Below are 70378 nucleotides of genomic sequence, written 5' to 3'. Positions count from 1 at the left end.
CACACACACACACACACACACACACACACACACACACATACACACACACACACACACACACACACACCTTACTCACCTTCAAACAACCCTCTGCATTCTCTGACACTCAGGTATTCCTTAAGTTTCTTTGAACACCTTTTCACACAAAATTAACCATGAAATAACATAATCATGTCATGTAGCATCTTTCTTTGCTGAATTTCCTTATTTTCATTTTGGCCTTTTTCTGAAATGTAATATTTCATACCGTTATTGCATTCAACAAATTAGTTGCAATTAGTAATGAATCCTGAGAAATGATCTGCTTACAGATAAAACAGAGAAATTAAAACGTGGTTTTCGTGTACACCTCTGGCGCCATCCTGTGGATGTGGATACGATATCCTCCTAAAATACATCTGACTTTTAGTGTTATTTTTTTTTTTACTCCAGATCTTTGTTCATTCAGTGATTATAACAGTTAATGCAATCAAATGAATTGATGGTGGTATCAAGGATCAAGATCATTTGGACTATTATGCGCTTAAGAAGACACACACATATGCAATATAAAGCAGGCTTTCAGAGCAAACCCAGCAATTGTCTGTAAAGTAATATATTTATTGAGATGAATGAAGCCAAAAATGAAATGAATAATGTATTATCTGACTATCTCATTGTACATATGAAAAGGCCGTGTACAGTATTTAGAGCTCTGCTGGTAACTAACCAGGTTTCCCTTTTTGTCTGTGGCAGTACAGTAATAAAGGACCAATCGGATATGCAATTACACGCATGCGCGCAGAACCTACTTTCACTGTATTTTGATCCTTCTAACATTAGACTGGAGAGGCTTGGGAATTCCCCAGGACAACTATTTCAGCAAGACGCCTTGACTTGAAAACAACTTAAGACGGTAACATTTATTTTACTCCTTAAATAATCTTTTAAAAGATTAACTTTATCAGTTAGAGCTTAGGTGCAGCGCTGCGCTGTTTTCTTAGCCTGGTCCTAGCACTTTTGCTTGCAAGCTAGCCAACTGCTACTGCAGACAGTTGCCAGCTTGACAGCACAGCTAACGTTAGCTTGTTACTTTTCTTTAGACAGTTTGCTATCAGGCTAGCTACTAAAAGTAAATATACACTAATTTTAACCAGCTGTTATTGCCATTATTGCAGAGGAATCTATAAAAAAAAAAGTGCATAGCTAGCTAGCAACGGTATTCGTAATGGCTGGTATTCAGCCCAGGTGCGATTCTGGAAAGCCGCCTACACGGCCTGAACTTCACTTCGGGCTTGAAAAACACGACGCTCTGGGTACTTCTAGACCGGAGGATTGGTGCGACAGTGGGCTAGATTGTCTGAGTGGAGCAGCGCTGAGTCTGGATGACACCTTCAGCAACGAGACATCCCAAACATGGGGGCCCGGTTCCCCTCCGTACACGACCTCCTACCCATCACTGGATGACACTGACAAGCGCCCCATGGACTGTAGTTCACCGGGGGGTGAAGAGAGGTTGGACTCGGCTATAGGGGACTCAATTACAGATGAGACTATGGGGAGTATATCACAGGGGCTGGGGACCATGCACCTGAATGAACCAGTTATCAGTGACACAGTGGATGACAGTGGGAGGCAAGCAGCACTGATCCCAGAGGAGGAAAGACGGAGAAGAGAGATGTTCAACACACTGAACTTTGTGTCTGAGGATGGAGACACGTGAGAAGCCTCTCCTTACTATTCACATGGTGAACAGCAGTTTGTTGGCTGTTTGTACTTATCTCAAACACCTCCTTTGCTCATAGGGCTCTTCACTTGGCTCTTATCCACGAGCACTGGGCCTTCGTACAGTACCTTCTGGGGGTGATAGCGCTGGACAGGAGCTGGGTGCCTTACCTGGACATTCAGAACCACTTGGGACAGGTAAGCACAAGGACACATAGCTGCATTAGCAACACTGGAGTATTTACAGTGAAATTTGAGACAAAATATCTAAAGAAACGTATTATTAAAGACTTTCCAAATGTAGGTCTGTTGTAGACCCACTTCTTCTCTGCTAACCTCATGTCAAAATAAAAGTCCTGCAAGTGTGCCATATGTGGACAAAAAATCGAATCAAATTTTATTGGTCACATACACATGGTAAGCGGGTGTTATTGTGAGTGTTGCGAAATGCTTGTGTGCTTCTAGTTCTGACAGTGCAGCAATATCAACAAGTAATCAAACAATTCCACAACATCTACCTAATACACACATCTAAGTAAAGTGATGGATTAAGAATATATAAATATATGGATGAGCAATGACTTAGCAGGCATAGGCAAGATGGTATAAAATACAGTATATACATATGGGATGAGTAATGCAAGATATGTAAACATCATTATTAAAGTGGCATTATTAAAGTGACTAGTTATCCATTTATTAAAGTGGCCAATGATTTCAAGTCTGCATGTAGGCAGCAGCCTATGTTAGTGATGGCTGTTTAATTCTGATGGCCTTGAGAGAGAAGCTATTTTTCAGTCTCTCGGTCCCAGCTTTGATGCACCTATACTGACCTCGTCTTCTAGATGGTAGCGGGGTGAACAGGCAGAGGCTCGGGTGGTTGTTGTCCTTGATTACCTTTTTTGTTGTTGTTGCCTTCCTGTGAAATCGGGTGCTGTGTGTGTCCTGGAGGGCAGGTAGTTTGCCCGTGGTGATGCGTTGTGCAGACCGCACCACCCTCTGGAGAGCCCTACGGTTGTAGGCAGTGCAGTTGCCGTACCAGGCGGTGATGCAGCCGACAGGATGCTCTCAATTGTGCATGTTTGAAAGGGTCTTGGGTGACAAGCCAAATTTCTTCAGCCTCCTGAGGTTGAAGAGGCCTTCTTCACCACACTGTCTGTGTGCGTGGACCATTTCCCGTTTGTCTGTGACGTGTACCCCGAGGAACTTAACTTTCCACCTTCTCCACTGCTGTCCCGTCGACGTGGATAGGGGGGGTGCTCCCTCTGCTGTTTCCTGAAGTCCACGATCAATGAATACCTTGTGGGGGACTTATTTTGACATGATGTAAGCAGAGAGGAAGTGGGTCTACCACAGACCCACATTTGGAAAGTCTGTTAAGTAATATGTTCCTTTAAGATATTTTAACAGATTTTCCCCCCCTTTTTAATGACCAACCATCCTGCCCACTGGCACAGTAAGTTGAAATGGAATTTTATTTAACTTCTGGCTTCCCAAAGACTGTTATTGTGCAACTCAATACAATAGGGAGCAACGCTGTAGGTTAAATCTATTTGAATTCAATCACTTGACAGCACCCCTTTTGATTTGAACAAAACCTTCTATACATATTTGCCCATTGTAGAAGTGCTCAGAACAGTGACTTTTTGGACCTGAATGTCAACATTCAAGAGACAAAGGTGGTTGAAGTTGACCCATTTTGCATACCCCACCATACCATGAAACATCCATGTCTTCACCACTGTAATGGATAAACGGTTGAGATTCATATTATTTAAAAGCTTTTTTCTTACAAAAAAAATTTATACGCACTACCGGTCAAAAGTTTTAGAACACCTAATTAAGGGTTTTTATTTTTACTGTTTAATACATTGTAGAACAATAGTGAAGACATCAAAATGATGAAATAACACACATTGAGTCATGTAGCAACCATACAGGTCTTAAACAAATCAAAATATATTTGAGGTTCTTCAAATAGCCACCATTTGCCTTGATGATAGCTTTGCACACTGTTGGCATTCTCTCAACCAGCTTCATGAGGTAGTCACCTGGAATGCATTTCAATTAACAGGTGTGCCTTGATAATTTGTGGAATATCTTTGCTTAATGTGTTTGATCCAATCAGTTGTTGTGACAAGGTGGTGGGGTGGGGGGGTGTAATACAGAAGATAGCCCTATTTGGGGGAAAAAACAAGTCCGTATTCTAGCAAGAACAACTCAAATAAGCAAAGGGGAATGACAGTCGATTACTTTAAGACATGAAGGTCAGTCAATAGGAAACATTTCAAGAACTTTGAAAGTTTCTTAAAGTGCAGTCGCAAAAACCATCAAGAAACTGGATCTCATGAGGACCGCCACAGGAATGGAAGACCCGGAGTTATCTCTGCTACAGAGGATGTTCATTAGAGTTACCAGCCTCAGAAATTGCAGCCCAAATAAATGCTTCATAGAATTCAAGTAACAGACACGTCTCAACATCAACTGTTCAGAGGAGGCTGTGTGAATCAGGCCTTCATGGTCGAATAGCTGTGAAGAAACCACAACTAAAAGGACACCAATGAGAAGAAGAGACTTGCTTGGGCCAAGAAACACAAGCAATGGACATTAGACTGGTGGAAATTTTTTGTTCCAACAGCTGTGTCTTTGTGAGACACTGTGTGGGTGAACAGATGATCTCTGCATGTGTACTTCCCACCGTGAAGCATGGAGGTGGTGTTGGGGTGCTTTGCTGGTGACACTGTCAGTGATTTATTTAGAATTCAAGGCACACTTAACCAGCATGGCTACCACAGCATTCTGCAGCGATACGCCATCCCATCTGGTTTGCGCTTAGTCCCACTATCATTTGTTTTTCAACAGGACAGTGACTCAACACATCTCCAGGCTGTGCAAGGGCTATTTTACCGAGAGGGATGGAGTGCTGCATCAGATGACTTGGCCTCCACAATCCCCCAACCTCAACCAAATTGAGATGATTTGGGATGAGTCGGACCGCAGAGTGAAGGAAATGCATCCAACAAGTGCTCAGCATATGTGGGAACTCCTTCAAGACTGTTGGAAATGCTTTCCAGGTGAAGCTGGTTGAGAGAATGCCAAGAGTGTGCAAAGCTGCCATCAAGGCAAAAGGTGGCTACTTTGAAGAATCTCCAATATATATTTTGATTTGTTTAACACTTTGTTACTTCATGATTCCATGTGTTATTTTATAATTTTGTCTTCACTATTATTCTAAAATGTAAAAATAAAGAAAAACCCTTGAATGTGTAGGTGTTCTAAAACTTTTGACCGGTAGTGTGTGTGTATACACACACACAGTGCATTCAGAATGGATTCAGACCTCGGTTGTAAAACTCACTACCGTGTTCCAAACTGCCTCTGGAAGCAACGTCGGCACAATAATTGTTTGTTGGGATTTTCATGAAATGGTTTTCCATGGCCGAGCAGCTGCACACAAGCCTAAGATCACCATGCGCAATGCCAAGCGTCGGCTGGAGTGGTGTAAAGCTCGTCACTATTGGACTCTGGAGCAGTGGAAACGCGTTCTCTGCACTGATGAATCACACTTCACCATCTGGCAGTCTGACGGATGAATCTGGGTTTGGCGGATGCCAGGAGAACGCTACATGCCCCAATACATAGTGCCAACTGTTAAGTTTGGAGGAGGAATAATGGTCTGGGGCTGTTTTTTCATGGTTCGGGCTAGGCCACTTTGTTCCGGTGAAGGGAAATCTTAACGCAACAGCATACATTGACATTCTAAATGATTCTGTGCTTCCATCTTTGGCAACAGTTTGGGGAAGGCCCTTTCCTCTTTCAGCATGACAATGTTGCTCTGTGCAGAAAGCGAGGTCCATACAGAAATGGTTTGTTGAGATTGGTGTGGAAGAACTTTGACTGGCCTGCACAGAGCCCTGACCTCAACCCCATCGAATACCTTTGGGATGAATTGGAACGCTGACTGCGAGTCAGGCCTAATTGCCCAATATCAGTGCCCACAGCAATGTTCCAACATCTAGTGGAAAGCCTTCCCAGAAGAGTGGAGGTTGTTTTTTGCAGAAAAGGGGTGACCAACTCTATATTAATGTTCTTATTTCTCATGTTCTTATTTATGTTTCTCGTGTGTTCTTGTTCTACTTTATTTTATAGTATTTTTATTATTTTTACTACTGATATTGATTACTGCATTGTTGGGAAAGAGCGTGCACACGAGACAATAAAACTTGAAACTAACATGTAATTAACACGTCACCTTCCATTTTCCTGTCCCTCTTAAATCTCCTCTTTTGGTTACTATTTGTCCACTTTTCTTCCTCTGTCAGACTGCCCTTCACCTGGCTGTCATAGTGGACCAGTCCCAGTTTGTGCGAGGGCTGCTGTGGGGTGCTGCGAGCGCTGAGCTCCAGGAGAGGGGAGGGAACACACCGCTGCACCTGGCTGTCAGGGAGCTGAGGCAGGACTGTGTACGAGAGATCACCTCCAACTGCCAGAGCACTGACTACCTGCATGTCACCAACTACTCGGGTACACGGATCACCCCGAGGACATGGAGCCAGTTATTTTACCGTTAGAAACTCTGCATCCCTGCTTACCTTTGTTTCTCTATTTGTAATGTCACCCTCCCTTCTGCTCTCTCTCTCTTCTCTTTCAGGGGTGAGTGCACTGCATTTGGCAGTACAGCGGGGCAAAGAGGACATAATCAGCATGCTGATTGATGCAGGAGCCAATGTTAACCAGAGGGTGAGTAGCCCACATTAGTTACTGTATCAGACTGATGAAGACAGGGTGGGTCCTCTATGCCCGCTGGGTTCTAACATGCCTCAGTACTTCATCCATCAAACTCATTATTAAAGGTCCCCTTACCTAATGAGCAAGATAATTACACTTAAAGGTTATGATGATGCCTCTCTCCCCTCCTGCTCCTCCAGGACCTGGGCTCAGGCCGCTCCCCTCTACACTGGGCCGTGGAGTCCCAAAGCCCCAGGCTGGTGCAGCTACTGCTGCAGGGGGGGGCCAATGTAGACCAGCCCTCCTATGCAGGCCACACGGCCCTCTACTGCGCTCTGCACAGGCCCAACAAGGAGGTACAGGCCCTGCTCAAGGCTAGAGGGGCCTCTGACACACAGGTCCGGGATGAAGAGGACGAGGAAGCAGAGGAGAGGGAGAGCGAAGATGTGAGGGTGGTCTGGGGCAGTTACAGTTAGCATTGTACATGTTTGAGCACACATTGTCTATCATGGTTGTAAGTGTTATTATTGGGTTTTATGACGATTAACTCTGCTGTTCTGTTTTCCTCCTGTAGGAAGAGTTTGATGACGTTGTTATCAATGGACAACGAGTGCACTAACCATGAACATGGACACTAAGCCACATGGAGTCATGGCACTGCTGTTGGGCTAAGCTATAGATGTAGATTGTGTGTGTGGTTCGTGTATGTATGTATGTATGTATGTATGTATGTATGTATGTATGTATGTATGTATGTGTGCCTGTAAATTGTATATATCAAGGCTGCTGGGGAACTCCAGTTCTCAACCCAGTCAGGAACTAAGTTGTTTGAATTAGCTGATCACAGTTGTTCCTGCTTCAAATTAGTTCCCTTAAATTGTGCAGAGGGCAAGCTAATATTAGTTGGATCACATGGGTTTTAGTGTCTGTCTGGAGCTAAGCTTGCCAAGACTAGTGTTGCCTACTCTAAGCATGGGAGAATGATCCAACCATGGACTCAGCTGTGTGCTGTCAAACTCAAATCATGGCCCCGCCCACTAGTGGCCACATCTCTTGTACATGTCCCACCCCACCGTTCGCTCACATTCAACTCCACTGCTCAGATGGGCTGCTGATACCCCTCTTCAGAAAAGGTTTTGATGTCTAAATACCCAGTAACACATTTATACTGCAGTGTGCTGTAAAACAGACCAGTTGGATTGGATTTGTTTATTTTTTTTTTAAATATGTCTCTATAAGCTAAAGAATTGCAGCTCGATTAAGTTCTCAAATGACCCATACTGTATGTTTTAAGTTCAAGCTATTGCTAAGGGGCAGATATAGCTGGCATTTGGGTACTTGTTTTGAATTATTTTTATTTATTTTTAGCTTTTCCCTCTGTTTAAATAACCACTTGATTATGATTTTCTTGCCTCTGATGGGGATCTTTAGCTGCATGGATTTATTACATTTTTTTCTCAATGCTAATCGTGAAATTAGGCTATAGATAAGAGATGTGGGTTTTGGATTATCTGAGATGTTTGCATTATTAACAGTTCAGGGTTAGGGGAAGATGTGAATGTACATCAGGTAGAGGTTAATGCATGCCAAGGTAAGTAGTTCATTTGGGATGGAAAGAGAAAGGAGGGGCAAACTCAACACATTGGTACTAAATCATCTTTGCTTCCAGTCGGAAAAATAAATGATAATTTCACGTATTCGAGAACCCCTGCAAATTTACATGAATTGATATTTGACCTACCGCATGGGTGACGTGATCCAACTATTTCAGTAATGAATCAATCTCTGAATAGGAGTGCTCTAACCAGGGCCTGATTGTCTCTGGAGTGATGTCGTCATTCAGTCCATTTTATGTACAGTTCACCAATTAAAGACGGAACTACAAGAAGCAAACACAGGGACCCACCCAGAACAAGGGTTGGAGATCCCTGGTCTAAAAGAATCTGGTGTATATTCGCTTTGTGATTTGACAGGCTAGGACGCCTCTGTGTTTGCTCGTCAGCAGGAGCATGGTGTCTACATGATTATTGTAATTAAAACTAAAATAAATACAGTATTAAGAGGCTATGCAGTGTCTGCTGTTTATTCTCACTGAACATGCAAAAGTATAGATTCTGAATCTGTTGTAGTTTAACTTTACTTCCATGCACTAATTTGATACAGTTACAGCATCCGGAAGCCGAGGCTACGTTATGCATACTTTCATGGTTTAACTTGCAAAGTGTTTGACACAGTTTCGCAGGCTATTGTACAATCCATTCGGCTGCTTCTGATCATCAATCATCTTTACAATCTCATATGGTACCTGCACTCACATTTGTCACACTCGTCAGGGACCCTTTTGTCCTTGGATCAAAAATGGAGTCTGTGCTTATTAACATTTTAATTATGGGGAAGCTGGTGTGGTAACCTGGCTCAAAATGTTGCTAGATTCATTTGGAGAATAAATCATGTCCACTCAAGCAGGCCTGTTTTTAAATGTTTATTGTTGAAATGTATTGTCATTTAGTTAGCTGAAAACGGCAGCATTCAAAGTAAGCCAGGCAAACACCCTATAATTTAAATTAAGAATTTCATTATTTTTCATCATCCCAACATCCATTTTTGTGAAAACGGCGTGTTTCGATGTTTTATAGTAAAACAGATGCACGCCAGATGATATCAGAAATACTTTTGAAATAATCTGGTGTGCATTGCGATTTTAACCAACTATTTTCTTAATTTTACCTTTATTTAACTAGGCAAGTCAGTTAAGAACAAATTCTTATTTTCAATGACAGGCTAGGAACAGTGGGTTAACTGCCTTGTCCAGGGGCAGAATGACAGATTTGTACCTTGTTTGCTCGGGGTTCGATCTTGCAACCTTTCACTCTAACCACTAGGCTACGCTGCCGCCCCACTATGAGCAGGCAAAAGTTCGTAAAGTAAAAATTTGTGTTTTAGCCTGAATTTTTTACACTGGCCCTACACACAATACCCCATAATATCAGAGGAATTATGTTTAAAAAAAAAAATATCGAATTAATTTAAAATGAAAAGCTGAAATGTCTTGAGTCAATAAGTATTCATCCCCTTTGTTATGGCAAGCCTAAATACATTCAGGTTAAGCAAATGTTTACTTAAGTCATATAAGTTCCATGCACTCTGTGTGAAATATTAGTTTCACATTATTTTTGAATGACTACCTCATCTCTGTAACCCACACACACAATTATCTGTAAGGTCCCTCAATCGAGCAGTGCATTTCAGTCACATATTTAACCACAAAGACAAGGGAGGTTTTCCAATGCCTCGTAAAGAAGGTCACCTATTGGTAGATGGGTTAAATAAAATATATTTTTTTTAAAAGCAGACACTGAATACAACTTTGAGCATGGTTAAATTAAAAATTACACTTCGGATGATCAATACACCCAATCGCTACAGGCCTCATTGCTAACTCAATTGCCGGAGAGGAAGCAAACCGTTTAGGGATTTCACCATTAGCGACTTAAAAACAGTTAGAGTTTGACAGAGCTTGAAGAATTTTTTAAAGAATAATGGGCAAATGTTGCACAATCCAGGTGTGGAAAGCTCTTAGAGACTTAACCAGAAAAACTGCTTCTACGAAGCTTTGACTCAGATGTGTGAATACATATGTAAATTTGATATTTCTGCATTTATTTGCAAACATTTCTAAAAACATGTTTTCACTTTGTCATTATGGGGTATTGTGTGTAGATGGGTGAAAATATATATACATTTTTGGATGTTGGGGTGGTACTGGAGATTAATATGAAGGTCAACAATTTCGAAAAGTCCCTTTTAAACAGTTTTTTTTTACATTTGGGAACAGATGAAAACGTTTAATATAGTTACAAAATATGGAATGCTTTGAGTAGGCAGGGCAAACCCAATTTGTTTATTTCTGGCATATCCTCAAAATGAATCAATTGCAGCACGTTTTTTGACTCATTCAGTAGTTTTTACCTGCTTAAGTACAATACATGGGAAATTAATGTTGAAAGTTCTATTAATATTCCTAAACATAAATAGAAAATTATGCTTAAGCTGCTTCCCGTTGACAAGACATTTTGATAAATAGACCAATGTCAAAACACAGCTTTAAAAACCTCTTAGATGTAAAGTCCCCTATTTAGGGGACCTGCGTAGTTCTGGTACCAGTTCCGTTCAACATTTTCACTTATAAATCGATCTGTGAACACCATTGAGCAATTGCCCTGGTTCCCACGGACACAGTAATATTGTATATTTTTTGTGCCTGTGTGAAATCTGAAACAACTTGACGCTGGGATGTCCTTCCGACCGTTTCATTCGCTCTTCAGACTCTCCTTCAACTCCTGGCTGAACCCTATGTCACAGCCACTGACAAAGCACATGCCTGCAATCCTTTATTGCATTAATAAAAAATTATTCAAATCAAATTTATTTATATAGCCCTTCGTACATCAGCTGATATCTCAAAGTGCTGTACAGAAACCCAGCCTAAAACCCCAAACAGCAAGCAATGCATGTGAAAGAAGCACGGTGGCTAGGAAAAACTCCTAGGAAAAACTCCCTAGAAAGGCCAAAAACCTAGGAAGAAACCTAGAGAGGAACCAGGCTATGAGGGGTGGCCAGTCCTCTTCTGGCTGTGCCGGGTGGATATTATAACAGAACATGGTCAAGATGTTAAAATGTTCATAAATGACCAGCATGGTCAAATAATAAAAATCATAGTAGTTGTCGAGGGTGCAACAAGCACGTCCGGTGAACAGGTCAGGGTTCCATAGCCGCAGGCAGAACAGTTGAAACTGGAGCAGCAGCACGGCCAATTCATAGATTTTAAGACCCCCAAAAGACGTTCTGTTTGTCCTAGATGGACAAGAATAATATGATATGAAAGGAAAGTTCCTAAAGAATTCAGAGCTCTGTGTGACATTCACAGCGGTGGGGGCAGGTGTTTTGATCAAGAGAGACCTTTAGAAAAAATGTACATTTTCTCTAACACTAAACATATATGCATTTTACAGTTATAAGGATGGTGAAATCTTATAGTTAGGAGTTTATAATTTGATTATACTATATTTAGAAAGAATATAAGTCATTTTAAGCCTTATTCATACAGTTGTTGAAAAGGAAACACGTCATAAAATATTTCACATTTTCCTATTTTTATCATATTTGTACTGTGTACTTGAGCTTGTGTCCTCAAAAGTCACTACACCGCAGCAATTTATAACTATTTTTACCAGAAAGGTGAGATTTGAACCTTTCTTGGAGTATGCAGCATTACTAGTTATTGTTCATAGTCCTCTCATTATAAGTAATTACTTTCGGGGTAACGTAGATTACATTTTAAATTGCATATAGTTACAATTAAAAGGTTTTAACGTGTCCAAATCAATAACCAATATGCAGTGATGGTTTGTCATATATTGAAAACCTAAACATAAAATGTACTATCTACACATACTGTACATGTGCAAAAGTAGTACTGTTGATAAATCACCGATGAAGGGGCATAGACTTTGGCTACCGAACTTCGACTTGCCTCGAGAAAAACGGTTGTGTGCTCAAACAGCCAGAAAAAAACCCTGCCGAAGACCAAAACGAAACAAAAATAAATAAATGCTCAAACTGTTTAGAGTAGGATGCACACGGTAAAGCTTACTGTATGTCTACCGTGCTCAAACTGTTTTGACTGGGAAGCATACGGTATGCTTCCCAGTCAAAATAGTTTGCGCAGATATTATGACAACATTTTGTGATGTTTTTGTTTGTTATGGTCTTCGGCAGTTTTTTTTTTACAACTGTTCATGATTTATTTTTGAGGCAAGTCGAAGTTCGGTAGCCGAAGTCTAGGTCCCTTCGTCGTTATTGGTCAACAGTACTACTCATAGCAGGAGTGGAAACATAATGAAGTGTTTGTTGCCATTCAACGAGAGACAACTTATTTTCATGCATTTTTTCATGCTAGTAGATACCATAGACTTCCAGCCATTGCGCTAACTCTAGTAGATAAAGTGCTTCATTGACAAAATCCCCTAGTGTCCCTTTAATTAAAGGATGATAGTAAATGAAGCAAACACAGACTTTTTTCAATAATCACATATTTCTTAGTTTAACCATTTTTGAGATTTAAAAAATAATATTTTGCACAATCTAACCGGGCGCTCTAGAAAGAGCCTTTCCTACTCTGAGCGTGGTACTGACTTTCTTTGCAACCAATTATTTTAACTAGATGGTAACTTTAGATGAAGTAAAGTTGTGGGACTTGTTTTACCGCTTTAAAAGTATTTTTGTGGAATTGGAAGAAGTTTAAAAAAAGTTTACTTTACTATTTAAAGCAAAGCAGTTACATATAGTCAAAGTTAAATTGAGTAAAATAATTGGTCTGAATACTTCGATAGACTACTACAGTATATCAACCTTATAACTTTGGGTTGTGGGACAGTTAAATCACCAAAATGTCTGAGCTACAGTTGTTGCGTGTGAAAATGGAAAGAAGAAAGACATACAGTTGGACAAAGCAAGCTTCTGTCAGAAGATGGGCAGCAATAAAAGGCAGGATCATGTGGACCACAGAAATATAATGAATTCCATTTCTATAACACTTAGGAAAGCAAAGCAACTCTGAATCATTCATCCCGTGGGTCTCATCTAAATAGATGCATGTTTCACTTTTTTAAAACGTACTAGGTAAATGAAGTTTGATTTTAGTTGAATGATGATGTAATGATCAAACAGTTTTGTTGGAAATTCATAGGTCTGCTGTTCAAGGTCAGATAGAAACTAACATTTTATTATAGTTTTTCAAGTTAAGTTTTTAATGTCACATGCACAAGTACAGTGAAATGCATTTATTGCAAGCTCTAAACCCAACAATGCAGTAATCAATATCAATGTAGCACTAAAAATAACATAAGGTAGAACAAAAAGACACAAATAAAAATAAGAACATGCGAAAGTAAGAAGCTAGATACAGGGTCAGTTCCAATACCATATGTACAATGTGCAGGAATACTGGAGTGATAGAGGTAGATACACTATATATACAAAAGTATGTGGACACCCCTTCAAATTAGTGGATTCGGCTATTTCAGCCACACCTGTTGCTGACAGGAGGTTTAAAATCGAGCACACGCCATGTAATCTCCATAGAAAAACATTGGCAGTAGAATGGCCTTACTGAAGAGCTCAGTGGCATTCAACGTGGCACCGTCATAGGATGCCACCTTTCCAACAAGTCAGTTTGTAAAATTTCTGCCCTTCTAGAGCTGCCCCGGTCAACTGTAAGTGCTGTAATTATGAAGTGGAAACGTCTAGGAGCAACAACGGCTCAGCCGCAAAGTGGTAGGCCACACAAGCTTACAGAACGGGATCGCCGAGTGCTGAAGCGCGTAAAAATGGTCTGTCCTCGGTTGCAACACTCACAACCGTGTTCCAAACTGCCTCTGGAAGCAACATCAGCACAAGAACTGTTCGTCTGGAGCTTCATGAAATGGGTTCCCATGGCCGAGCAGCCGCACACAAGCCTAAGTTCACCATGCGCAATGCCAAGCGTCGGCTGGAGTGGTGTAAAGCTCACCGCCATTGGACTATGGAGCAGTGGAAACACATTCTGTGGAGTGATGAATCACGGTTCACCATCTGGCACGCCAACGGACAAATCTAGGTTTGTCGGATGCCAGGAGAATGCTACCTGCCTGAATGCGTAGTACCAACTGTAAAGTTTGAATAATGGTCTAGGGCTGTTTTTCATGGTTCGGGCCCCTTAGTTCCAGTAAAGGGAAATCTTAACGCTCAGTAAAGGGAAATCTTAATGCCACAGCATACAATAACATTCTAGACGATTCTGTGCTTCCAACTTGGGGAAGGCCCTTTCCTGTTTCAGCATGACAATGCCCCTGTGCACAAAGCGAGGTCTATCCAGAAAGGATTTGTTGAGATCGGTGTGGAAGAACTTGACTAGCCTGCACAGAGCCCTAACCTCAACTCCATTGAACACCTTTGGGATAAATTGGAACGCCGACTGCGAGCCAGGCCTAATCGCCCAACATCAGTGCTCGACCTCACTAATGCTCGTGGCTGAATGGAAGCAAGTCCCCGCAGCAATGTTCCAGCATCTAGTGGAAAGCCTTTCCAGAAGAGTGTAGGCTGTTATAGAAGCAAAGGGGGGACCAACTCCATATTAATGCCTATGATTTTAGAATGAGATGTTCGCTGGTGTCCACCAGTGGTGTAAAGTATTTAAGTAAAAAATACTTTTGAGTACTACTTAAGTCGTTTTTGGGGGTATCTGTACTTCACTACATTACTAAACAAAACAATGTACTTTTTACTCCATACATTTTCCCTGACACCCAAAAGTATTCGTTACATTTCGAATGCTTGACAGGAAAGGAAAATGGTACAATTCACACATTTCTCAAGGGCACACCTCTGGTCATCGCTACTGCCTCTGATCTGGCAGACTTACTAAACACATGCTTGGTTTGTAAGTTATGTCTGAGTGTTGGAGTGTGCCCTTGGCTATCCGTAAATAAAAAAACAAGAAAAATGTGGCGTCTGGTTTGCTTAATTTAAGGAATGTGAAATGATTTATACTTGTACGTTTGATACTTAAGTATATTTTTGCAATTACATTTACTTTTGATACTTAAGTATATTTAAAACCAAATACTTTTAGACTTTTACTCAAGTAGTATTTTACTGGGTGACTTTCACTTTTACTTGAGTCATTTTCGATTAAGGTATCTTTACTTTTATTCAAGTATGACAAATGTGTACTTTTTCCACCACAAAAGTGTCCACATACTTTTGGTCCTATATAGAGTAGGTATCGGGTAAGGTGACTAGGCATCAGGATATATGATAAACAGAGTAGTATCAGCATAAATGATGATTGTATGGGAGTGCGTGTGTGTGTGGCATCAGTATAAATGTGTGTGCATGTTATGTTTGTATTGGACTGTCAGTGTGAATGACTGTGTAGAATCCTGTGAGTGTGCATAGACTACAAAAATAACATACCAGGGTCAACTCAGATAGTCCGTGTAACCATTCTGTAAGGTATTTAGCAGTCTTATGGTTTCGGGATAGAAGCTGTTCAGGACCCTGTTGGTGTCGGACTTAATTAACCGGTACCACTTGCCGTGCAGAAGCAGAGAGAACAGTCTATGGCTTGGGTGGCTGGAGTCTTTAACGATTTTCCGGGCCTTCCTTTCACACCACCTGATATAAAGGTCCTGGATGGCAGGGGGCTCGGCCCCAGTGAAGTACTGGGCTGTCCACACCACTCTCTGTAGCACCATTCGATCAAGGGTGGTGTTGTTGCCATTGTCATCTCAGACAAAACATTTTGCTAATTAAAATTCCGAGAATGTCTCTTTGTAATAATATGTAAACTACCTAAATATCGCTCACATTATTATAAAGATACATTTTAGGAATTTTAATGAGCAATTTTTTTGCCTGAGCTGGGGTTGAGTGACTGGGGAAATGTGTCAAATATCACTGATGTGGATCAGGCCCTTAACCCTTCATTTTTTTTATTTCCCTGTTTAAGGGTAAAAGACATGTAATCCTTGGTTTACACATGAATTGTCAGAGAAATTACAGGAAAGAAATGTAACTTGGGCTAAGGTTAGATGACTGATTCTACATCTGATTGGCAGTCCTTCAGACATTTGAGAAACAGATGTCTATCCCTGGTTAAAAAAGCTAAATCATTATATTTCTTGAATTGTTTTTCAGAGTGGTGGTAATCCAGAACTTCTGGAAAGTGGTCAAATCCTTTAAACAAAACTCCACACCCTCGTTGCCCCAGCAGGTTGACAGCCTCTGGTCCCATTCTAGACTAAATGGAAATTTATGATGCTTTTAATAACCATTTTGCTTCAACTGGCCACCTGTTTGAAAGGATCATTTCTGAAAATTCATCTCATCCCACTAGAGGGAGTTCTTTAGTCACCTCAGAACCGATTGTAGAGATGATGCACGAATAGACTCATACTTAATTTTCATTTCAATCCTTTGATGTCTATGATGTACTTCGCTAAAAAAAAAACATAGGGGCTGATTCACTTGAGCCCTTCTTATTGCAGCTCTCTGCCACACTTATTGCAGAACCACTGACCTATATGTTTTACTTGACAATTGTTTCTGGTGTTATCTCTAAGATCTGGCAAGCGGCAAATGTCCTCCCACTACATAAAGGAGGAGATCCTTTAGACTTAGTTAACCCCCGTCCAATTTCCAAATTATGTTGCCTTTCCAAAGTTTTAGAATCCCAGACTAACTTTCAGCAAAAACTTGAACTTCTCACTATTTTTAATGTGCACCAATCCTGTTTTAGACCTGGACATAGCACAGTTTCAGCTTCTACACTTGTTTATGATGTGTTAAATTGTGCTGCCTTATTTATAGACCTTTCCAAGTGCTTCAATACTGTTGACAATCACATTCTTATTCAAAAGTTGACTGAAATAGGCCTGGATCAAGCTTCTTGCAAGTGGTTTGAAAACTATCTCTGAGACAGGACTCAATGTGTGATCTCTGGTGGTGTTATGTCTAGTTTTCTGGATATTACACAAGGTGTACCGCAGGGGTCGGTACTAAGACCTGTTCTCTTTAGTATTTATTTAAATAATAGTCTATCTGTTAAAACATGTAATATTCATCTGTATGCAGATGACACTTATGTATACCAATGCCCATACCGTTGAACAGGCTATATTAGAGCTGCAATCTGACCTTGTTACCATTCAGAAAGCCCTGGTTGGTTTAAAACTTGTACTTAATGCGAACAAGACGAAATACATGTTGTTCTCTAGTTCTCGCAAGAATGTTTCAGATGGACTACATATTTATTAATTGGATGTTTCTCCCATTGATCGGGTTCCCGTCTACAAATATCTGGACATCTGGATTGACAGAGACTTAATGTTTAAAACGCATACGGATGACCTAGTTAAAAAGCTAAGATTTAATGTGGGCTACTTTTTTATAAATAGATTGTCTGGTCCTCATTAAAGTCACGTAGATCAATGTATTACTCCCTTTTTGTTCACAAAGCCCTACCACACAAGCTTCCAATTTACCTAACTTCGTTGCTAACGTATAAAAGAATGAGACAGCAAACCCATTTACAGGGTTGGTTAACTCTTCAGAATCCTTAGATCTCCACAGAATTAGGTGAATCTGCTTTTAGTTTTCACGCTCCACATTTTTGGAAGCATTTAGAAAATTCATTACATTTGGATTCCCTGGTGCCACTAGGGTATTTTAAAACCCTGATGATAAATGAGTTCACAGAGGTGTGCAATTGTTTTGATTGATTGATTTAGTAACCTGCTTATGATGCCTGTGATGTCAGTGATGTTCTGGTGTAGTGTACTTGTAATTTGCAATATCTTTTTGCTTTGTGGTCTCAGGGCACCATTAAAAATGAAACCCTGGTCTCAATTGGGCTCCACTGATTAAATAAAAGTTTACAGTAAAATAACAAGCAGTGATACAGCCTGTCAAGATGCTCTCAATGGTGCAGCTGTAGAACTTTTTGATGATTTGATGCCAAACCTTTTCAACTTCCTGAGGGGAAAGAGGCGCAGGCGTGCTTCCTTCACAACTGTGCGTGTGAGTGGACCATTTTAAGTCTTTAGTGATTTGGACACAGAAGAACTTGAAGCTCTTGACCAGCTCCACTGCAGCCCTGTTTCCTGTAGTCCACGATCAGCTCATTGGTCTTACTGACGTTGAGGGAGAGGTTGTTGTCCCGGCACCACACTGCCAGGTCACAGACCTCCACCCTGTAGGCTGTGTCATTGTCGCCGGTGATCAGGCCTACCGCAGTCGTGTTGTCAGCAAACTTAATGATGGTGTTGTAGTCGTACGTGAACAGAGAGTACAGGAGGGGACTAACATACACCCCTTTGGGACCCCCGTGTTGAGGGTCAGCGTGGAGGAGGCGATGTTGCCTACCCTCACCACCTGGGGCTGGCCGATCAGGAAGTCCAGGATCCAGTTGCAGAGGGAGGTGTTCAGTCCCAGGGTCCTAAGCTTGGTGATGAGCTTGGAGGGGACAATAGTGTTGAACACTGAGCTGTAGTCAATGATCAGCATTCTCACATAGGCATTCCTCTTATCTAGGTGGGTGAGGGTAGTGTGGAGCGCAAATGAGATTGCATCGTCTATGGATCTGTTGGGGCAGTATGTCTGGTGTCTGGGATGAATAACCTTTCAAAGCACTTCATGATTGCAGATGTGAGTGCTACAGGACGGTAGTCATTGCGGCATAAAGCTTTAAGAGTTCTTGGAAACAGGAATAATGGTAGTTATCTTAAGACGTGGGGATTACAGACTGGGACAAGGAGAGGTTGAAAATTACTGCGAATATGCCTGCAAGCTGATCTGTGCATGCTCTGCGAACAGGCCCGTAGCCCTGCGAGTGTTGACCTGAATAAAGACCGTCCTCACGTAAGCCTCGGAGAGCGAGATCACCCAGTCCTCTGGGTTGGTGGGGGCCCTCAGGCACAGTGTTGTTATTGTCAAAGCATGCATAAAATCCATGGCGTTTGTCTGCAAGAGAGGCATCGTTGGGCAGATCACGGCTGGGTTTTCCTTTGTAATCTGTAATGGACTGTAGCCCCTGCCACATGTTGTGGGCGTCGGAGCCTGTGTAGTATGATTCCACCTTATTACTATATCATTGCGGGACTTGAACTTGTTCCTGTCCTTAGCCGTAGCCCCAGGGTTGTCTGCGATAGCCCTGTGTGTGGTAGCCCTGTCCTTTAGTTTAGCTTCAACCTCAGTGTTAATCCAGGGCTTTTGATTGGGGAAGAATATTCACTGTGGAGACAACGTCACCGATGCTTTTCCTTATGAAGCTAGTGACGGTGGTACTTAGCTCGTCGATGTTATTTGCAGAGTCTGGGAACATATTAGAATAGCAGTGAAGTAGAGGAAGATGTTATACACTAAGTTCCTGTCTAGCCTGATGGGAAAGTGGTTAGAAGTTTGAAAGAAAGAAAAAAAGCAGAAACCTACCCATGGCGTAGACGTTCAGGCCCTACCCTACCCTGGCCTGATTGCTCAACCCGAAATTAGAAATACAATAACTTTCTCCGCTAGTATCCATAGCAGAATTGTCTCTGTCTGTCCTTTGCTCCCTGCGCTGCCCCATGTGCTCCTCTGTGTGTGAGTATCCATAGCAACAGATGTCTCTAGCTTGAACGGTTCAATAATTACTGTTGGTGGGTTATTTTATGCAAATGTATATAGTTACAAAGATTTAAAATGTAGGATAGCCTGAACATGTGAAAGTTGGTTTGTTCTCTCTAGCTTGAATGGTTCAATAGTTATTTTATGCAAATTAATAAAAAAATGTATGTAGTTAGACATTTCAAAGAATTTGAAGTTAGGATAGCCTGACTGTTTTAAAGTTGGTCTTGTAGCTAAATTGGCCAAAAGCAAAACCATTCTGTATTCCTATGGTTCTCATTAAAACCAATGTAATTTATGCACATTTAATGGTTATAGTAAAAAAAAATGTATGTATATAGTATACAAAATCTTTTGACAAGCAATCTAAGTATGGTCAGTCTGAACATCTCAACGTTGATTTGGAGTCGATAGCTTAAACAGTGAAAGAGGAGATAATACATTCTAGGTCTTTTTTCATTGTAGTCTATGGCCCTTTTTCGGCCATTGAAATGCATTGGTTTCCATAGCAACGGCTCTGTTTGGGCTGCTCAATGATGAGACATGAGAGAGCTTTTAGCTGATGTTAGCTAGCTACTTTGCCACTCTAAACTCTGACAAACTGCAGTAACTCTGTAACTTTTGATTGGTAGAAGATCGTTCTGTTCTGATTCCAGATTTAAATAGCTGAGTCCAAGATGTTAAACTCTGTACGTTTTTGCGAGTAGAAGATAATTCTGTTCTGATTCCAAATGTGAATAGCAGAGATGTAGACCAAGATATCAAAACCTTTAAGTTTTTGCAAGTATCCATAGCAATGGCTGTTTGGGCTGCTCAATGACGAAACAGAGAGCTGTTAGCTGGCGTTAGCTTGCTGCTTTTCATCACTCTAAACTCAGACAGCTGTAACTTTTGATTAGTAGTAAATAACTTTGTTCTGATTCCAGATTTGAAAACAAAAGAAGTAGACAAAGATGTCATACCCTCTAAGATTTTGTCTAAAGTTCTGGGAAAGTGGTCAAAATGTCAGTTGTTTATAAAAAATGTCAATGTGGTTACTAAAACAGCTGTATCGTTAGACTGGTATCAGATATTTTAGTTTTTCCGATTTGAATAGCAGAGAAGTAGAGGAAGATTTCATACAATAACTTTTTGTCTAACTGGTTGGGAAAGTGGTCCAAATTTAAGTTGTTTATAAAAAGTTCATAGAAATGTCATTGATGCAGTTAGTAAAACAGCTGTATGGTTTGACCGGTATGAGATTGTTGTTCGAATTTCAGATTTGAATTGCAAAGAAGTAGAGGAAGATTTCATATGCTCTAACTTTTTGTCAAAATGGTTGGGAAAGTGGTATCAGGTTTGTGTCAAAAGTTGCATTGTTCACAGTAAATGGAATGCTGGAAGTCTGGGAGTTGATGTCACAATGGGACACTTAGAATGTTGAAGAAATCCCATGAAAGTAAAAAAGGACAAAAAGCTTAGTTTAAAAATAATAAAATATATCAAAAACTTGAATGCAAGCACACTGGTCCTGACTGTTCTGCACATTTTAAAGTTTGAATGATGTTTCTAGCTTAAACAATGTAGAAGAATGCTTCGCAAGCCCCACTAATGAGACTTATTATGACAAAGATTTAAACTGGGACGTTTGCGTCGCAAGTCTCACCAATAATAAGAAGTATGTTGAAGATTTTGAGTGGGGACTCTTTTAAATAGAGTCAATTCCAATAGGGCCTTGGTGAAATATCTCCATTCTTATGAAAACTCTGATCTCCATTGAGGTACATGCTTTCATCATGCACCGTCCTCAGATGCCTTAGCAAGTCGTCATTTAGTTTAAAGCTCTTTCCACAGCGAGTACAGAGGAAAGACTCCTGGGAATGAAGAAGCTTATGTTTTGTTAGGGTGTGGCTGTGGTGGAAGCCCTCCCCACACACACTGCAGCGGAATGGCCTTTCTTCTGTGTGGATGTTCCTGTGCTCCTGCAGCCCTTTCAGCTGAGCAAAGACATCCCCACAGTCTGTACAGGTATAAGGGGACTCACCTGTGTGGGTCCTCATGTGACATTTCAGATTATACTTGTCCCTAAACTGCTTTCCACACTCAGAGCAGCCTAGAGCCTTATTATGGCTCCTGCGGTGGTGGGTCAGGCATTTCTGAGAGGCAAAGATTTGGGCACAGTCAGGACAGATGAACTTAGGGAAGGCACTGCAACTGTGTTTGCTGAGAAAAGCAGCCCGTTTGTAGCTCTTACCACAGTCATGGCAGCAGTGGCTTGGTCTATGGAAGGGATCTTCTTTGTTTTTCCGCTTCAGGCAGCAGGGTGTTTCTCCCTCTGTCTCGGCGGTGTTAGGGCTGGACGAGGAGATGACAGGGGAAGATACACCTCTCTTGGCCCTTCCAAAGACGGGCATCTGATTTGCTATGTTTCTAAGCTGACTTCTCTCAACATTCTCAGTATTTCTAGCCACAGCAGACTGTCCCATCTCAGAGGCTGACCTGATCTCACCCTCTACCTCAGCCTGGTTATTGTATTTTATCTCCTCCTTAATCCAGTCCTCATGTTCAGCAAAATTGTCTTCCTCAACCAAATCATCTTCCCCATCAAGTCTCCTCTCCTCACTGTAAATGTCCTCCAGATGTCTGGCATCTATATTGAAAGTACTGGACTGACAGACTTTAGAAAATTCTATCCTCTTCAGAAACAACCCTGGTCCTGTGACTTTCATCTTCTCACTGTCAACTTGATGTTCTGCAGGTCTGAAAATAAACAGAAATAGACAGCATATCAACAAATGCATTCCAATAAACACACACTATTTGTAGTCAACATATTTAGCACTTCCTTAATCTCTTTGGATGTGCAAGAAAGAAACACTCAAAACATGATCTGGCCCTACCCTGCTTCTTCCTCTCTCAGTTGGTCTGCAGGGTATCCCTCACCATCTGTGTGGTTTTCCATCTCACTGCACTTATCCCCAGGTGTGTTGTTCAGGTACTCCTCAGCCATGTAGATAGCCTCCTCCATGTCCTGGGGGCACTGTTTCAGCACACAGTCTCCAACGTGTGTGGGCAGGAGTGACACAAACCTCTGCAGGGCCACACACCTCACCACCTCCGCAGCCGTTCTCCTCTCAGGCCGAAGCCAGTGCTGTGCAGCACTTTCCAGTCCCTGCCCCAACTCCCTGGGCCCTCTCTCAGGGTCATACCTCAGATAGCTGAAGTCCTCCTGCCGTCGGCTCTCTTCTGCCCTGACTTGGCTCTGCAGGCTGGCCCTCAGTGTCTCGTAGTTTGGCTCGCCTGACCTGAGGCACTCCCCACCAAGGAGCCCCCACTTCACATTAGAAAGCCTGGAGTTGGAGTCTGCCTCCTCCAAAAACAGCAGGTAGGCCTCAGGATCCTTCACCTCCTCCAGCTTCACATCTGGCTCCATTCTCCTGAGCTCCTCCTTCTCCAGTAACTGTGCTAGAGCCTCAGTCTGGATCTCCCCCTGTACAGCCAGGGCCTGTAGCTGCTGTCTGTGCACTGCTAGTAGGTTTGTAAATAACCGCACCACATCCATGGTTCCACTCTTGGAGTCTCTAGCAACGGCCTGTAAAATATGAAATGATTATAAAAGTATGGTAATGACAGTACCACTTGGCAATGAAGATAGCTATTTGGGTGTATAATAAATCCTGTGAAAATAAAATATGTTGTTAGCCAACTCTCAATGACGTTTCTAACACGTGATCCACGAGGTTGTGTTTATAAGGCTGTACATGTAGCTATGATCTAAATTATAGCGTCTAGCTAGTTTGTTAATCTGTCTGGCACCACGTTCAGATGTGTGCCTCATTTTCTCTCTGGATGAGGGCTAGCTGGCTAGCTAACGTTAGGTCACTTGGCTAGCTAGCCACGTTAGCTGACAATCTAGGCAAAATAGACAAATTCCACCATAAAATGTGATTATCAAGCTGACCAAAACCACAGGTAGAAAAATAACGTTACTTACCGAGAGACTGGGCGTCTTTTTGTCTTTTACTCGTATTGTATTTCTTGCAAGCTAGCTACGTACACAGTTTCTTTATTGTTGTTTCCAGGGGTACCATTTGATTGTGACAACGTCTGAGTTTGCTGTGCGTAACATGATAAGCATTCCCGTCGTCTATTGTCCAAACATTATATGTAGCTAGCTAACGTTAGCTATTGAAACGTCCACGGCGAGTAATTAACCATAACAGGTAACTAGTCATTTATTAGTTATTTTCCATTCTTTGATAATCAATTTTGAGATTTGTTCATTTTGATAGCGTTTTTTATTTTAAATCACCCACCCAGCTAACTCCCGAGTCCTGGAACGTTTGTCCACCTTGCTAACGTTAGCTAGCTACTAGCTAAGTTTCAGTGATGGTACTGGAAATTTGACTAGTCTCAAATAATTACCTAACAATTATTTTCCAGTGATATTAGATGCCTTTGTGATCGAGCTGGCCATTCTGACCCTGCCAGCTAGTGAAAAGTATTTTTTACTGCCCTCACCATAGGCACCTGCAATCAATATGGATGTGGTTGAGTTTCTGGTGTCCCTGCTGGATGTGCATAAACAACAGCTGAAAGCGCTGACCAGACAGGGGGAGATCCAGGCCAAGGTCCTCAGCCAGCTTGTCAAGGATGGTTTGACCAGAACCCTTGACCGGCCTTCGCCCCAGGATGTAGAGGAACAGAGAAGGCATAGGATGACACCAGGGAGAGATAAAGACCCGGAGGAATGGGGTGCTAGGCTTGATGGTCTGCTGCAAGAGGAGACACAGAAGAAGAATCAATTGATCAGACCCCAGGGGTTGTCTAATGCATTCCAGACCAGGGTACTGGGACAGATGTGGACTGTGGAGGACCAGAGCAGGCAGGACTTCTTGTCTCTGCGGTACGAACCCCAGAAGGGAGCCAGAGAGCTGGGGCAGAGGCTTGACTCAGCTGCTAAGCACTGGCTTAGGCCTGACCTAAGGACTGCTGCACAGGTAGAGCAGTGTGTTGCCATGGAGCAGTTTCTGTCCCTCTTGCCAAAGGAGGCTGGTGCCTGGGTGCAGAAGCAGCAGCCCAGGGATATGGAGGAAGCGATCAGCATGGCTGAGCAGCGGCTTGGGTCTGGGGTCTTCACCGTCTCCTCGCCTTCCCCTGACCGTACACATACAAACACAGCACAGGGCTCAACAGAGACACAAGGGTAGGTTAATGTGTGGCAGCTATTGAACTAATCATATCTGCAGTTATTCTATCATCCTCAGTGTCTTTAGTTTAATTGTTCAGTCACATGCAGATCCCAAGAACGATTCACTATGATTCATCTAATTTTTTGAATTTACAGGAGTGTCAAGATGCAGAGCACCAGTGATCACCCAGATGCTTTGACCAAGTCATTTCTCAACCAGCTGGAGACTGTTAAGTCTGCCCATTTCAGTCTAGAGATTCCAGACATGGGAGTAGCCAGCTACCAGGAGGAAAAGGATGAGCATAAGGTGGTCCCAGAGGAAGGGTCCATCTTTGTGTGTAAGCAGGAAGTGGAGGACCCTGACTGGCATCAGGAGAGTGCTCCTCCAGAGCCTATCCAAATGTATGGGAGCACAACAGGACATGAGAGCATGTCAGTGGACACACCTTACATCTCCCCTCCCAGACACAACTCTCTCTCCTCCACCATGTACACTCATCCAACACCCAGAGTGTCCAGTCAGATCCCCTCCCCAAAGTCGCCTCCATCCCTAGCTCCTGATGTCTATCATCCACATGTTCAGGACAGCCCAGTGACAGACAGACTGCAGAGTAACAATCATTCTAGTGACGAGACAGAGCTCACTGCCAGGTACACAGGGCTTATCTCTGAAGATGGACAGCTGACCTGGGGGTACCCTTCCGAGGGTTCCCTCACCCTCCTTCCACACTCGCCCGCCCTCCCCCTCACCCTCCCACCAGTGCCCAGACTGTGGCTGCTGCTTCACCCAGCAAAGGAGCCTGGAGGAGCACAGGAACATTCATACGGGGGCGAGGCCCTTCGTCTGTGGGGTGTGTGGCAAGGCCTTCTGCCACCGCCGCACTCTGAACAAACACACACGTATCCACTCCTGGGAGAGACCCTTTCAATGTACTGACTGTGGACAGACCTTCAAACTCAAAGACACCATGAAGAGGCACCAGGTGTCCCACAGCAGGCCAGTGACAGGGCCAGGGGCACGTCAGCTCTCTCACTCACCCTGATACTCTATAGCAGCTAGCTGCTAACTCAGCACTTCACCTGGCTGAGAGGAGGCCTCGTAGTAATCAGCACACAACAAGGACTTGAAGTAGGACTGGTCAAATGGCTTTCTCTGTAAATGTCCTAAATAGGTAGATTTGTGTGAGAAAGCTACCAGTGTTTTCTGTTAACGTGTTCCATAAACAGAGGACACTGCTTTGGATTTCACAGGTGAACTGGTTGGTGGAACATCTCTCCAATGTTTCCATGTAAACAAGCTCAAATTACTTGTTTCATTGCTCGCTTTTTGTTTTTGTAGAATGCCCTGCCATGGTCCAAGTTAGAGGTGTTTCATGCATTTGGATATTGTGATAGTTACTCTTGAATAATTCTTTATTATGCAGAATCGTTTTTTCTATTTCATTTAATTCTTCAGAACAGCAGAGATCAGAACATTGTGTAACAATGTACTGTACTGCTTTATATATTTGTTGTTTTATGCGTAGGATATATATATATATATATATATACAGTGAGGGGGGGAAAAGTATTTGATCCCCTGCTGATTTTGTACGTTTGCCCACTGACAAAGAAATGATCAGTCTATAATTTTAATGGTAGGTTTATTTGAACAGTGAGAGACAGAATAAGAACAAAAAAATCCAGAAAAACGCATGTCAAAAATGTTATAAATTGATTTACATTTTAATGAGGGAAATAAGTATTTGACCCCCTCTCAATCAGAAAGATTTCTGGCTCCCAGGTGTCTTTTATACAGGTAACGAGCTGAGATTAGGAGCACACTCTTAAAGGGAGTGCTCCTAATCTCAGCTTGTTACCTGTAAAAAAGACACCTGTCCACAGAAGCAATCAATCAATCAGATTCCAAACTCTCCACCATGGCCAAGACCAAAGAGCTCTCCAAGGATGTCAGGGACAAGATTGTAGACCTACACAAGGCTGGAATGGGCTACAAGACCATCGCCAAGCAGCTTGGTGAGAAGGTAACAACATTTGGTGCGATTATTCGCAAATGGAAGAAAGACAAAATAACTGTCAATCTCCCTTGGCCTGGGGCTCCATGCAAGATCTCACCTCGTGGAGTTGCAATGATCATGAGAACGGTGAGGAATCCGCCCAGAACTACACGGGAGGATCTTGTCAATGATCCCAAAGCAGCTGGGACCATAGTCGCCAAGAAAACAATTGGTAACACACTACGCCATGCAGGACTGAAATCCTGCAGCGCCGGCAAGGTCCCCCTGCTCAAGAAAGCACATATACATGCTCGTCTGAAGTTTGCCAATGAACATCTGAATGATTCAGAGGACAACTGGTGAAAGTGTTGTGGTCAGATGAGACCAAAATGGAGCTCTTTGGCATCAACTCAACTCGCCGTGTTTGGAGGAGGAGGAATGCAGCCTATGACCCCAAGAACACCATCCCCACCGTCAAACATGAAGGTGGAAACATTATGCTTTGGGGGTGTTTTTCTGTTAAGGGGACAGGACAACTTCACCGCATCAAAGGGACGATGGACGGGGCCATGTACCGTCAAATCTTGGGTGAGAACCTCCTTCCCTCAGCCAGGGCATTGAAAATGGGTTGTGGATGGGTATTCCAGCATGACAATGACCCAAAACACACGGCCAAGGCAGCAAAGGAGTGGCTCAAGAAGAAGCACATTAAGGTCCTGGAGTGGCCTAGCCAGTCTCCAGACCTTAATCCCATAGAAAATCTGTGGAGGGAGCTGAAGGTTCGAGTTGCCAAACGTCAGCCTCGAAGCCTTAATGACTTGGAGAAGATCTGCAAAGAGGAGTGGGACAAAATCTCTCCTGAGATGTGTGCAAACCTGGTGGCCAACTACAAGAAACGTCTGACCTCTGTGATTGCCAACAAGGGTTTTGCCACCAAGTACTAAGTCATGTTTTGCAGAGGGGTAAAATACTTATTTCCCTCATTAAAATGCAAATCAATTTATAACATTTTTGACATGTGTTTTTCTGGATTTTTTGTTGTTATTCTGTCTCTCACTGTTCAAATAAACCTACCATTAAAATTATAGACTGATAATTTCTTTGTCAGTGGGCAAATGTACAAAATCAGCAGGGGATCAAATACTTTTTTCCCTCACTGTATACACACAGTTGAAGTCGGAAGTTTACATACACTCAGGTTGGAGTCATTAAAACTTGTTTTTCAACCACGCCAAAACTATGGTTTGTTAACAAGAAATTTGTGGAAAGTTGGTTCGGACATCTACTTTGTGCATGACACAAGTCATTTTTCCAACAATTGTTTACAGACAGATTATTTCACTTATAATTCACTGTATCACAATTCCAGTGGGTCAGAAGTTTACATACACTAAGTTGACTGTGCCTTTAAACAGCTTGGAAAATTCCAGAAAATAATGCCATGGCTTTAGAAGCTTCTGATAGGCTAATTGACATCATTTGAGTCAATTGGAGGTGTACCTGTGGATGTATTTCAAGGCCTACCTTCAAACTCAGTGTCTCTTTGCTTGACATCATGGGAAAATCAAAAGAAATCAGCCAAGACCTCAGAAAAAAAATTGTAGACCCCCACAAGTCTGGTTCATCCTTCCGAGAAATTTCCAAACACCTGAAGGTACCACATTCATCTGTACAAACAATATTACGCAGGTATGAACACCATGGGACCACGCAGCCGTCATACCGCTCAGGAAGGAGACGAGATCTGTCTCCTAGAGATGAACGTACTTCGGTGCGAAAAGTACAAATCAATCCCAGAACAACAGCAAAGGACCTTGTGAAGATGCTGGAGGAATCAGGTACAGAAGTATCTATATCCAAAGTAAAACGAGTCCTATATTGACATACCCTGAAAGGCCGCTCAGCAAGGAAGAAGCCACTGCTCTAAAACTGCCATAAAAAAGCCAGACTACGGTTTGCAACGCACATGGGGACAAAGATCGTACTTTTTAGAGACATGTCCTCTGGTCTGATGAAACAAAAACAGAACTGTTTGGCCATAATGACCATCGTTATGTTTGGAGGAAAAAGGGAGAGGCTTGCAAGCCGAAGAGCACCATCCCAACCGTGAAGCATGGGGGTGGCAGCATCATGTTGTGGGGGTGCTTTGCTGCAGGAGGGACTGGTGCATTTCACAAAATAAATGGCATCATGAGGCAGGAAAATGGTGTGGATATATTGAAGCAACATCTCAAGACATCAGTCAGGAAGTTAAAGCTTGGTCGCAAATGGGTCTTCCAAATGGACAATGACCCCAAGCATACTTCCAAAGTTGTGGCAAAATGGCTTAAGGACAACAAAGTCAAGGTATTGGTGTGGCCATCACAAAGCCCTGACCTCAATCCCATAGAACATTTGTGGGCAGAACTGAAAAAGCGTATGTGAGCAAGGAGGCCTACAAACCTGACTCAGTTACAACAGCTCTGTCAGGAGGAATGGGCCAAAATTCACCCAACTTATTGTGGGAAGCTTGTGGAAAGCAACCCGAAACGTTTGACCCAAGTTAAACAATTTAAAGGCTATGCTACCAAATACTAATTGAGTGAATGTAAACTTCTGACCCACTGGGAATGTGATGAAAGAAATAAAAGCTGAAATAAATCATTCTCTACTATTATTCTGACATTTCACATTCTGAAAATAAAGTGGTGATCCTAACTGACCTAAAACAGGGAATTTTTACTAGGATTAAATGTCAGGAATTGTGAAAAATTGAGTTTAAATGTATTTGGCTAAGGTGTATGTAAACCTACGACTTCAACGGTGTATATATATAATATACTACCATTCAAAAGTTTGGGGTCACTTGGACATGTCCTTGTTTTCCATGAAAACATACCTGAAATGAGTTGCAAAATGAAGAGGAAATATAGTCAAGACGTTGACAAGGTTATAAATAATGATTTTTAATTGAAATAATAATTGTGTCCTTCAAACTTTGCTTTCGTCAAAGAATCGTCCATTTGCAGCAATTACAGCGTTGCAGACCTTTGGCATTCTAGTTGTCAATTTGTTGAGGTAATCTGAAGAGATTTCACCCCATGCTTCCTGAAGCACCTCCCACAAGTTCAATTGGCTTGATGGGCACTTCTTACGTACCATACGGGCAAGCTGCTCCCACAACAGCTCAATAGTGTTGAGATCCGGTGACTGTGCTGGCCACTGAATTATAGACAGAATACCAGCTGACTGTTTCTTCCCTAAATAGTTATTGCGCTGTGCTTTAATTTGGCGCTGTGCTTTAGGTCGTTGTCCTGTTGTAGGAGGAAATTGGCTCCAATTAAGCTCCGTCCACAGGGTATGGCGTTGCAAAATGGAGTGATAGCCTTCCTTCTTCAAGATCCCTTTTACCCTGTACAAATCTCCCACTTTACCGCCACCAAAGCACCCCCAGGCCATCACATTGCCTCCACCATGCTTGACAGATGGCATCAAGCACTCCTCCAGCATCTTTTATTTTTTCTGTCGCTCTCGTATGTTCTTCTTTGTGATCCGAACACCTCAAACTTGGATTTGTCTGTCCATAACACCTTTTTCCAATCTTCCTCTGTCCAGTGTCTGTGTTCTTTTGCCCATCTTAATCTTTTATTTTTATTGGTCAGTCTGAGATATGGCTTTTTCTTTACAACTCTGCCTAGAAGGCCAGCATCCTGGAGTCGCCTCTTCACTGTTGACGTTGAGACTGGTGTTTTGAGGGGTACTATTTAATGATGCTGCCAGTTGAGGACTTATGAGGCATCTGTTTCTCAAACTAGACACTCTAATGTACTTGTCCTCTTGCTCAGTTGTGCACCGGGGCCTCCCACTCTTTCTATTCTGGTTAGAGCCAGTTTGCGCTGTTCTGTGAAGGGAGTAGTACACAGTGTTGTATGAGATCTTCAGTTTCTTGGCAATTTCTCGCATAGAATAGCCTTCATTTCTCAGAACAAGAATAGACTGACGAGTTTCAGAAGAAAGTTCTTTGTTTCTGGCCATTTTGAGCCTGTAATCGAACCCACAAATGCTGATGCTCCAGATACTCAACTAGTCTAAAGGCCAGTTGTATTACTTTTTTAATCACGACAATAGTTTTCAGATGTGCTAACATAATTGCAAAAGGGTTTTCTAATGATCAATTAGCCTTTTAAAATGATAAACTTGGATTAGCTAACACAACGTGCCATTGGAACACAGGAGCTATGGTTACTGATAATGGGCCTCAGTAAAAAAAATCTGCCGTTTCCAGCTACAATAGTCATTTACAACATTAACAATGTCTACACTATATTTCTGATCCATTTGATGTTATTTTAATGGACAAAAAATGTGCTTTTCTTTTAAAAACAAGGACATTTTTAAGGGACCCCAAACTTTTGAACAGTAGTGTATATTGCAGATACTATAGCTGGAGGATGTGCATATTTCTTAACTTGCACAGTTTTGAAAGAGAACCTTTGACAGATATTGTCTTGCAATGAACATGTCATGTTATAAAATTGTCTGGATAGATGGAAAATTCATCACAAATATTTTTTTTTTCTCAGATTGGTCAAGATCATATCTTTGACACATTTCCAACATAGGTAAACATTTTTACAAAGATCACATGTCACAGTATTGAAGTCAAAGGCATATTCTCATTATGAATCATTCCTAACTTCACTCATACAGTTTTATATTTTTATTGAAAATGATTGAATTTAAATGATTCATAATGATTGTGTGCAACATTAGCATTGTGTAGTTTACATAGTCCTATTTACATTGAGTAGATTCCCCTCAGTCTGTTATCACCGTTCTCAGTAAGGTTGGAGGTTCTCCTTTAGTTGGCAGAGGGACACAGAGGAGCCCACTCCAAAGCCTGCATACAGATGCTCAGAGAACTGGGCCTTGAATTTGTGGATTAGCTCCATGGCCTCTGACACAGAGTAGAAGGCCACCGTGTTGGCAGCGTAGTCCAGGTACACTCCAATCCGTGTGGCCCGTGGGGCCTCTGGCAGGTCTTTGTCCATCTTGTTGTGCCATGCGGAGTAGCCAGAGTCAGAGCAGAGCAGGCTCCAGGACTTGTCGTTGTAGCCCAGCAGACTATAAGAGTTCTTACCCTTGCGGCTGATGCTCTTATAGGCCACTCCGATGGAGAACTCCCCGCTCCACTCTGCTTCCCAGTAGTACCTGAACCCACCCAGGCACTCCTTGCATAGAACCTGGGAGAAGCCATCGAAGCGTTCGGGGTGATCCGGGTAAAACTTGACTGTCTTCTTCCGCATCACTTTGTGGTTCCCCTCAGACAGAACCAGCTCTTTGTAGGCTGTGTTGGGGTCAAAGGTGAGCGGACAGGAATCTGAAAAAAATAAACATTTATTGGCATTATCAGAAAATTATATGATTTGAGTTGGTATAAAGAACAGACAAGAACAGACCACTCACATCTCAAGAAGTCTGCTCTAGTTTTGGGTTCCTGAAAATCTGCCCTGGTGGGAGCTGTATTAGAACAAAATATGGATTCTATCACCAGAGATATTCAGATTAAAAACTTGATATTTTTTCACAGATAATAAACCAATGTTAACTTCATAAATATGTACCTTTGAATCGTTTGTCGCCACCTCTTGGTGAAAGTATGTATACAGGGATATCACTTACTGTAAATGTAAAATTACAGTTGGTTATCGCAATACTAAACACTTGCTGTACAAAAGCTATGTTGTAGGCATCTTAGTCACATTAATAGACTAACCTAATTTGGAGATTTTGCTCAGCTCCTTCTTACAGATGTCATCTAGATGCTCCTTCATACCGGTGACAGTCTTGGTGACCTCTCCGAAAGAGAACTGAGGGTTGATTAGGACTTTGGGCACCATGGGCTCAGGAGGAACACACAGTGTGGGGAAGTTCTACACAGCACAAAATAAATGTATCAGTATCGTAATGCCAATGATAGATTCATATTTCTACCAGTCTATTATCAGTACTGATCCTGGTTCCTACAGCCCCGATGTCCCTCCTCCCTCCAGTCCAGTACCTGTAGGAAGTGGATGTTGTCCTCTGTGTCGAGGATCTGGCGCAGCTCGACATCCCTGCGCTGCAGCTCCAGAATCTCCTGCTCCAGCCGCTCCACGTATCCCTCGGCCTGTGACATGGCTGCCTGCATGTTGGCCTTTATCAGCTGGCTCACCTCAACATGCCAGCGCTCCACCGCCTGTAGCATCTCACTGAAGATCTTATCACTGTCCGACATCGCCCGCTGGGCATTGCTCTGAAGTTAGGGGAGGGAGATACTGCAAATTACACAATTATCATTGTGTTATTATATAATTAAAAACAAAACATTGCAAACACAATTGTAATGATTGATTTAGTGCCTCTATGGCAATATATGGTCCAAAGAAATGTATAATGAATGATACTATGGTGCTAAATTGAAGGGATGTGGTCACATAAAAAGTACCAGAAATTGACCTAGGAAATGGACCTAACCTTGAGAACGTCAACGTTGTGTCTCAACTCCTGCAGTTCCTTCATCCGCTCCTGAATGATGTGCTGGACCTCAGACTGGGTCACCAACAGGTTTTTCTGTTAAAGGAGAGGAAGAGATGGTTAGTAAACTGAGGGGCCATAATACCCCATTGTCTTTAGAAGTTTCAAATGAGTTACGCTGTATCATTGCAGTTGTCATGTACTGTTAGAACGATTAGTGAGGGTAGGTTGTTCCAGTGTGTAAGTGCAGTCTTGCCTGTTTCTCAGCGCGCTCCTCCTCAGCAGAGATGATGTTGTGGCTGCGGTGCTCCCTGACGGTACACAGCACACAGATACACATCTGGTCAGAGCGACAGAACAGCTCCAGGCCCTTCTCATGCTGCGGACAGATCTTCCTGTCCAGGTGACCCGTCTCATCCACCAGCTTGTGCCTCTTGAAGGTGGCAGACTCATAGTGGGGCTTGATGTGTGTCTCGCAGTAGTAGGCCAGGCACATCAGGCAGGACTTGACAGCCTTACTGCGGCGGCCCACACAGAAGTCACACAGCGAATCCCTCTGGAGGTTAGGGAAGGGCTGCAGCTCGGGCAGCTGCCGGCGCACCTGGGTCACGTTGGGCACGTTGCGCCTAAGGACGGGGCGAGGGGTGAAGGTGGCCCGGCATTGGGGGCAGTTGTACACCCCCAGGTGGTCATACTGGTCCCAGTAGACCTTGATGCACTCCAGGCAGTAGGTGTCTCCACAGGAGATGGTAACAGGGTCTCGCAGCACATCGGCACACAGAAGACAGGTGTAGCCATCTGGAGGCAGGGGGAAGTTCGGCTCAGCCATGGTCCTGCTGGGTCAGACTGAGACACAAGGAGATAACCAGTCAGTAGAAGTATAGAATGACACTCCACTGACCTGTATTAAATGGGAGTGAGACTAAAGCAAGAGTGCAGTTCCCTTCCACTGGTATTTAAAGGCGAGGCTGTGTTTTAGTGTAAACAGAAAAGACAACCTGCATGAAACTGGGAAGTGAATGTGACCATAGAGGAATGAACCCACATACCACCCAGCAACAGACACTCTTGGTTGGTTCTCTTTTGGCGAAATGTCTGTGATCATAGTCCTAGACTGTTCTCTCTGCTACCGCACGGCAAGCGGTACCGGAGCGCCAAGTCTAGGTCCAAGAGGCTTCTTAACAGCTTCTAACCTCAAGCCATAAGACTCCTGAACATCTAATCAAATGGCTACCCAGACTGTTTGCATTGACCCCCCCCCCCACGCTGCTGTACTCTCTGTTAATATCTATGCATGGTCACTTTAATAACACTACCTACATGTACATATTACCTCGGTTATCTTGACTAACCGGTGCCCCCTGTATATAGCCTTGCTATTGTTATTTTACTACTGTTCTGTAATTATTTGTTCCTTTTTTTATTTGTTACTTTTTTAGGTATTTTCTTAACTGCATTGTTGGTTAGGGGCTTGTAAGTAAGCATTTCACTGTAAGGTCTACACCAGTTGTATTCGGCGCATGTGACAAATATGATTTGATTTTGAGTTGATCATCATGATGAACTTGCCATTCATTGAAAGCATGTAATGGAACAGTGATTGTAAACAGGGATACAACTTAATATTGCAGTATATTGAAAAGGCAAGTTGGTACAGCATTTTTGTTGACACAGCAGTAGTAGGTTTCATGATGGCTGATGATGTCGAAACAGCCTGCCCTGCTTCTTCTCCGTATAAGAGATAGGACACTGCACCAGCATGTGTACACCATATACAGTCATTGGTGTATACCCACACAACATGGGGACAGGGCCTTACAGTAAACATATCATAAAGGGCAAAGTCAAATCCCTGCAAGTTCCTCTGGTGGGAAAACATGCCCTCTGTGTCACAATATCAGTTAAACACTCCATGTGTGGTTATGCTGTAAATTCTCTAGAATAGAACATTATTGACACAATATTAGTGGTGCTAGTACCAGATTAGCCATTACTGTGTTTCCATCAACATCCTTTCTTATGGAACTGATGGGTTTCACTTCTTCAATGATAATGTCAATTTGTTTCTAAGATGTGTCAAACATGAGGGAAGGGTTATGAATGAGTGAGTTAAAAAAAAATGCTTCATATCAAAGACATGTACAGAATATTAGACAGAAAATACTGTGGTTGCAAATAGATATAAACATGAAATCTATATCATGGAATTCTTTTAGATGTTAACTGTTCATGTATAATGCTGTCCTCATTTATAGGCTTTTCTTCATGTTCGTTAATACAAAAAGCCTTTAGTCTCTGGACAGACAGAGGATAGGGCGCTGCAGCACCAGCTGTGAGCCAATCATAAAGGATGGAGGGGGAAGGAGCCAAGAAGGAGGAGAAAGGGAGGGGGTAGGGTTGAGAGAAAGGGGGGAGTAAACAAGAACGCATGCTCACGAGAGAGGCAGCAAATGATGTCATGGCTTGTGCTGGTCTGTGCTCGCTCTTTTCCTCCCCACCTTCTGCTCTCCATCTCTTCTCTGTACATCGCTATCATCATTGTGAAGGTGGTGTGAGTGGCAGGGCTAGGAGGAAGGCACGCAGCATCAGCACAGGCATCCCCAACATCATCGTCACTCAGAATTCCTTCACCTAACAGGTAAACATGTCTACACTTAAAGTTATCCTGTACTTTAGTCTATGTATGGACCAGTAAGAAAGAGGTCAAAACACAATACATGACAGCAAATCATAGAAATGAGCTAAGCCATCTATTTGACATAATTTATTACGCTCACTGTCCTCTTTTTGGTGTACTTTTATTTTGTGCTGCATCATACTATATTTGAAATGTACTGTACATTGTCGTGTCTTTGGCATCATTAAATTGAAGATTAATCTTTATCAAAAATTCTCTGTAATTATTATTACGTGATTAAACTACTTAATCATGTAACTGTAATTAACTAGGAAGTCGGGGCACCAAGGAAAATATTCCGATTACAAAGTTATAATTTTCCTGATATAACTTTCAGATATTTTAATATCTGATCACTTAGTCTTCTGATTAATGAATTATTCTTTACCTCACGTTAGTCTCATTCCAAACGTCGTAAATTGTTTGTTATCTGCACGAACCCAGTCCAGTGGCGGTTCTAGACCATTTCAACTGGGGGGGCCAAGCTGGGGCCAGTTGTACTGTTAGAGGGGCCAGTTACATTACACGTTATTGTTGTCATATCATTTTCTTCACTACATTGCAGGCATTAGCAGGCAAAAGACCATGTTCATAATCATCATCGTTGCCACTGTCTAATAACAGATGTAAAAAAAGAACAATAGCAAAAATGTGTTATGTAGAAATGATTTAATACTCCACATTTAGGGGGGCCACAAGGGGGTCCAAAATTGTTGTGACAGGGGCACTGCCCCCCCCCCCCAGAAGCGCTAGTGACCCAGTCTTCACTATTTGTCATCCATACATCAATTGTCTTAAAATAATTTATTTACTAACTAAGTACTCACAGAAATACATAACACAAACAAACAAAGTAGATATGGTTACAAAGAAATTATAGGGGAATGTGCCCTAGTGGGCTAAACCGGCATGGCGGCTTGTTAGACAGAGGGACTGATAAGGGTGCGAAAGATAAGAGACACTACAAAGTTGATAATTATAACAATTGAAATGCTAATCCTTTGTACATGAACGCTCACTCATTCGGGAATAATTGCAATCAATATATATATTAACGCTCAGTGTGTCGTCGGGATCTCTGTTGAAAAGTGCGTTTCTGTTGGAGAGTTTGTCCGCCCTCTCTCGCTCGCTCTCCTCTCTCTCTCTCTCTCTCTCTCTCTCTCTCTCTCTCTCTCTCTCTGTCGTGGTTAGAATGGATAGTTCAGAGTGACATCCATTCATGTCGTTATAGATAGATGTTTCGACGGTTGTCGGTCTTCGCGTTCAATGATACCGAATTCCTAGCTGCAGACTAGTAATTAATATGAAAGACTTGTTCTTATTCTGTCGGTATCGATAGTCTAAGAGTTTAACCACATGGGATGGTTAAAAGATTCAGCAATCTACTTAAACCTTATTTCCCTCTATGATAGAGGTACTGGTCTCGTCTCAACCCTTAGCCCCCTCGAAATTGAGGTAAGCTCGGTCTCATGATAGAAAACCCAGGTGGGGGTTTTATTCGGGACATCGAAAAGGGCTGTCTCATGATGCCAGGTCCTGTCTGTGCCCCTGGGGGCGTGCCAATGACTTAGTGAAACTTTAAACAGAAATGCAATTCTCTCACATCAACATCATTACATAGCATCACATCATTTCACAAATAGTATCATCTTTACTCATTCATTTTATACAACAATTAGATGTAAGCCTCATAACTGAGGCTATTGTAGAAACAGCGTTATGGTAATGTGGCCGTATTGTCTCTCATGAGTTTCAGTTCGTAGCTGGATTCTTCACCGATCTTTTATACATTCTCCAGAACATAAATATTGTTCGTACCTCCAGTTCTGTGAGGTGGAAGAAATTCCTTTGTTCTCTCTATGAAACTCACTCTCTCTATACTGTCTGGCCCTGAGGCAGGATTCTCCTCCAGGAATTTACGACCTCTCTGACCAGAGCAGCCTGAGTGTAACAGAGAGAGAGGTAGGGGGATGGTGCTCGCTCTACCCAAAGAGGGTAACGTCATGACAACATATATCATGGGGCAATATTGCATGATGTTTGTGTTTAACTTGTGGAATGTATGTAAATATGAATTTACATATGTTAATGTTTCTTTACATTTTGAGTATCAGATGCTGCATGGCCCAGTGTCTTTCTCTGGTCTGTTAATAATTAATGCAAGTGTGCTGAATTAATCTATTTGATCCAAGCCTTCATTACTTTATTGATTGATTACTTTACTTGATTAATCTCACAGCACCCTCCTCCCCTCACCCCCCTCTTAAAAAGCAATAACAACTAACACCCTTGCCTTTCTTGAACTTATCATACTAGCACTGACTTTGCTGATAGCTACTTTTTGAGGAAAAATGTACTGACTATGACTGAGATATGTGGTTGTCTCACCTAGCTACATTATACAGTGCATTCGGAAAGTATTCAGACCCCTTGACTTTTTCCAGCCTTATTCAAAAAATTTACAAAATTAAACTATTTACTCATCAATCTACACACAGTACCCCATAAAGCCAAAGCGGAAACATGTTTTTAGAAAGTTTTGCAAATGTATAAAATTTAAAACAGGAATACCTTATTTACATAAGTATTCAGACCCTTTGCTATGACACTCAATTGAGCTCAGGTACATCCTGTTTCCATTGATCATTCTTGAGATGTTTCTACAACTTGAAGTCCACCTGTGGTAAATTCAATTGATTGGACATGATTTGGGAAGGCACACACCTGTCTATATAAGGTCCAACAGTTGACAGTGCATGTCAGAGCAAAACCCAAGCCATGAGGTCGAAGGAATTGTCCGTAGAGCTCCAAGACAGAATTGTGTTGAGGCACAGATCTGGGGTAGGGTACCAAAACATTTCTGCAGCGTTGAAGGTCCCCAAGAACACAGTGGCCTCCATCATTCTTAAATGGAAGATTTTTGGAACCACCAAGACCCTTCCTAGAGCTGGCGGCCCAGCCAAACTGAACAATCAGGGGAGAAGGGCCTTGGTCAGGGAGATGACCAAGAACCCGATGGTCACTCTGACAGAGCTCCAGAGTTCCTTTGTGGACATGGGAGAACCTTCCAGAAGGGCAACCAGCTCTGCAGCACTCCACCAATCAGGTCTTTATGGTAGAGTGGCCAGACGGAAGCCACTCCTCAGTAAGGCAGATGACATCCAGCATGGAGGTTGCCAAAAGCCACCTAAAGGACAACTCAGACCATGAGAAACAAGATTCTGTGGTCTGATGAAACCAAGATTGAACTCTTTGGCCTGAATGCCAAACGTAACGTCTGGGGAAAACCTGGCACCATCCCTATGGTAAAGCATGATGGTGGTAGTGTCCTGCTGTGGGGAAGTTTTTCAGCGGCAGGGACTGGGAGACTAGTCAGGATCGAGGGAAAAATGAACCTAGCAAAGTATAGAGAGATCCTTGATGAAAACCTGCTCCTCAGACTGGGCCGAAGGTTCACCTTCCAACAGGACAACGACCCTAAGCACACAGCCAAGATGACGCATGAGTGGCTTTGGGACAAGTCTCTGAATGTCCTTGAGTGGCCCAGCCAGAGCCCGGATTTGAACCCGATCTAACATCTCTGGAGAGACCTGATTCTGTGCCTCCAACTTTGTGACAACAGTTTGGAGAAGGGGCTTTCCTTTTTCAGCATGACAATGCCCCCATCCACAAAACGAGGTCCATACAGATATGGTTTGTCAAGATCGGTGTGGAAGAACTTGATTGCCCTGCACAGAGCCCTGACCTCAACCCCATCGAACATCTTTGGGATTAATTGGAATGCCGACTGCGAGCCAGGCCTAATTGCCCAACATCATTGCCCGACCTCACTAATGCTCTTGTGGCTGAATGGAAGCAAGTCCCTGCAGCAATGTTCCCACATCAAGTGGAAAGCCTTCCCAGAAGAGTGAAGGCTGTTATAGCAACAAAGGGGGGACAAACTCCATATGAATGCCCATGATTTTGGAATGAGATGTTCGACGAGCTGGTGTCCACATACATTTGGTCATGTAGTGTATCCTAAGATGAATGGATAATCTTAAAATGAATGGATAAGAGTCGATCTGGATAAGAGCATCTGCTAAATTAATAAAATGTAAAAAAATATATATATTGAAAACAACCCACTATAAATGAAAGTGAGATGTCCTACCATGGTCTCATTTACTCTGAAAATAATTGTGATATTTTTACCCAACATCAGGCTGCTCTCCAGTAATGATACATAATGGAATGATATTTAATTAAGTAGCTCTCAGAGAGGAGCTGAACTAACTGTAACAGTTTGAGATGGATGAATATATGTGTGTGGGTATGGGTGTGTGTGTGTCCATCATAAATCAGCGGCCACAGCAGCCATTTGTTGTTTGGGCAGGGAATCATTCCAGCTAATGGAGTCATTACGAACGTGTGTGTGTGTGTGTGTGTGTGTGTGTGTGTGTGTGTGTGTGTGTGTGTGTGTGTGTGTGTGTGTGTGTGTGTGTGTGTGTGTGTGTGTGTGTGTGTGTGTGTGTGTGTGTGTGTGTGTGTGTATATATAAAATGCCCAGAGGATGTGGTGTGCTGAATGTATCGCCTTAATGACCAATCTCTCCCAATACCTCCTCATTTCCTGTCTCCGTGGACTCGGTGTCCTACCAATGTTATTTCAACATTATGGCAGTGCACTTGCTGTTAGTGTGAGAAACTACAGCAGTCTCGACTGTATGCCTTTCTCTTGCATCCCATCCTTAATGTTTTACCTCTATCTCCATCTCTCTATCTATACGGCAGAATGGCAGAGGGCTCCGTATCACTAGCAGAGGTGGAGAAGGCCTTCAAGAAGTTTGCCATTCATGGGGACACCAAGGCTACTGGGAAGGAGATGAACGGCAAGAACTTTGCCAAACTCTGCAAGGACTGCCGGGTCATCGACGGCAAGAACGTCACTGCCACCGATGTGGACATTGTCTTCACTAAAGTCAAGTGAGACTCGGTCCAGTTTCAAACCTCCACACTGACAGATCTACAGTCATCTTTCTAGTGAAAGAGGGAATACGGCCAGAGGCCCTCAGAATACCATATCATGAGTAAAGGTAAAACTCTCAAAATGTTTTTCTGTGTATTTTAGGGCGAAGACAGCTCGTGTGATCGCCTTTGAGCAGTTCAGCCAGGCCCTGTCAGAGTTGGCCCCGAAGCGTTTTAAAGGGAAGTGCCAGGAGGAGGCGCTGCAGCAGCTCTACGGCCTCATAGCAGGGAAGGAGCCTGCCAACGCGGGCGTCACCGTGAGTGTCTACCTGTCAGCAGCACACAGCCTGATAATATTAGAGTCTCAGAGAGAGCGTGTGTGTGCATGTATGTGTCCACTGTGTGTGTGCATATCTGTGTGGTGGGTAATCTCTTACTTTGTATCCCCATCTCTCGTTCTCCCTTTCCCTTTCTCTTTCCCTCGCTCTTTTCCTGCTCATAGAAAGTGGCCAAGGCAGCGGCGGTGGACAGACTGACAGACACCACCAAATTCACAGGGGCACACAAGGAGCGGTTTGACGAGTCGGGCAAAGGGAAGGGCAAGGCCGGGCGAGTAGACATTCCAGATGCCAGTGGCTATGTGGGTGCCTACAAGGGCAAGGGCACCTATGAGGATAAGGTCAAGGAAGCATAGGCAGGACAGAGGGAGAGAGAGAGAGAGATATGCTCAGTCAGACCCCACTATTTACCCCAAAGACCCCCCCCCCCAAATAGTGTAATTTAAGTGATAACTTGTGTAAATGTATATTAATGTACATACTGCGCAGGTACGATGGGCTGGTCGGTCACTGGGCGTCATAGTATTATATATCCTTTAAAGTTGCATGTTGGGGTGGTGGTTGTTATGATGGAGAGGGGAGGTATAAGGGTGAGGAGTAAACCTGAATAGAAAACAAAACAGTGACCAAATTCTATGTCAATAAAAACGTGAATAATATTTAGATATATTCAGCTTCCCAAGTGCTCCAACCCCTGACCCTATCCCTCCCAGCTTCACTAGATGCCTCCGTATGAGTCGTTTTGGCTTGTTTATGTGTTGTGTATAATATATACTGAACAAAAATATAAACGCATCATGTCAACAATTTTACTGAGTTACAGTTCATATAAGGACATCAGTCAATTGAAATAAATTCATTAGGCCCTAATCTATGGGCAGGGGCGCAGCCATGCAGCTTTTCTCCTTTGCCAAGATAATCCATCCACCTGACAGGCGTGGCATATCAAGAAGCTTATTAAACAGCATGATCATTACAAAGGTGGACCTTGTACTGGGGACAGTAAAAGGCCACTCTAAAATGTGCAGTTTTGTCACACAACACAATGCCACAGATGTCTCAAGTTTTGAAAGAACATGCTCCAGAGCTGTAGCCAGAGAATTTAATGTTCATTTCTCTGTCATAAGCCACCTCCAATGTCGTTTTAGAGAACTTGGCAGTACATCCAACCGGCCTCACAACCGCATACCACGTGTATGGGGTCGTGTGGGCGAGCCATTTTCTGATGTCAACTTTGTGAACAGAGTGCCCCATGGCGGCGGTGGGGTTATGGTATGGGTAGGCATAAGCTACAGACAACGAACACAATTGCATTTTATCGATGTCAATTTGAATACACAGAGATACCGTGATGAGATCCTGAGGCCCATTGTCGTGCCATTTATCTGCTGCCATCACCTCATGTTTCAGCATGATAATGCACGGCCCCATGTTGCAAGGATCTGAACACAATTCCTGGAAGCTGAAAATGTCCCAGTTCTTCCATGGCCTGCATACTCACCAGACATGTCACCCATTAAGCATGTTTTGGATGCTGAGGATCGACGTGTACGACAGTGTGTTCCTGTTCCCGCCAATATCCAGCAACTTCACACAGCCATTGAAGAGGAGTGGGACAACATTCCACGGGCCGCAATCAACAGCCCGGTCCACTCTATGTGAAGGAGATGTGTCGCCCTGCATGAGGCAAATGGTGGTCACACCAGATACTGACCGGTTTTCTGATCCACGCCCCTACCTTTTTTTTAAGGTATCTGTGACCAACAGATGCATATCTATCAAATCAAATGTTATTTGTCACATGCGTCAAATACAAGAGGTGTAGACCTTACCGTGAAATTATTAATTACAAGCCCTTAACCAACAATGCAGTTTTAAGAAAATAAGAGTTAAGAAACAGTTTACTGAATAAACTAAAGTTAAAAAAAAGTTACACAATAAAATAACAATAACGAGTCTATGTACAGGGGGTACCGGTACCGAGTCAGTGTGTGGGGGTACAGGTTAGTCGAGGTAATTGAGGTATGTACATGTAGGTAGGTGTAAAGTATTCCCAATCATGTGAAATCAATAGATTAGGGCCTAATGAATTAATTTCAATTAACTGATTTCCTTATATTGTATCTCAGTAAAATCTTTGAAGTTGTTGCTGTTGCGCTTATATTTTCTGTGACCAGTGACCCATGACCCAACATTTAGTGCCCTCTAGTGTACAAAACAAGTTAAAACATCCCTAGACAGAACATATACAACACATGAAATGGTATATAGGCAGGCCAAAACGCCTCCTACAGCCTCAGTCATCACTCCTAATACTGCAGGAACTCTCTTAGTTCTCTAACACTACTACCACACATTTTGCCTTATCATTGAGGTTGCTACTAACACTAATACCCTGGTATTATGCACTGCTTTCACGTAGCCTTCTCTACTGATGTCCTTAGCTTTCATCTGCTCTGCTATAATAACTGTATATTGTAAATATAGATAGTTGAATGGATGAATGAATGAATAAATAAACAAATGGATAGATGATGTAATAGATTAATGAATGGTGACTAAATGAGAAGAGATTTACACTGTATCTGTACAGTGTAGTCCTTTGCCTGTGCTTTAGAAATGAAGAGAGAATAAGAGACCGATGAGGACATTCCTCCACTCCTCCAGTGAGGAATGACTAAATGAATTGTTCTGTTGGAGGACTGGGAGCCTCCTGACTGCACTGCATTGTCTCCTATTGGGTTGTTGTTCTGTCCCTACTGATCACAGCCTGTTGTGTTTTGTACAGTTTAGCTGTGTCTCCCTCTATTCTGAAAAGCTATAAAAGAGTATGTATATGTTCAAATAAATCACTGAGCAGCAATTCAGACCATGTGAAAGAGTATTCTTCTCACACGCATGCATGCGCGCACACACACACACACACACACACACACACACACACACACACACACACACACACACACACACACACACACACACACACACACACACACACACACACACACACACACACACACACACACACACACACACACACACACACACACACACACACACACACACACGTTCGTAATGACTCTATTAGCTGGAATGATTTCAGTGTTTGGAATAGTCTGTTTGAGTCTCAATGAGGATGTGTGTGTGTGTATAGTGTGTCTAGTGTGTATGACAGACCCAGCATCCTGTGGCTACTGTGTGATGCAGAGACCGGTAGGGCAGCTGCATCAATCGTTTGACACTACTCTGACCCAACTAGAAAAACACCTGGATAGAGCCCAGACTGCACTGATTGACATTAAAGGTTAGTCTTCTCTATGACCTATCTGTGTGTTTTACTATCAGATTATTGACGATCCAAGTCCCTATAAATGTGACTAGACCCTATTGTAACTGCTCTAGTAGAAAGAATAACAACCCACTGGACACAATTCAACGTCTATTCGACGTTGGTTCAACGTCATTTAGTTGAAATGACATAGAAACAACGTTGATTCAACCACTGTGTGCTCAGTGGGAACTTAACTATTGAAATGTGACCCATTATAGCTTCTCTAGGTCCTACACAACTCATTCTTCCCTGTAAATCTCTGACCATTTCTCTACCCTCCTGCCTCTCCCTCCCTCTCTCTCCTGTCTAGAGAGCCGTACAGTGTTTTTGGTGGCGTTGGCACACTGACATTGGTGCGTGGGTCCAGTGAGGAAGCAAATCACAGTAGCATACGAGCATGTGTTCATCAACCTGGACCAGGCTTACGACGTGTCCTCAGGGGTGTTCACCGCACACCTCTCTGGGGTCTACAGTCTAGCCCTGATGGTGTGGAGCGATGCAGGCTCCCCGGGGGCCCTGCTGGCAGCCTGTAACACGATGGCCAGAGCCTGGCCACACTGCAGGAGAAGAACCACGAGGACCGGGAGGACACAGCCAGCACCGTGCTGTTGCAGCCTGGGGACACCGTGTCCGTCTGCCTGCCCCCTGGCTGCTTCCTCTGTGATGACCAGAGTCACTACAACAACTTCAGCAGCTTCCTGATCTACACCACAGACTGACCACTAGGAGCTCACTCATCGTCATGACTACAGTCACTCTCTCTCTCTCTCTCTGTCTTTCCCTCTCTAACTTTGTTCTTGTCCCAGATTCTGCTTGTATTAGCTCTATCACCTGCTCAACAAGGCCTGTGGGATTCAAAATATTGTTAACGGCATATTACTCTAATTATGTTCACCAGACTTGGGGTTTCAACTAATCATTAGTAAAATACACTGAGTATACAAAACACCTGCTCTTTCCATGACATAAACTGACCAGGTGAATCCAGGTGAAAGCTACGATCACTTATTGATGTCATTTGTTAAATCCATTTCAATGAAGGGGAGAAGACCGGTTAAAGAATATTTTTTTTGTTGCCTTGAGACAGTTGAGACATTAATTGTGTGCCATTCAGAGGGTGAATGGGCAAGACAAAATATTTAAGTGTCTTTGAACAGGGTATGGTAGTAGGTTCCAGGTGCACCGGTTTGTGTCAAGAACTGCAATGCTGCTGGGTTTTTCATGCTCAACAGTTTCTTGTGTGTGTCAAAAATGGTCCACCACCCAAAGGACATCCAGCCAACTTTACACAACTGTGGGAAGCATTGGAGTCAACATGGGCCAGCATCCCTGTGGAATGCTTTCAACACCTTGTAGAGTCCATGCCCTGTCGAATTGAGGCTGTTCTGAGGACAAAAGGGTGGGGTGCAACTCAATATTAGAAAGGTGTTCCTAATGTCTCAACTGTCTCAAGGCAAAAAAAATATTCTTTAACCGGTCTTCTCCTCTTCATTGAAATGGATTTAACAAATGACATCAATAAGTGATCGTAGCTTTCACCTGGATTCACCTGGTCAGTTTATGTCATGGAAAGAGCAGGTGTTTTGTAGAAGTACATACAGGTTGCTGGCTGACTGAAGAGAAAAGTAGATGTGACCATCTCAGGGTGGCTGCATACCCACCCACCCACAGTGGAACTGTAGACCTACTGTCATGTATGTATAATGTGTGGCAGTGGTTTCAACTTTCCAACAATACATTGCAGTGATGAGAAATATCAGACTGATTGCTCCATTATTGTCTCTGTTTCAGTTACAAACACTCATAATGACACAACCATGGCCACAGTGATTCATTGTTACTTACAAAATCTTTAAGCGTTAATTGTTTTTGTTTATTTCAGATAGATGTCAGTGATGGGTCTTTTATATTGTTCTGGCAATATCATTAAATTATAAAGTGGCTAGTGTTAACCACATAATTATACCTAAGATACCCAAAACTAGGCACAATATCCTGAAATTGAACCCTGAGTATGAACCAGAACACGCCTCCTTACAGACTCAAAAACACTTTCATTGCAGCCTTGTGTCCTCCATAACAACAACAGCCGGCCAGGCACCAGGCCTATACAGTGTGTCACAACTTCACATTGTTGTTACACCTTGAAAGATGACACCAACAAAGTCACTCTTGGGTTCACAGAGAACTATTTGACCTGTGGTCAGTGCCAGCAAGAAAGATCAGATATACAGATAAGTAATTGGAAAACCACAGACTAAACCATGTGATAGAGGAATATTAACAATATTTACTGCCTTCTCAGGCTTAGATGCAGCTGGTATCAAAGCTGTGTTGGAGCTTTTGGTCTGGTGGTTATAGAAGACATCACCAACCAATCTCCTGTGACTCAACTCTTCTGTCTGTCCTGTGTTCTCAGTTAATGGTAAGGGGATTATAGCGCAGAGAGCTTGGTGTCCATAACTTTGGATTTGCCCCAGAACAAGCATTCTTGTACTAGCGCAGGCTGTGCCAGCTTTCAGAAGATCCCAATCTCAGAACAATGTGTCACTCAGAACCGTTTTGATGTGAATCAGATGTTGTGACACTGATTACTACAATGGCCCGTGAGAAAGGAGATGAAAAGTCAATGGAGAGATTACCTGCTCACACACACCACGACACCTTCACTGTCAGGTTCACTACCTACCGTATGTCACCACACAATGAACGAGGAGGACAGGGAAGGGGTAAGGACAATCGCCCAAACTAGGCCTCCCATTGATCAGGTTTTATCAGTCTTCTATTGAATTCCAAGAGCACTGGGGCAGAGACACAACCAGGAAGAATAAACAACCTCACTGATGCCATCAGTCCACCTGACACCAGTGACCTAACAATACACACAGATTGCTACAGTAGCTGTATGTACACATTACACACTTGGGTTGATAATCTGGGTGGACCCTGCAGGATCCTGCCTTCACACCTAGTGTGGGTGTCCTGCCCAGGGACCTGGGATTGGAATTGTGTGTGGGAGAGAGTTTGGGGAATTGTGCTGGCAGTGTCGGGGTGAGTCGGAGAAGATCCCCCCTACCCCCATAGGGTTGTCCACCTACAATAAAACTCACCTGGAAGAAGCTGAGTGTTGGCTTTGCTGGTACTGTACATCCTGTCTCTCTGTGTGTCTGTTAGCGCTGGTTCCTGTTAGTGTTGGAGTGTTTGAGCACTGGAGTTTGCTGCTGCTGCCTATCTTTTACAGAGGTGAGGGCTAGAGGACTTGGGCGTGGACCAGAGGATTGGTTTGTTCTTGCTGACACTGTGAGTACAGTGATGACAGACATATGAAGTTGGGATCAAAACAGTATGTACAGTACTTAGAGCTGTTGTTTAGCTAGTTAATCTCTGTCACAGAGATATCTATCTGGACTACTGATGTGGAGTGAGGAGATGGACTATGATTGCACAATACAATTATTAATAGCCTTATGACACCAAACAAAAATGGACACTGGGTGAGTAAAATATATGAAATGATGGAAAGTAATGCCCATAATAAAAAGTGGATAATGTATGGTATAAATGAAATGGACTATTACCTCTCAATTGATCAATTAAAATGTTGCTGAACATTACTTGTGATACTGTTTTTGTTGTGTTGTACATGTTAAATGGATGCTGCGTTAGTAGCTATTCTACTCTATATTATAAGGAAGTTTACATTGTATTCCAGGGCTATAAAATGGATATTTATCCCCTCAGATTTCCAAGTGCTGTCCGTCTCCTTCCGGTCTGGATCCTGCCTTCACACCTAGTTTTGGGTGTCCACTCTGTTCCTCTTGGGGCGCTGCATCTCAGTGTGACAGTCCATGCCTCCCTCCTGAGGGAAGCAGCAGGTAGAGCATTCATCATCATCATCTTCATACCTACGAGAATCTCTGAACTCTAGGCCTTTACAATACACACTGTACAATATTAGTACTGAAATTGCTCGCAGTCTGACCTTTATTGTCATGAATCTTGCCCTGAAGGCAGAACTGAGCGATTTCTGTTAGATGGGCCAGTTGCAAAATCTAAATTTGATATATTGTAAACATTCATGAAAACAAAAATGTTTGGTTAGGGTTAGCAGTGTGGTTAAGGTTAGGGTTAGGTTTTTAAAAAGATTGTATGAATTTGTGGCTGTGCCAGCTAGGCACCACTCTGCAGAGCTGCCTCCAGGGCAAGATTCATGATAATAAATGCCAACCTGAATTGAAATCACTGTATACGTTAACAAAGGAGTACAAATCAACACATCTGTTGACATGAATGAATTAGCTACGTTTCATCACTTTGCATGTACTTAACCCTCCTCTCTCTACCCTTGTCCCTCCACCTCTCTGTCCTCTCCCTGCCTGTGGTCAGTGGCGTGGGAGGGTGTGTTGCCGTGTGGCCGCTGGGACTGTGAGGGTGCGTTTAGCTCCATGAACTGGAGGAGCAGGTGTCCACCAGGATGATGACCCTGTGGCACAGCTCGTCCCAGCTGGGCAATAGCATCCAGGATGTCACAGGTACCAACGTTATAGAAACATTATATCTGGTACACAGACAGACCAGGGAGGGGTGACCTCATTCTAATTCTATGGATGACCTCTGTGCTAACAGAGGCCAGGGCTGCTAATAATATACGCCTCAAAACACGTACTTCCCACTGTGCACAGATGTCAGTTTAATGTCTAATTTTGATTTACATTTGATTGAGCTCACGTAGTTCAACGTGAACTCAATATGAAATTAACAAAACATTAACCATGTCATTGGAATTTAAAGTTGGGTGATAAAAAAGACAAGCATTCCAGAAATTCCTTTCCACTCAACGTCATCACATTGACTTTTTTTAGATGGCGAATTAACGTTGGTACAACCAGTTTGTGCCCAATGGGTTATCTCTATCCGACTGAATAACTGACTCTCTCTCTCTCCAGGAGGAATGCGGGTGGCATTCACAGCCACCATGAGTCCCAAAAGCCGCTGCTTTGGCCCCTTCACCAGTAATGTGCCGATTCCCTACACCGAGATCTCCCTCAACCACGGCAACTGCTACAACCCTGCCCTGGGTATGCATACACACCAACCTTAAACCCACTACACATATTCCACAGACAATACACTCAATAATAGTCCTATCCTGGACATGCATTCATCCATTTCAATAACTCCATCCCTCTGCTTCCTCTCACTCCAAGTGTGCGCGGCAGACCAAAGGCTGAACCACAAGCTGCAGCTGATGAGGAACGGGGAGGTGGTGTCCACGTGGGAGGATAACCGGGAGGACTCGGAAGACAGACCGTCCTGGTCCTGCTGGACAGAGGCAGCCAGATGTACGTGGAGCTGCTCTCTGGAAGACAGCTGTGTGGAGGCTGAAACACATAAACAGACATATTGTACATCCAATGAGACATAAAACTGTACTGAACAGTTAAAAGCACATGTAAATTGTAGTCAACTCTGATCATTCTCCTTAAAAAAGAAATCTATGTATTTTTTTCATAAAAAAGGTTTTCTCACTGAAGCAGAATCCAACTATTTATATTGTTTAGTTTCACAGTCATCACCAAAGCGACTGCTGTGTTTTTAGGCTAAAAGGTTGTAGTGATTTATTATGATGTACTGTGTAAAATGTTCACCATTAAACTGAATCATTAACTTGCAGAAACCCTCTTTTACCACCAGCTCAGAAGAACTGTGTATGTGAAAGGACTGTTTACTATCTTCTCCCTGACTCAGGTCTCATACACACATTGGTGTGCTCTGGGACCACACACAGTTTCACAGGTTAGTTGGCCATGTTCACACAAACTGTTTTGCTTCTCTCCTCTAGCTGTGCATTTTCATTGGACCAATTCAGTTTAGGACATTAAACCATGTTGTGACTAAACCCTGCAGATTCAATAGCTATGTGTGTCTAAGGTTTACTAGTTCAGTAGCCCAAGGTCTGGTGGCTAAAGAGATATCCTTGTTGCCAGGGGTAACGAGTCCAGTCTGGTGCCCTTGGATGGAGAACAACTGACAATAAAGACACAACGCACACCTGGCACCTATAAACAGAATGGCCTAGAGGCTAATATGACACTGATACAACATTACCCAATACCTTTCATTGGAATGACCTTTGGGGTCAGACAGTTACTTCCTTCTAATGCTGACTCCTCTCAGTGATGTCATCTGTGTTGTCAATGTTTAACCTCGATGGCCTCTCAAGCTATGGCATGCCCTGCTTTCGCTGTCAATGTAATGATGTCATGTACCACTGGCATGGGTGTGTTTATATGCGAGGGGGTGTATGTTCTTTAGAGCCAAGAGGAAAATGTAAAAAAAAAAAAAAAAAAGGATGAGGAATTTAACTGAACACCCAACAAAGCAAAACAAATCAGCATTACTGGCACTTTGGCTGACGCGCTTGCATTCTAGTTCCTCTCATTCACTCATGCCCTCACATACTTATCTTACTGTACTTATCTCATGGAACAAAAGTGATTCCATGGCTCCCAGACATTTTATTTGATCTTTTATTAAAAAAAATACATAATGAATAACAAAAAACAGAAAATTAATATAGAGGCAATAAATTCAACTTCCCTATAGCAGTGCCTCCTTCCTGACCCTCTCTAATTACTGAAAGCATCTCCCTCCCCTGGTCCCCTTAAACCATCGTACTCTCTACTTTCACCCTCCCTCTCTCCCTCCCCACAGAGCACACACTGGTTGAATCAACGTTCTTTCCACGTCATTTCAGTGAAATTACATTGAACCAACATGGAATAGACGTTGAATTGACGTCTGCGCCCAGTGGGTCCCTCCTTATGTTTTCTAGACAAAGTGGTAGAGGGAGATATTTGGAGAATTCCTATAGCTGACCAAACCAAGCCCTTTGGCAGTGGTCCCTCATTCTCTCTGTCCTGCTCCCAAATAAGGAGGTACACTTACAGGGGGATAAAGAGAGAAAGAAAAAAGGGTGTGTCATAGAATGAAATAAGAAGACTAGAAGCTCATAGAAAAACCGAGAGGAAAAAAGCCCATATCCTTTTAAGGCTGTGGTTTCTTCCCTCCCCTTCTTTTCTTTCCTCTCCTCCCCTCTCTCTCTCACTTGCTTTTTCTCTTGCGGTGAAGTAATTTCAGAGAGCGTGTTTGTTCTTTTTAAGCTGGCACTCCCTGAGAGCAGACTCTGTACTCTGTTGTAAAGGGGAAGAGAGGAACACTTTCACACCAGCTCACAGAAACACAGGTCCGAAGCCACCTGAACTCATCTCAACAACTACAGCTGCTCCCAACTAAACACTGTAAGTACATGCCTGGCTACTACTATCAGGCTCTACCTGTTATTCATACTGTTGAATTTCCAGGGCCAAGTTTTTCAAAAGTTGTCTATCTGGATTTCGACTATCGTTTAGGATGAAATGTATAGAAATATAATTAATATAATGGACAAATCATTGCCTTGAATGGGGACTCTCGTTCTATTTATTTCTTTGCATTTAATCATATCCAATAGTCGATCCGAATAGATACTTTCTGAAAAACTGGGCCCTGGTGTGTCAGACAGTGTCAAAATGGTGTCTAGTAGTTTCTCTGGCATGCCTGGTAAGTTGCTACTGAGAGTGTTCTATTGTTTTGGAAAGTCTCTTTTAGGATAACATGGATGAGAGTGCGGGCGAAAAGGGTGTAGACAAACTGACACGGGGGAAAACCTGACCTAATCTATTTTATATTCAGTCTCTTAATTACACACACACACACACACACACACACACACACACACACACACACACACACACACACACACACACACACACACACACACACACACACACACACACACACACACACACACACACACTCAGTCACTGCATGGCATGTAACTAATTTATTAATTTCATGAAATGTTAAGAAGCCTCAGTGAATGACGCTGTGGCTTTTAGGTTTTCCTAAAAGTCTCTCTGTAAGGCTCTGTTCTCTCTTCTCTGCCCAGAGAGGCTCTATCAGATGGATCCTGTTCACTATCAGATCCTGCTTCTTATCAAGTCCTGCTCTCAGCACTCTCTCACACAAAAACTGGATACACCCCTGTTTAAAACAGCTAGCTCCATGCAAGGCAAATTCATTAAGTAATATAGGGGTACTTTCTTTACCATGATGTATGTGCTGTATCTTTGAGATGGAGATAGAGGTATCTCAACATGCAGTCAGAGAGTGTTGTGTAATGCAGGGTGCCTCCTCATTCCCTGTCCATCCTCTGGTATCAGTCTTCAGCACAGCTATGGTGTCAAACTGTGTACATGTGAGGGATTATGTGAACTATGCTGGTATGGCCAGGGGTCAATATATAACAGTGGATGTTTCAGTGGATGCCCTGATAACTCTGACATCACATTTACATGGACAAGTTGCTTTCGGAACACTGCATGATGGATCTTTTGTGAAGTAACCCCAGTAGCTTTCACACTCTCTGTTTTACATCTCTGTAATAATGTAATCTGTAACAGTAAAAATGTAGTCATGTATTAGTGAGGACACAAAGCACATATTGGGTAATAGGAAGTCAAGACGGCTTTACAGGCTGATTTAGGGAGATCTGGTCTGGACCTGTAGCAGCAGGCCTGATCCTCAGAAGAGCAGCTGTCAGGAGCCAACAGGTCTATCCTGCCCCACTCCTTCCCCTCCATGCACATCATGCAAGTTCACTCCTATACATATCAGGGTTTTTGGATATGCCAATAATTTGACATTTAAAAAACATACGGATGTGCTAGCTAAGAAACTGAGATTTAAAGTAGGCTTATTTTATAGAAATAGATAACGCCTCTTCCTAAACAGTAGGAAGCAGATTGTACAGTCAACTTTCCTACCAGTTCCTGACTATGGTGACACCATTTACCAGAATGCAGCAGCCACTACTCTTAAACCTTTGGATATCGTCTACCAAAGCGCCCTTTGCTTTATCACAGGTGACAGTTTTAATACGCATCACTGCCTCCTGTATCAGACAGTTGGCTGGTCCTCATTGATGTACCGTAGACCCCTTCATCACTCCCTTTCTGTTTACAAAGCTCTACTACACAAGCTTCCGACCTTCCTAACTTCACTGTTAATACAAAAATATGACATACCAAACCCGTTCACAGGGATGGTTAACTGCCTCTAGGGCAGTTTAGGACTTTAATGTTGAATGAAATTTAAGGAGAATTGCAACTGTTCGGATTGAATGAAAATAATTGTATTTGTGGTATTTGAAGCTGAAGTGTTGATTCTGTAACTTGTAGTTTATTTTATTTGTATTCCTCAGGGCACCATTGTAAATGAGACCCTGGCATCAATGGGTTCCCCTGAATAAATACAAGTTTAATAAAACATTTAAATACAATAGTAGACTATGCTTATCCCCCTCCTCTCCTTCCTCTGTTCCATTCCTGGGGAAAAGGGCAGTAAACAGATCTATAAACTCTCAATCACACATGGATTTATTCAGGTTCTGTGACGCAGCACACAGACAGGTTTAACCCAAGGCTTTTCACGGTTTATCGAGCCTGTTAGACACTTGATATAAGGCTAGAGTGAGGTTTGGAAAGGTTAGTGTAATATATGTAGTGATCTTATGGCCCCTGTCCCTTGCTGACCCATAACAGTCCTCATGAGCCAATCAAGAGCCTCCGTGTTCAGATAAGGCCTGATCCAGCCAGTGATGTGCTCTGTACTGAGGGGGGGATCCTCTCTGTGCATGCTAACACAGTGCTTGGAGGCAGATCCTCAAATTGTAAAACAGCCCTTTAGATTGGTTAGAGCAAAATCAGGTATTTATGATGGTATTTACAAGGGTTGTTGTTACAAACTGTTTCTGGTTGTGACATAGGGGGAGTGGGGTAAGTTGAACCATTTTTTGACATTCAGCATCACTCCTTCATGGGAAATATAGTATGTTTTTCGAACCAAGGTATCCACATATATTTCAGGATGTTGTATAGCCCTGGAAATAATGAGAATTCATGTAAACATTACAATCTTGAAAACATAGCTTGTCCCTAAAAACTGGTCACTTGGCACAACTTACACCAGGTATGGGGTAAGTTGAACCGCAGGACAGGGTAAGTTAAGTTGAACCGCAGGACTGGGTAAGTAATGCCGCTTACAAATTTCTGTACTGAATGAAATATTATCGCTACCTTTTTAAAACCATGTATATCTTTATTTCCCAAAGACAATTCAACACAATCCCAATCACTTTTTTGTCTGTTTATCATTTTAAGCATATTTTAACACATGCTTAACACCTAACAAACACTTCGTACTTTTTAAAACACTTTTCAAATAGGCTAGGCCCTGTTGTTACCTCATATCACAGCGATAATGCCTTGCATTGCACCTGCGAAGAAAACTTAGATTTGCTCAAATTGCCATTGGCTTAACCATTGTTCAACTTACCCCACTGCCATTGTATAGCCAAACAGTTTGACTTTATTAACCCATACAGCTACAAGGATGCACATTCATTCTAGGTTTAGTACCTCATATTGAACCTTATAGAGACCCCAACTGATATATTGAACAATCTTAAAAGTATCTACTTTGGTTTAGATACAAGCATCATGAAACCTTTTAACATAATAAATTCATTTGACTTGAAAATCTGTTTTTTTGGACCTAACTTGCTTTTTCCAAGTGGTTTCTTAGTTCACAGACTCCATAAAATGATGATCTCTTCCTAAATATTTGGTCAAATGATTAATTTTATGTTTGATTTCCTAGAAACAAGAGTGGCTCATTTTACCTCTTTGGCTCAACTTACCCCACTCTCCCCTACAATAACTTGGCTGGCAGATAGAGAACAACAGGTCCCTCCTCCACATTCCATATAACATATGTAGTAAGAACTGTAGCCTGCTCTGCTCTGGGTGAGGAGAGATACTGACATGGAACTATGAGGTATTACAGTAGCTCTAATAGCTCTGGTCTAGGAGTCATTAACTACTGGATGACAGCTGATGTATTAGGTTTAGGAAGTAAAGCTTTCTCTGTGTTAGAGCTGAACAACATAAACAAGTGCTAACAACTGACACAAACATAGCAGTGCACGCAACCATGCATATTGAGAAACATTGACAAAAACCCTCTGAGAAAGAATTTAAATACGTGTTGCCCGGCCAAAACACAATGGATCGCACAAATACTATGCAAGCATGGCAAATCTGAATCTCCATCTTGGATTCTATTCTAGACACAATCTATCTGTGTGTGTGTGTGTGTGTGTGTGTGTGTGTGTGTGTGTGTGTGTGTGTGTGTGTGTGTGTGTGTGTGTGTGTGTGTGTGTGTGTGTGTGTGTGTGTGTGTGTGTGTGTGTGTGTGTGTGTGTGTGTGTCGCACGCGCAAGGTTGGGCAGTAACTGATTACATATAATCTGATGCCATTTTTTTTCAATGTAATCAGTTACGTAACGTTACCAGCAAAATTATTGTAATCCGATACGAGACGTTTGAAAAACTCGATCATTATTACTTCTTGGATTACTTTTCGATTCAGAAAGGATGTTTGTGAAAAAATACATTGAGACCTTTCTATTTTCTCAATGACATTCAAAGCTTTTTTTAAATGTTTTCCTTTATTTAACTAGGCAAGTCAGCTAAGAACAAATTCTTATTTACAGTGACGACCTACCAAAAGGCAAAAGGCCTCCTGCGGGGATGGGGGGCTGGGATTAAAAATTAAAAATAAATACAATGTAAATATAGGACAAAACACACATCACAACAAGAGAGACAACACTACATAAAGAGAGACCTAAGACAACAACATAGCAAGGCAGCAACACATGACAACACAGCATGGTAGCAACATAACAACAACATGGTAGCAACACAACATGGTAGCAGCATAAAACATGGTACAAACATTATTGGGCACAGACAACAGCACAAAGGGCAAGAAGGTAGAGACAACAATATATCACACAAAGCAGCCACAACCGTCAGTAAGAGTGTCCATGATTGAGTCTTTGAATGAAGAGATGGAGATAAAACTGTCCAGTTTGAGTGTTTTTTGCAGCTCGTTCCGGTCGCTAGCTGCAGTGAACTGAAAAGAGGAGCAACTCAGGGATATATGTACTTTGGGGACCTTTAACAGAATGTGACTGTTGTATGTAGAGAATGAGGGCTGCAGTAGATACCTCAGATAGGGGGGAGTGAGGCCTAAGAGGGTTTTATAAATAAGCATCAACCAGTGGGTCTTGTACAAAGATGACCAGTTTACAGAGGAGTATAGAGTGCAGTGATGTGTCCTATAAGGAGCATTGGTGGCAAATCTGATGGCTGAATGGTAAAGAACATCTAGCCACTCGAGAGCACACTAACCTGCCAATCTATAAATTATGTCTCCGTAATCTAGCATGGATAGGATGGTCATCTGAATCAGGGTTAGTTTGGCAGCTGGGGTGAAAGAGGAGTGATTACGATAGAGAAAACCAAGTCTAGATTTAACTTTAGCCTGCAGCTTTGATATGTGCTGAGAGAAGGACAGTGCACCGTCTAGCCATACTCCCAAGTACTTGTATGAGGTGACTACCTCAAGCTCTAAACCCTCAGAGGTAGTAATCACACCTGTGGGAGGAGGGGCATTCTTCTTACCAAACCACATTACCTTTGTTTTGGAGGTGTTCAGAACAAGGTTAAGGGTAGAGAAAGCTTGTTGGACACTAAGAAAGCTTTGCTGTAGAGTAGTTAACACAAAATTTGGGGAGGGGCCAGCTGAGTATAAGAGTGTATCATCTGCATATAAATGGATGAGAGAGCTTCCTACTGCCTGAGCTATGTTGTTAATGTAAATTGAGAAGAGCGTGGGGCCTAGGATTGAGCCTTGGGGTACTCCCTTGGTGACAGGCAGTGGCTGAGACAGCAGATTTTCTGACTTTATACACTGCACTCTTTGAGAGAGGTAGTTAGCAAACCAGCCCAAAGACCCCTTAGAGACACCAATACTCCTTAGCCGGCCCACAAGAATGGAATGGTCTACAGTATCGAAAGCTTTGGCCAAGTCATTAAAAATAGCAGCAGAATATTGCTTAGAATCAAGGGCAATGGTGACATCATTGAAGACCTTTAAGGTTGCAGTGACACATTCATAACCTAAGCGGAAACCAGATTGCATACCCGAGAGAATACTATAGACATCAAGAAAGCCAGACAGTTGGTTATTGACAAGTTTTTCCAACACTTTTGATAAACAGGGCAAAATAGAAATAGGCCTATAACCGTTAGGATCAGCTTAATCTCCCCTTTTAAATAAAGGACGAACCATGGCTGCCTTCCAAGCAATGGGAACCTCCCCAGAAAGGAGAGACAGGCTTGGCAATGATAGGGGCAGCAACCTTAAAGAAGAAAGGGTCTAAACCATCTCACCCAGATAGTTTTTTGGGGTCAAGTTTAAGGAGCTCCTTTCGCACCTTGGACTCAGTGACTGCCTGCAGGGAGAACCTTTGTAGCGGGACCGGGGAAAACGAGGGAGAAGCATCGGGATAGTCACATTAGAAGGGGTGGGAGATGAGGAAATGTTGGACAGGCAAGGAGGCCTGGCTAAGTCAAATAGGAATCCTGACTTAATGAAGTGGTGATTAAAGAGCTCAGCCATGTGCTTCATGTCAGTAACAACCACATGGTCTTTAACCGTTTTCTAGAATGTCTTGGGGTTAGACCCACAGAGAGAGATCTGCTCCTTAAAGTAACAAACTTTGGCCTTCTGGATAGCCTGAGTGCACTTATTTCTCATTTACCTGAACGATAGCCAGTCAGCCTGAGTATCCGTGTGCCGAGCCTTTCGTCAAATGCAATTCCTGAGGTTGAGTAACTCTGCAAGGTCATGGTCGAACCAGGGGCTGAACCTGTTTTTAATTCAAACTTTCTTTATGGGGGTGTGTTTGTTAACAATACCACTGAAAATATCAAAAAAGAAGGTCCAAGCATCTTCCTTTTTGTCTTCTTCTAATGCCTCTTAAGGGGAAAGTAACTGGAAGTAATCAGATTACGTTTCTGAGTTTTGGTAATCCAAAAATTACATTACTGATTACAACACAGACATTGACGCATGCACACAAGCAGTGCCTCCACCTCATTTCCAAACACATTACTATTGCAATAGCATGAATCAATGTGGATTTTTAACTGATACCTGAATGTAGACTTTTGAGTCACGTGTAAAGAGGAGAGGAGCATCTTGCTGTTAATTCTAGCTCCTACTGATAATATTTTATCTTACTCACCATGCAGCAACATGGTATTTGGTATTTTATTAGGATCCCCATTAGCCATTGCAAAATCAGCAGCTACTCTTCCTGGGGTCCATACAAAACATAAAACATAATACAGAATGACATAATACAGAACATCAATAGACAAGAACAGCTCAAGGACAGAACTACATCAATTTTTTTAAAGGTACAAGTAGATATCAATGCATACACACAAACTATCTAGGTGAAATAGGGGAGAGGCGTTGTGCCGCGAGGTGTTGCTTTATCTGTTTTTTTAAACTGGGTTTGCTGTTTATTTGAGCAATATGAGATGGAAGGAAGTTCCATGCAATAAGGGCTCTATATAATACTGCAAATTTTCTTGAATTTGTTCTGGATTTGGGGACTGTGAAAAGACCCCTGGTGGCATGTCTGTTGGGATAAGTGTGTGTGTCAGAGCTGTGTGTAAGTTGACTATGCAAACAATTTGGGATTTTCAACACAGGGTTTCTTATAAAAAGTACAAGTGATGCAGTCAGTCTCTCCTCAACTCTTAGCCAAGAGAGACTGGCATGCAAAGTATTTATGTCAGCCCTCTGATTACATTAAGAGCAAAATGTGCCGCTCTGTTCTACGTCAGTTGCGGCTTAACTAGGTCTTTCCTTGCAGCACTGGACCACACGACTGGACAACAATCAAGATTAGACAAAACTAGAGCCTGCAGAACTTACTTTTTGGAGTGTGGTGTCAAAACAGCAGAACATCTCTTTATTACGGCCAGACCTCTCCCCATCTTTACAACCATTGAATCTATATGTTTTGACCATGACAGTTTACAATCTAAGGTAATGCCAAGTAATTTAGTCTCCTCAACTTGTTCAACAACCACACCATTCACTACCAGATTCAGCTGAGGTCTAGAACTTGAGGAATCATTTGTGCCAAATACAATACTCTTAGTTTTAGAGATATACATGACCAGTTTATTACTGGCCACCCATTCCAAAACAGACTGCAACTCTTTGTTAAGGGTTTCAGTGACTTCATTAGCTGTGGTTGCTGATGCGTATTTGGTTGAATCATCAGCATACACATGCTTTGTTTAATGCCAGTGGCAGGTCATTGGTCAAAATAGAAAAGAGTAGAGGGCCCAGAGAGCTGCCCTGCGGTACACCACACTTTACATGTTTGACATTAGAGAAGCTTCCATGAAAGAAAACCCTCTGAGTTCTATCAAATTGCCATTTCGTGGATTCAGAACTGAGGTTGAAAAACCATAACACGTTTTTCAACAACCGGTTATGGTCAATAATATCAAAGGCTGCACTGAAATTTAACAGTACAGCTCCCACAATCTTATTATACATTTTTTTCAACCAATCATCAGTCATTTGTGTCAGTGCGGTACATGTTGAGTGCCTTCTGAGTAATGTCCTGTTAGGGGGAAATATTCACTATGCCACACTTTGACTCATACAGTAAGATCATAAGGTAATTTTGGATGTATACATTTATCCCAACAATCTCATCTAGCTAGCATAATTCCCTGTGCATTTACTTACATTGCATATTATACATTGGGCTATAGGGTTTTCCACTTGCAGGGGACTTTGATGGGCTGTAATACACAGTAGAGTGTGAGCAGGTCTATGAAAGTTTACTCTAACAGCTACCTCAGTGAGAGAGGAAGGACGTGACAGAGGAGAGCCAGCTGAGAGGACTAAGCCAAACAGGATGTAGACAGCAGAGTGTGGCTGGGGAGGAGGACAGGAAGCAGCTAGAAGTCAATGAGAGCAGCAGGCTCACAGAGAGATGGCATCAACCTTTGACCCCCAGCTCTGAGAGGTTCTGTGATAGTTCGCAGCACAGGTGTTGAGACTTTTTGATTATACTGTCCAAGAATTGGGTCTAAATCTGAAGTCTCTATCTGGTGGTCCATTTGTCCATTTGCATGCTCTGATCTACATACTCAGTTGTCATACTCGAGCAAAAGTAAAGATACCTTAATAGAAAATGACTCAAGTAAAAGTGAATCTCACACAGTAAAATACTACTTGAGTAAAAGTCTAAAAGTATTTGGTTTTAAATATACAAAAGTACAAAAGTAAAAGTATAAATCATTTCAAATTTCTCATATTATGCAAACCAAACAGTTTAACGGATAGCCGTTATGGGGCACACTCCAACACTCAGACATAATTTATAAACAAAGCATTTGTGTTTAGTGAGTCCGCCAGATCAGAGCCAGTAGCAATGACCAGTGATGTTCTCTTGAAGTGTGTGAATTGGACCATTTTCCTGTCAAAATGTAACAAGTACTTTTGGGTGTCAGAGAAAATGTATGGAGTAAAAAGTACTTTATTTTCTTTAGGAATGTTTTATTTATTTAACCATTATTTAACTAGGCAAGTCAGTTAAGAACAAATTCTTATTTACAATGACGGCCTACCCTGGGCCAAACCCTATCCCGGACATGTAGTGAAGTAAAAGTTGACAAAAATATAAATATTAAAGTAAAATATAGATACCGCAAAAGACTACTTAAGTAGTACTTAAAGTATTTTTACTTAAGTACTTTACACCACTGCCCCCGGCATAGTATTCTTCAAGTTGGGAGGCATTTAGGCTCTCTGTTATAAGTTCTGAACCCCGAACTCAAGATCAGATCAGAGTTCAGATCTATATCATAGGACTGCAGTCACATTTGCGGACCTACTGTACTTGTGTTGACGCATTGCCAGTTTGGAGGGCTTGGACAGGCCAGGAACATGAATGTGAGCACTGTTCCGTCTATTAAGTGGGTCTGTTGAGCCAAGACAAAACGAGAAAGAGTTAAGCTGCCACTGTTACACATATAGACAACCTATCACAGTATTCATGGGATTTTCTATGTGAGGATGTGGCTCCTCACCTACAGACATTCTGGTTCATCATATTAACTCAAAGTATCGATTTATTTGTGTTTTGTATATTTAATAACTCAATCAGCCCAATTCTGATATTTTTTTCCACAAGGCTGCGTTTACACAGGCAGCCCAATTTTGACCAATCACATCAGATCTTTTTCAGAGCTGATCTAATTTGAGCCCAATAAGTGAAAAACATCAGAATTGAGCTGCCTGTGTAAATACAGCCTAACTGGTCTTTTGACCAATCACATCAGATCATTTCAAATCAGATCTTTTTAGAGCTGATCTGATTGGTCAAAAGACCAATTAGTGGAAGAAATATCAGAATCCACATTGTGGTTGATAGTGAGGCATGAAACAGGTCTGTGTGATGAGTGTTTAGTGGAGGAAATGGTGGAGCATGTGTTGATATTTTGTGAGCTGTATGATGGAGATAGGGAGTGATTGTGTAAAAAGGTTAGAGAAGCTGGACGGGGTTGGGATGGAGAAGTGGGGGGAGGTAAATGGTGTCTAGGGCTCTATTTTAGTTTCTTAAACGAACAGGAGTAATGAAGAGAATTTCATGTGCGTAGGCTGTGACTGGCCTCACACTCCAGTATAGCAGGTGGCGGTGAATGCACCTTAAAAGTTGGATGCGATCCGCCTAACCCAACTCCAAAGAAAAAAAGATCAGAATTGAGCTGCCTGTGTAAACGCAGCCCAACGGGTCTAAATTTGCTTATACATAATCTCAAACCTCTACAGTAAATTGTGTTTATGTGGGGCATATTCATTACGTCAATTCTGTTGCAAAACGTTTCTTAAACAGAAGCAAATTGAACTAAACTGGGCGGGACCTACCTGAATTTGTCCATTAGAAACTCTTGGACTAATGATTACACCTGTGTTTAATTATTTCTTTGTTTCTCTTAGCCAAACTGTCATTATGTGGCTAATTGACAGCTGATTTTTAACCCTGGTAATTAGGTTGCCTGCCATTTTAAATAGGTGTGCCCAAAGATTTGTCACTAGGATGTCTTTTAACCTAGGTGAGCCACAGTTTTAAGCTGCCAATGTAGTTATGGATAAAATAAATATGCCTTTGAATTGTTTTTTAATATTTGTTTTTAAAGCCTTAAGCTTTAAGACAGCTCTTTCACTGTTTTCTATACTTTGGTTAGCTTCTATGTAACTTAAGTGTATAGATGGTCAATACAATATGCAACAGAACAAACCAATGTTTGCTTGCCTTATCTGAAACGATATCTCTCTCTCCCTGTAGGAACAGCAATGGCAAACAAAGGTCCCTCCTACGGTCTGAGCCGTGAGGTACAGAGTAAGATTGATAAAAAGTATGACCAGGATTTGGAAGAGAGGTTGACTGAGTGGATCATTGCCCAGTGTGACGCTGGAGTGGGCCAACCCGAGGCAGGCAAGACCGGCTGGCAGAACTGGCTCAAGGACGGATGTGTGAGTGCCTGTCCTCATGTCTGTGTGAATGGGAGACAAATTCTAAGACACACACAGTCAACATTGTAAAGTACGGGCATTAAACAGTGACTTTGGTTTTATGTATGGCTTTCTGAATGCAACTAAAGTATGTTTTATGTGTGTATGTGTGTGTATGCTCCATTTCTCACACCTCTCCCTCTTCAGGTGCTGTGTGAACTGATCAACAGCCTGTCCAGTGGGAACAAGCCCATCAGGAAGATCCAGAGCTCAGGCATGGCCTTCAAACAGATGGAGCAGATCTCCCAGTTCCTCAATGCGGCTGAGAAGTACGGCATCACCAAGACTGACATGTTCCAGACAGTTGACCTCTGGGAAGGTACGTCCAGCCAGCTGCGATCAGCTGTACACACACACCCACACAGATTACATGTCATACACATCACTTCTATTCTCAGCTCAACTAGCATGCTATACAGATGGATATGTTTAAAAATGCTAGGGTGACTAAGCAACAATGTCTAGTCATGATGGCTACATTCACTTATGCTATACAGTAGCTGCACTTATTAAACATGTCTGATGTGCAGTACTGTGTATTAATTATCTGTAGGGAAAGACCTGGCTGCTGTCCAGAGGACCCTGATGGCCCTGGGAAGTCTGGCTGTCACCAGGGACGATGGGACTTACCGCGGCGACCCCAACTGGTTCCATAAGTAAGTCGGCGCCTCTGTCCTTTTCTCTGTAGAAACAGGACTGTCGTTACGGCGCTCTTAGTTCTCTGCATATTCCCGTTTAGCTAATAAAGGGTAACATTTGATTAAAATATGTAGTGATGGACATGACTTTGTCTGTGCAGGAAGTCGGTGGAGAACAAACGTGAGTTCTCAGAGGACCAGCTGAATGAGGGAAGGAGTGTCATCGGCCTGCAGATGGGCACCAACAAGGGGGCATCTCAGGCTGGCATGACTGGATACGGGAGACCTAGGCAGATCCTGAACAACAACCCCTAAAACATGACAACGCTCAGTCACCCTACACCTGAGTACGCTCCCTTTCTCAGCCAATCACTTAAGACTGAAACGTTATGTCTTAACTTGAACAAACAGGAGCAACCTTAACTTCAAGACCAAACTGGACCAAGGAGAACTAGTACTCAATGCACAGATGCACACAATCATGTTTTGTTAAAAATTTCGAACAATGGACACGGTTACATAGCAATGGGAAATGGTCCGTTTAGATACTGCTTAAACTGCACTCTGTTTGGTAATGTTAGAAAAAGATGTTGCTAGAATATGCTGCGTTAATGGGAAAGATGTTGCTAGAATATGCTGCGTTAATGGGAAAGATGCAGTAAGATGTCCTTTTCAGAGCTCAGTATTTTTGTATATTGTATATTGATTATGAAATAAAGTTCAGTTTAATTTTAAATTCTTCTGCTTGTAATGTCTTATTGATATTGAGTGCCTGTATAAGGTTAGTTTAACAGGCAGGGACAGAACAAGAAGCCTCCCGAGGGATCCAGTGGAGGTGTGACACCTCTCTCGCCTGCCAAGGGTTTGTTCAGCTTGAGTGCCCACTGAACTACTCACCATGAGGTTAAGCAGTAACTGGCTGGGGGGGACAATAGCTATGAGGATACTTCTAGGGTGAGATGTAGGAGTGTGATAGTGCTCTCACCACTGGGGAACAGTGTCTGGAATCAGAACATTACCTGAAAAGGACTGCTCACAGCAGGGAGAGGGTAGCGAGAGGGACCACTTTTCATTCTTAGACGGCATACAGTCCCTCAAGTGAGGGGAATAGTCTCACCACCTCTGACCAGCTAAACAAGTGAGTGAACTCTGACATGGCTGGAGACCCGCAAACAGTAACTGGATCAACTCGCAGTTAAAAATGGGAGCTGTCTGACTAAACTAATCCATTAATCACTACAAATGTAAAGGATTTTTATTTTATTTCACCTTTAACTAGGCAAGTCAGTTAAGAACATTCTTATTTACAATGACAGCCTACCTGTTTAGTGATCTACTAAAACCATGTAACCCCTGACTAGAATGATGCTATGCCCTCGTAGACACCATGTTTTGACATGTTTACCATAGGAACACGTGACTGATTTCCCTCTAGCTGTGGTTGAATGTAATGTTCGTGTGAACTAACCTAACGTAGAAGGGGTAAAAAGACGCCTGAGCGGAGCCCCCACATTGTTTTTAATGGTAAACAAGTTAGGTTGAAAATACTGTATTCCTGAAAAATGTAAACATGTCCTGATGAGCTCTGACTGCGGCAAAGTTCTGAAGACTGCTCTCTGTCACGTCAGCAACATTTACACTGGCCTCAAACGCTCCTGCCTCAGTGGATACGGAGGGCACTATGGTGGGGGCCTGGGAAAATAGGAGAGGTGGGATGGAGGCGGGGTCCTGTACAGCTGTAAAGAGGAGTTAGGATTTTAAAAAGGTGGGAAGTGTATGTTGATAAGTCTGTACTTGAAGAGGGAGGGGTCTGGGTGGGGTGTAGGAAGCTTATATTATGACCTAGTTAAGGTCAGTATTTACGATATCAGCGTCTCTCACACACCCTCGCAGCCATGACATCATCAGACATGGCTTGGTCACCAGGGAAACAGCAAACAACAGAAAGCAAAGCAGTCCGTGTCAGCTCTTCTACATCTCATCGCTTCCTTCCTGCCTTCCCTCCTTCCTTTCTCCTCTCTGGTGATCACTAAACACCATTTATTTTAGCCTATCACAGCAGAGCACCTATGACCCCCCACCATGTATTTTAAACCATTGTATTGAAGGGGTACTGTTTTCAAATGTTGTTCAGGTCACATTTATGAACCTGCCGTCTCCTCCCTATTATGGTGTTGGTGTCTACCTACACAGTAAATTTGAACGTGTTAAATCAACACTTTAAGAGTTAAATTTAACACTGTCAGCGTGTACATATGGTCCCACACTACACAGAGTAAAAAGTACACTGATAAAAGTGTTATATTTCTAGTGTTGATTTAACACTGAGTGCAAAAAGTTAACACTCCACTACACTGGCCAGTGTTGATCAAAATTAACACTTTTAAGTGTTATAGTGACACTATTAGAGTATTAGAGTAAAAATGTGTTTACTCTATTCAGTGTTAATGTATTTACTCTTCCCCCATGTAAATGGAAATTATATTTAGTAAAAGCACTTGGAATTTCACAAACTCAATCAAAGCTGTTTCAACATTCAAATATGTTTCTCACAACCTAACCATAAGTATCAGCCCTGGCTTAAACTGTTATCAAGTGACAGGTGGGGACAATGTAGTCAAAAAAATCCCTTGCTCCATTTGACATGAGCAAATCAAAAGGTTTGTGGTAGATGATGTCATTTACATGAAATACATTGCATGGTGGACTTCACTTCAAAACAACTTTAAATGCATGCAAATGATCAACAAAACATAAGGTTTCAGGAGCTTACCCAACCAAAACATTTTTTTCCTCTTCCAGAACAATAGCCTTAATTTTGTTAAATACTGGCACTTCAATGACTACTTCACCATATATGACCAAATCAAGACGATATTCTGTACCATGGTGCTTTACCCATTTAACTGACAAAACATTTGTGTGCACTGAGACATTCAACTTTGCAGCAATCTCATGGCTTTCATTCAGGTCATTGAGCCTTGACATCTTTCCTGGACGTATAGCTAGTCTATCCTGGCTGAACATTTCCCAATTATATGCCATGTAATTTTGGTGTTTCTTGGCTAAGGTCATAGTGACATTCTTAAAACTCTTCAGTTGCTTTTTAAAGAAATAATGTTTTGCCATTCTACACAGCGAGTGAATATATTTATAATTTGTAGTAGTAAGAGAAGCAGCTGCCAGTATTTATCATCTTTTTGTATCAGATCACCAAACATCAATGGCAAATTACAGAAAAGACACTAAGACTGAATAGCATTTAGACCCAAATCATTGCTCTCATCCTCCAATTTGAGTGCAGGTTGACGATTCCTCCTCTCTGTGTAGCCATAGTTACATGAATGAACTCTACCGTACACATCTTTAGCAGTCACAAAGTTGGCTTGTATTTACTGTAACACAAGTTACCTCAAATTATGCAACTCCTAAAATGTCATGCATTATATCAACAGAAAAATTGTCTGTAGTATTTGAAGTACTGCAGAGAGTTCAATAAGCAAGCATGCTTCACACCGTATTCGAGGTAGTGTTGGGTTTGACTGAATAGTTTGACAATGGTCTGAGTGCATGTGTTTTGTTCGTAAAGTCACTCTTGGGTCATCCCCAGACAGTTTGAAAATCCACTTTCTCAGTGAGGCAAAAATGGCAACAATAACGAGCACTAAATGATTCCACAAAACCAAACAGGCAACATATACCAAGATTATCTCCAGTTACTTGGACAATACTGCCATGTATACGACCACTGAAGAAGGGAACTTCAATACCCTCAGTCACAAGCACTTTCAAATCACTTACTATTGGCTCAAGAATGGAATCAAATCCATAAGTCTTAAGGTCCTGGGTATGGAAGAGTGCACAAGTGAATATTTACCAAAATTGAATTAAACTTTGGGGTATCATTTCTCAAAGTAAAGTATACCTCCCAACTTGTGAATACTCTTTTTTAATCCCAATGGATTAGCAGTCTCAAAGTCATCATAAGAGTTGAATTTGCAATGCATTTTTCTCTTTAGAAAAGAGATCTCTTAATATATAGTCCATCTTCCAAATCAAAGTAAACTCCATCTTTAAAAAAGCTCTGAGCTCAGCAACCCTTGAAGTTTCCTTAACCTTCCCAATGTCTATGTTGTACACAGTTGTCTGTATGAAGGTGTGCATGTTGCGCAGCATTGTATTGTACGCAGTACCAAAAACAAAGTGAGTCTTGAAAAGCTCATCGGAAGCACCAAGAGTGCTTGTTGACTAACACGGCAAGGCTCGCTTGTCCAGGATGATGAAGTAAGCATCGACGCTGCTCTCCCTGGTCCCGACTGCAAGAAGATGTGGTTGGCGGCTCTGGTCAATCACATCAAGGTGCTCCTGGATACTGGTTCCTGCCTGAAGACGAGAAAAACAAACAGCATCATTAGTTCATCATAACGGCTGCAGCACCCACCATGAATAAGAATACCAATACAAACCTTTTGGAATATCACAAGATGCTGTTCAGCTTGGGATGCAGACATCATGCCTGGTCTTCTGCGGCCTTGTGATGAAGGAGGAGTCAAATGGAGCAGGGGAAGGATGCAGGAAAAGTCACCATCCCATCCTAAACAAAGAGATCCTGATTAAAATGGTTAATTCCATCAGTGACGTTAACATTTCAGAGTTATTTGAAATATAAATTATAAATTATGATCATCTAACCATCAGCATTCGTGTCAGCTCCCTCATCAACTGCAGATTCTGCCATCTGGATCAGCTCCTGAAGTTCAGCTCCCTGGGTGGCCTTGCTTAGGGTCTTGCTTAGAATGATGATCTTTTCCTTGAATGTAGTTGGCCACCTCTCCAAAAACATGACTGATGTTCCCTCTCCAAACAGCAGCACAAAATCCTGTTCAATCTGAAACAAATAAGACAAAAACATTCCATTTTAACCTCCAAAACAGAGTTTGAGTAAATCACCAGCCTACACATTCATTGAACTACTATTACTGGCCAACCTGAATTGGCATCTGGAGATTAAACACAATTTATACAACTTAAAACTATTTTTTTTTTAAGTCATTCACATCAAGAACAACAAGCCCTTCACATCAAGAAAGCGTGGAAATTCGGTTAGGATGGTGGAGCATTTAATCGGGTCGTAGGTCATCTTCTTCCTGTACTCAAAGGTCAATTTCATCTTCTGTTTGACTGTTTCTTCATCAGAAGAATGCTTCATAAGAGAAATGGCCTCTCTGCACTGGTCTTCACTCAGGGTAGCCAAAGTGGATGGACTGGACTCCCTCTAAGCAGTTGGCCCTCCAGAGTATAGTTGAGTGGGCCGTTTCTCTGATGAAGCCAAATTCCTCTCAATGGTTTTGATTCTATACGAGAGGTACCCTTCTCCACATGGTTACTAATCTTGAAAGAAAAAACAAATAACCAAGTCCCATTTGCTCAGATACCATACCAGATGAATTAAAAGCAGATGCCCTTTATCAGTTGTAATGTATACTTACATATCCATTTGTGGTGTAGGGATCCTTCAGGTATGGGAACAAGGAGATGATGCCTTGTGCAAACGTTTCTCTCACACTGCGCGGTGGTGATGTCCTGACAAGAATATAATGTTATGTTTAGGTGGCAATCAGAATCTCCACAAGCAGCATTGGTCCCCAGTCAGCTAAATATTAGGAGTGATTTTGGAATCAGTATCATGCCCATCGAGTTTGATACAAGAAAAATCTTCTACCAATAGCAGTGGATGGTCAGCAGTAGCCTAACCAATTATGTGACTGAGATACTGATACAGAAGTCATTTTTAACATTCAGCAGATATGGGAGCAAGTAATGCTCAACAATTTTCATTATGAATCTTTCCTTTAAACTTACCCATGAGTCTCCGTCATCGCCGAAACAAGAATGTTGATCATCTTTAGTCTGGTGCAGTCAGTCAGGCTTTTAGTTTTGGAGTATTCCTTGATGACAACCTCTCCACCAGGCTTTTTCTTCAGTATGCTCTCTATTAGCTGTAAAAAAAAAAAAACAGCAGTGAAAAATCCATTTGATGCCACTTGAATTGAAGAATGAATTACAAACGTAAATGTTTTGCTTCGTCATCAGATCTTTGACGCTTCGTGAGGGGCTTCCATCCTCGCTCAATATGATCGTATCAACTGACTCATGGTCTGAACCACCCATCACAGAACTGGCAGAGACAGGACTCATCAGGGAAGATTCTGAAATACACAAAGATGACAATACAGGCATGTCAAATGTATGGTTATATTGAAAGTGATGCCACAAGTAACCAAGACCTGAAAACCAGCACATACCTTTAGCATCATTGGTCAGTGTGATCTTGAAAACACCAAGGTCTGGCCGTGTCACCACCTCCTCAAACACATCCCCATCAACTTCAGTTCCAGACCCATCATACAGCTTTGCCTCTGATAAACTAGTAAGTGGGATCTCAAATTTCAGGAAAGCTGTGACAAACATTAAAACAACAACCTACAATTAGAATTGCAATCGTAATGGTAAGAGTAATCAGA

The 70378-nt window shown here is 42.4% G+C and overlaps 6 protein-coding genes and 1 pseudogene across 12 annotated transcripts; 5 read left to right on the top strand and 2 right to left on the bottom strand.

Moving 5' to 3' along the window:
• Positions 1-769: 769 nt before the first annotated feature.
• On the top strand, positions 770-8497 carry LOC106567825 (NF-kappa-B inhibitor alpha). The gene is made up of 7 exons (XM_014137591.2): positions 770-895; positions 1158-1698; positions 1785-1902; positions 6027-6228; positions 6356-6444; positions 6633-6878; positions 7007-8497. Exons 2-7 carry the CDS (start codon positions 1208-1210, stop codon positions 7049-7051), a joined length of 1191 nt encoding a protein of 396 aa, XP_013993066.2. The 5' UTR covers positions 770-895; positions 1158-1207; the 3' UTR covers positions 7052-8497.
• A 9364-nt stretch (positions 8498-17861) lies between these two features.
• Positions 17862-23746, bottom strand: LOC106567826 (oocyte zinc finger protein XlCOF26). 4 transcript variants are annotated; one of them, XM_045692294.1, is made up of 4 exons: positions 23609-23746; positions 22515-23206; positions 21869-22374; positions 17862-21770 (listed from the first exon to the last, which is right to left on the bottom strand). In XM_045692294.1, exons 2-4 carry the CDS (start codon positions 23174-23176, stop codon positions 21739-21741), a joined length of 1200 nt encoding a protein of 399 aa, XP_045548250.1. In that variant the 5' UTR covers positions 23177-23206; positions 23609-23746; the 3' UTR covers positions 17862-21738. The 4 variants fall into 4 exon arrangements, with proteins under 4 accessions (XP_045548250.1, XP_013993067.1, XP_045548251.1 ...); XM_014137592.2 differs by having other exon boundaries at positions 17862-22374; XM_045692296.1 differs by lacking the exon at positions 17862-21770 and having other exon boundaries at positions 22145-22374; positions 22558-23206.
• On the top strand, positions 23093-26387 carry LOC106567827 (uncharacterized). Of its 2 annotated transcripts, none has more exons than XM_014137594.2 (3): positions 23093-23149; positions 24141-24820; positions 24962-26387. In XM_014137594.2, exons 2-3 carry the CDS (start codon positions 24156-24158, stop codon positions 25740-25742), a joined length of 1446 nt encoding a protein of 481 aa, XP_013993069.2. In that variant the 5' UTR covers positions 23093-23149; positions 24141-24155; the 3' UTR covers positions 25743-26387. The 2 variants fall into 2 exon arrangements, with proteins under 2 accessions (XP_013993069.2, XP_013993068.2); XM_014137593.2 differs by lacking the exon at positions 23093-23149 and adding an exon at positions 23716-23837 and having other exon boundaries at positions 24962-26386.
• Positions 26388-31331: 4944 nt separating this feature from the next.
• On the bottom strand, positions 31332-34237 carry LOC106567828 (tripartite motif-containing protein 16). 2 transcript variants are annotated; one of them, XM_014137596.2, is made up of 7 exons: positions 33554-34237; positions 33298-33393; positions 32843-33076; positions 32558-32714; positions 32406-32462; positions 32248-32325; positions 31332-32161 (listed from the first exon to the last, which is right to left on the bottom strand). In XM_014137596.2, the coding sequence occupies exons 1-7, from the start codon at positions 34124-34126 to the stop codon at positions 31620-31622; spliced, it is 1737 nt and encodes a 578-aa protein (XP_013993071.2). In that variant the 5' UTR covers positions 34127-34237; the 3' UTR covers positions 31332-31619. The 2 variants fall into 2 exon arrangements, with proteins under 2 accessions (XP_013993071.2, XP_013993072.2); XM_014137597.2 differs by having other exon boundaries at positions 32248-32301; positions 33554-34236.
• Positions 34238-35752: 1515 nt separating this feature from the next.
• Positions 35753-44125, top strand: LOC106567830 (tubulin polymerization-promoting protein family member 3). The gene is made up of 4 exons (XM_014137598.2): positions 35753-35935; positions 40747-40938; positions 41084-41237; positions 41423-44125. The coding sequence occupies exons 2-4, from the start codon at positions 40748-40750 to the stop codon at positions 41612-41614; spliced, it is 537 nt and encodes a 178-aa protein (XP_013993073.1). The 5' UTR covers positions 35753-35935; position 40747; the 3' UTR covers positions 41615-44125.
• Positions 44126-44949: 824 nt separating this feature from the next.
• LOC123726167 (complement C1q-like protein 3) lies at positions 44950-45501 on the top strand (annotated as a pseudogene).
• Positions 45502-51586: 6085 nt separating this feature from the next.
• Positions 51587-64590, top strand: LOC106567831 (transgelin-2). Of its 2 annotated transcripts, XR_006758371.1 has the most exons (6): positions 51587-51890; positions 62990-63177; positions 63364-63535; positions 63770-63872; positions 64016-64441; positions 64475-64590. XR_006758371.1 is itself a non-coding variant. In XM_014137600.2 (5 exons), exons 2-5 carry the CDS (start codon positions 62998-63000, stop codon positions 64167-64169), a joined length of 609 nt encoding a protein of 202 aa, XP_013993075.1. In that variant the 5' UTR covers positions 51587-51890; positions 62990-62997; the 3' UTR covers positions 64170-64590. The 2 variants fall into 2 exon arrangements, 1 of the variants encoding a protein (XP_013993075.1); XM_014137600.2 differs by having other exon boundaries at positions 64016-64590.
• The last annotated feature ends 5788 nt before the right edge of the window (positions 64591-70378 follow it).

Source organism: Salmo salar, chromosome ssa13 (assembly GCF_905237065.1).
Source record: "Salmo salar chromosome ssa13, Ssal_v3.1, whole genome shotgun sequence".
In the NCBI taxonomy this organism is placed as follows: domain Eukaryota; kingdom Metazoa; phylum Chordata; class Actinopteri; order Salmoniformes; family Salmonidae; genus Salmo; species Salmo salar.
Note: the sequence above shows the minus strand (reverse complement) of the source record. Positions and strands in the feature narration are given on the sequence as shown.

Bases quoted from the DNA above. Each gene is read 5' to 3' on its own strand.
- LOC106567825 (XM_014137591.2), top strand. From the start codon at position 1,208: ATGGCTGGTATTCAGCCCAGGTGCGATTCTGGAAAGCCGCCTACACGG. The intron at 1,699-1,784 runs GTGAGAAGCCTC...CTTTGCTCATAG, and splicing joins GTGTCTGAGGATGGAGACAC to GGCTCTTCACTTGGCTCTTA. The intron at 6,229-6,355 runs GTACACGGATCA...CTTCTCTTTCAG, and splicing joins GCATGTCACCAACTACTCGG to GGGTGAGTGCACTGCATTTG.
- LOC106567826 (XM_014137592.2), bottom strand. From the start codon at position 23,176: ATGGATGTGGTGCGGTTATTTACAAACCTACTAGCAGTGCACAGACAG. The intron at 22,375-22,514 runs GTAGGGCCAGAT...GTTTATTTTCAG, and splicing joins CTGAGAGAGGAAGAAGCAGG to ACCTGCAGAACATCAAGTTG.
- LOC106567827 (XM_014137594.2), top strand. From the start codon at position 24,156: ATGGATGTGGTTGAGTTTCTGGTGTCCCTGCTGGATGTGCATAAACAA. The intron at 24,821-24,961 runs GTAGGTTAATGT...TTGAATTTACAG, and splicing joins GGCTCAACAGAGACACAAGG to GAGTGTCAAGATGCAGAGCA.
- LOC106567828 (XM_014137596.2), bottom strand. From the start codon at position 34,126: ATGGCTGAGCCGAACTTCCCCCTGCCTCCAGATGGCTACACCTGTCTT. The intron at 33,077-33,297 runs GTTAGGTCCATT...CCCTAACTTCAG, and splicing joins ACAACGTTGACGTTCTCAAG to AGCAATGCCCAGCGGGCGAT. The intron at 32,162-32,247 runs GTGAGTGGTCTG...TATTTTTTTCAG, and splicing joins TAGAGCAGACTTCTTGAGAT to ATTCCTGTCCGCTCACCTTT.
- LOC106567830 (XM_014137598.2), top strand. From the start codon at position 40,748: ATGGCAGAGGGCTCCGTATCACTAGCAGAGGTGGAGAAGGCCTTCAAG. The intron at 40,939-41,083 runs GTGAGACTCGGT...TGTGTATTTTAG, and splicing joins ATTGTCTTCACTAAAGTCAA to GGCGAAGACAGCTCGTGTGA. The intron at 41,238-41,422 runs GTGAGTGTCTAC...TCCTGCTCATAG, and splicing joins CTGCCAACGCGGGCGTCACC to AAAGTGGCCAAGGCAGCGGC.
- LOC106567831 (XM_014137600.2), top strand. From the start codon at position 62,998: ATGGCAAACAAAGGTCCCTCCTACGGTCTGAGCCGTGAGGTACAGAGT. The intron at 63,178-63,363 runs GTGAGTGCCTGT...CTCCCTCTTCAG, and splicing joins ACTGGCTCAAGGACGGATGT to GTGCTGTGTGAACTGATCAA. The intron at 63,873-64,015 runs GTAAGTCGGCGC...TTGTCTGTGCAG, and splicing joins GACCCCAACTGGTTCCATAA to GAAGTCGGTGGAGAACAAAC.